At 40.0% G+C, this 72,089-nt stretch overlaps 4 protein-coding genes across 4 annotated transcripts; 3 read left to right on the top strand and 1 right to left on the bottom strand.

The window, feature by feature from the left end:
* Positions 1–12,675: 12,675 nt before the first annotated feature.
* On the bottom strand, positions 12,676–26,022 carry LOC128746363 (zinc finger protein 665-like). Its single transcript, XM_053843416.1, has 3 exons — positions 25,615–26,022; positions 13,803–14,624; positions 12,676–13,540 (listed from the first exon to the last, which is right to left on the bottom strand). The coding sequence occupies exons 1-3, from the start codon at positions 26,016–26,018 to the stop codon at positions 12,676–12,678; spliced, it is 2,091 nt and encodes a 696-aa protein (XP_053699391.1). The 5' UTR covers positions 26,019–26,022.
* A 3,851-nt stretch (positions 26,023–29,873) lies between these two features.
* Positions 29,874–41,103, top strand: LOC128746361 (zinc finger protein 235-like). The gene is made up of 2 exons (XM_053843415.1): positions 29,874–30,239; positions 40,185–41,103. The coding sequence occupies exons 1-2, from the start codon at positions 29,896–29,898 to the stop codon at positions 41,101–41,103; spliced, it is 1,263 nt and encodes a 420-aa protein (XP_053699390.1). The 5' UTR covers positions 29,874–29,895.
* An 8,119-nt stretch (positions 41,104–49,222) lies between these two features.
* On the top strand, positions 49,223–50,990 carry LOC128743602 (zinc finger protein 227-like). Its single transcript, XM_053840210.1, has 2 exons — positions 49,223–49,529; positions 49,938–50,990. Exons 1-2 carry the CDS (start codon positions 49,237–49,239, stop codon positions 50,830–50,832), a joined length of 1,188 nt encoding a protein of 395 aa, XP_053696185.1. The 5' UTR covers positions 49,223–49,236; the 3' UTR covers positions 50,833–50,990.
* Positions 50,991–65,678: 14,688 nt separating this feature from the next.
* On the top strand, positions 65,679–68,840 carry LOC128746360 (zinc finger protein 287-like). The gene is made up of 2 exons (XM_053843414.1): positions 65,679–66,011; positions 67,655–68,840. The coding sequence occupies exons 1-2, from the start codon at positions 65,716–65,718 to the stop codon at positions 68,838–68,840; spliced, it is 1,482 nt and encodes a 493-aa protein (XP_053699389.1). The 5' UTR covers positions 65,679–65,715.
* Positions 68,841–72,089: the final 3,249 nt, after the last annotated feature.

Genomic DNA, 72,089 nt, shown 5'->3' with positions numbered 1-72,089 from the left:
AGTGTTTTATATTGCAGCAAAATCGGGTCGTGTCAAAGAAGGAAAAGTTGAGGTTTTCAGTGCTTATTTTCAATCTCTGCCGGGGAAGGAAAACTACGCTGCGCGTGTTAGAATAGTTAGAATGTGGCACTAAACCCTTAAGGGGAACCTAGAAAAGGCTCAAAGATGGCTGGATAAATAGCTACTTTTCGATGCATTTATTGTTTTGTGCCTTAAAAATGCATTTGTATTGGCATCGCACGCTTTCGCCACGTAATCAGTGCTTCCAGTGCTGTTATAATTTCCTAAAACTTGTCATTCCATTTATCGATCCCCTATATATCCACAAACGCTCAGCAAAACATAATTGCTAATGGAAAATGAATTTAACTGATCATATAGATCATTACGTGTCCGTAAAACGTATAATCTGGAATAAGTTAATAAATATTTGGTTGCGCACATATTTCGTTGCAATAACGATTCCCGAAAAACACACCACGGTCTCAAAGTTTCGCCACATCAATTAGCTTTTAAAGTTAATGTTTGAGTTTGAGTTGTTACGTGAGCTTTTGTCACAGATTGACTGGGGTGCTCTTGAGTACTTTACGGATGTTAATGATGCCGTGACCTTCTACGACCAAAAGATAACTGAATGTATAAATTCCGCTGTACCTCCTCGTCGACCACCACGTAAACCTCTTTGGTTGAACGCGAAGCTTCGTCAATTGAAAAGAGCTAGAGCGAAGACACTCCGAGCATTCACTAGATGCTGTTGTCCGATCTTAAAGCGCAGGTTTACTATTGCCAGTAATAACTATCGGCACTACAACAGATTCCTCTACAATCGGTGAGTGAGATGTAAACACCGTTACTTACTGTAGCAAGTGGCTTTACGCGCTCCGAATAATATCGATTTTATGAGTGTTTTCGCGAGTGAATTAGTTATTAATGCTATTTATCCAAAAGTGCGAACTGATTTTAATCGCTGCTATATCAACTATCCAACGCCATCGCATTGTTTGCCGTATGTACGGTAAGGCATAGTGAGTTTGCTGGGCTGTAGTGCCCGTCGCTCGTTATTGTGTACCAACGCAACTGTGTATTGTGCTTTGCAAGAAATCTTTTCATTCTCGGAAAGTTCATAGCAAGCTGTCAAAATAATTCTGTAATGAGCGAAGCTGACGAATTTTCGTTAATTGAATATCGATATTTTTCACATATCGATACGTATACTCAGTTGAAAGCATAATCAGCAAAATTGCTCGCATCACGTGACGATCTGAATTTTACATTTATTTTATAACACTCCGTATGGCGTGTTAACATTTACAGAGCTGTTGTATTTATTTATATGCATGCCGAAATTAACTATACAATTTCGAAAAAAACTATCGAGATTTCGTCCACAAATGTCGATACCAGTTATATCGATACATTATCGCCCAATGCTGAGCTCGCCAAATATTGAAGGAAGTGCTTTTGTCCAGAGGTGCCATACAAATAGATCAATTTCAATTGTTTGGATATTTGCATCACCATTCCGTACTTCTTAAATTTTGTTACTATTTACACCAATTTTTATACTTATGATTTATATAAAACAGATTTTTGAATGTAAGAGGCTAAAAGAAGTTTTTTACGGTAGTTTTAGTTGCTAAAGCATCAGTAACAATTGCACATATAAACCAAAAAAATATTTGGCCACCTTTCCTTGTTCTCGTTGCGGTGATTGACGATGCGGACTACCGCCGCAACGGGATGAAAATTTATGTAAATAACCGCAATAGTGTTAACCATTGACTCTTCACGACGCGGTGTTCGAGTTGCAAGATTTTCTTTGATATTTTTTTTGTTCGGATTGCGGATTAAAAGAAAAAAAATTGATTTGGGAGAGCGACCGTTTTTGGTTTTTCACGTTACCATGACCTGCAAGCGTTGTCAAAAAAAGGTGTCCAAGGCTGATACCGTAGTCTGTCGTGGATATTGTGGCGCCACGTTCCATGCAATCTGTGTTAATGTTGATGTACCTCTTCGACAGAATCTGGAACAGTACCACAATAATCTGTTTTGGTTATGCCACGGATGCGCGATGCTGTTTTCTAACGCACACTTTCGTACGTTGTTGACTGGGTTTGACGAAAAAATTTCCGCTATGCCAACAGCTGTCCAATCTGTGTAGGAGGAAATAGAATTACGTCTCCTTTAAAATTGGATTAAGCGGGCGATTTAAAGAGAAAGCGCTATCTTGCGACTCATGGCCCGAACATATCCGGTTTCGGCAATTCGAAGACAATCGTGCAAAAAACTTACCGAGGGTGGTCAGTCTATCTCTAGCGGAATCCACTGGAACGACAACTTGGGCATGGAAGTAGAAGATCTACTGGTTTGCCAGGACGCACGCAACGAGACATAACGGGAGCTCCTTTTGACCCCGTAACAACCTCGTCTTGTTCCTCAGTTAACTTTACAAACAACGCTTGTTTATCTGATTGCTACCATCTCAGTCGTCCTGGTCCTGTTCACGGTGGTTTGGAAGGAGTCTCCCAGCCTGCACTTCCAGGCAAGTATGCGTGTAATACAAAATTTTCTCTCGTCGATGAGTCCAACATTTTTAGCTTCGTTCCGTCTACAAGTCCGTACAATAAACAATTAGTGGATCCTGATCGCAACGAGTCTCCGCTTCGTCCTACTCTACAACCGGGCCGCACTGTGGACAGCACCATGGAAGCTACCGGCCCTCCCAACCCAGTCGAGCTCATCGCAGCCTGCGCTCATCACAGTCGTCCCGGTCCTGCGGTTGGTTGTGGTGTGGGAGTCTTCCAATCCGTAGCCTCAGGCGAGTACACTTGCAACCCAAGTAATGAACTTCCGGTACCTGATAATCCGATTTTTAGTTCGTTCAATATGCAATCAACGCCGGACCTTGCGCGCGGTGATGATGCCAATGGCGATGTGCTCATCTACTACCAAAACGCTGGAGGGATGAACTGCGACGTGAACGAGTACCTCCTGGCTGCAACGATATCATTGTACTAACCGAAACCTGGCTCGACTCTCGAACACTCTCGTGTCAGGTGTTTAGTCCCGAATATGAAGTTTTTCGATGCGACCGTAGGCTCAGAAATAGTCGGAAGTTAATCGGAGGTGGCGTGCTTGTCGCGGTTAATCAGAGACTGAAAGCAAAACTGATCGAAAATGATCAATGGAGCAGTATTGAGCAAGTGTGGGTGTGTATCGAGTTCACTAACTGCAGGTTGTTCCTGTGTGGAATTTACATCCCCCCCGATCGAGTACGAGACGAAGGTCTGATCGACGTTCACTCCCGCTCGGTTATGTCAGTGATCGACTTGACAACAGCAACCGACGAGCTCATTATTATCGGTGATTTTAACCTACCAGGACTTTTATGGCAACCATCCAGTAATGGTTTTCTCCATCCGGATCTCGATCACTCCATTGTGCACAGTGCAGCATTACGGCTTCTAGACTGCTACAGTTCTGCCATTTTGCGACAGATCAACTACGTGACCAACGAGAACATTCGCTGTCTGGATCTCTGCTTCACCAGCGCACAGGATGTTGCTCCAGTCGTTTCGCTCGCTCCGTCGCCACTAGTTAAGCAAGTGAGGCATCACCCTCCACTAGTGCTTACCCTCAGCAATCACCAGTCGAATCTAACAAAAACTATCCCCTCTGTTTCGTATGACTTTCGAAATGCTGATCACCGAAGTATTGCCGAATTCTTCGCCACTATCAACTAGTTTGATTTTCTCGACGGAAACGATGCCGACAACGACGCCTTGACTCTTTCGCACATAATTGTGCACGCAATCGATCGTCACGTACCCAAGGTAGTACATTCGTCAAACAGCAAGCCCTGGTTGACCCGCGAGCTTCGCATGTTGAAGACTGAAAAACGGGCTGCACTTAGGATATATTCCAAGTTTCGTACCCGCTCACTGCGTGATCAATAGATAAAATTAAACACCGCATACAAAAGAACCAGTCGGACATGCTATAGACGACACCTGCAGAGAATCCAGCGCAATCTGAAGGTGAAACCAAAAACGTTCTGGAAGTATGTTAGCGATCAGCGCAAGGAATCAGGCCTTCCATCAACTATGATCCTCAATGGACAGGTTGCTTCGGAGCCCCAGTATGTCTGCCAGCTCTTTGACGATAAATTCGCCAGAACCTTTTCCGACGAAATCATCCCGGACGACCAAATCTCCCAAGCTGCTTGCAATGTTCCACTAGTGACTATGAATACTCTGTGTACGCTCAACATCGACGAAGAAATGATCAATCGAGCCGCATCAACGTTAAAATCATCGACTAAATCCGGCCCAGATGGTATTCCGTCTGTGCTTTTAAAGAAGCACATTGAAGACCTGTTAATCCCTCTCCAACTCGTGTTTGGTCTATCAATCACAAGCGGAGTATTTCCGCTTGCATGGAAAACCGCCCAAATGTTCCCTGTGCATAAAAAAGGGAATCGGGAAGATGTCAACAACTACCGAGGAATTTCGTCATTGTGTGCCATTTCCAAGTTATTTGAGCTTGTAGTCACTGTAAACATTACTTGAGTGACGACCAACATGGATTCATGTTACCGAAAGTCTAGCGGATCGTGCTCAAACGGATGTCATTTATACTGATTTGTCTGCGGCGTTTGACAAAATCAATCATGCTATTGCGATTGCTAAATTGGAGAGACTCGGTATCAGCGGCAGTATGTTGCATTGGTTCAGTTCGTACCTCGTAGGTCGCCAACTGATTGCGACTGTTGCAGGTTTTGAATCAAATGCGTTTCCGGCCTCATCTGGAATCCCACAAGGTAGTCATTTGGGACCGTTAATCTTCCTATTGTACTTCAATGATGTAAACTATGTACTCAGAGGTCCTCGTTTATCCTTCGCCGACGATTTGAAGATGTACTTGAAGATACGTTCCAAGGACGATGCAATTTGTCTTCAACAAGAGCTTGAGACTTTTACGAATTGGTGCAATCTGAACTGCATGCTCGTCAATCCTGAGAAGTGTTCCATTATTTCTTTTGCCCGGATCAGAGAACCCGTCATTTTTAACTACAAGCTACGCGGTACAGAAATCCAACGTGTCGACCAGGTAAAGGATCTCGGCGTTATTTTAGATAGCCAGTTATCGTTTAAACGGCATATTTCTTACATTGTGGACAAGGCATCCAAAACATTAGGATTCGTCTTCCGCATCGCTGAAAGCTTCACTGACGTCTATTGCCTCAAGGCATTATACTGTGGACTCGTCCGTTCGACTCTTGAGTACGGTTCCGTTTGTGTGGCATCCATATTACCAAAGCGGGATGCAAAGGATTGAATCAATTCAACGCCGCTTCTTACGCTTTGTTCTCCGTCGTCTACCATGGCGAAATCCGTTCCAGTTGCCGAGTTATGAAAGTCGTTGCCGATTAATACATTTGGAGACACTACAGACACGAAGGAACATCGCAAGAGCTCTGTTTGCTGTCGACACGTTGCAGGGAAGAATTGATTGTCCTGCTATTCTTGGGGCGATTGATCTAAACGTGCGTCCCAGGGCACTGCGGAACAACTCAATGCTGAGGGTATCTTTTAAACGCACCAACTACGGACGAAACAGCTCATTGACTGGTATACAGCGAGTTTTCAATCGGGTTGCATTCGCTTTTGATTTTAACCCTTTAAGCCCGAGCCCTCACAATTGTGTAGGTGAGACATGACTACTTTTAAAAAAATTTCCTTTCCCTTCTAAACGTCGTACTTTTACATATGTGGCGCCAATCTCTTGTGTAAACATCGTAACTCGTAAAACAAATAGAAAATAGCTGAAAAGAAGTTTTCTTTTGTGTTTGGATTAATTATTGTCTAGTCTTCAAAATCTTGTGAAAACAGCAAAAAGTTTTATCTGTCATATTTTCTTATTGGATCCGTATTTCGAAATTGTTTAGATAAAAAAATATTGGTAATAAGTATTTCTAATTGATGTAATTAAAAATTTACGCGAAATAACTTACAACTTACTTATGCACATTGTTTTTCATACCTACACAATTGTGTAGGTTCGGCCTTATTGCATACCTACTTTAACCTTTACGTTCCCGCCGGGACTTCAAAAATTAGTGTACTTGCCATTACACTTTTGGCTCTATCTTTACTATTTTTTGATCGATTTTTATACAACTTGTCTTCAAAGAACCACCATAGATTGACCTTCAATGGAAAAATATATTAGCAAATTTTGGATCCATTTTCCCAGAGATATTCCAGATCGCAGTGGGATTATTTTTTCATGTCATAGGTAATAGATGAAATAAAACGAAATTTGCTGCTACCATCTCTCATTTTGAGTCAGTAAGAATGAATACATTGTACTTTAGAGCATTCGTTCATGCTCCACACTACGGAACTTCCGTTTAGAGTACTACCAGAACCTAAAACTGGTCTTTTATAAATTGTAAAATAATAAAGAAGTGTGGCAAATGATGTATTCAACTACGGGATTTTTTAAGACAAATTCTTGGATCAACATTTGAATGTTTTTAAGCCAATCTGGAAGTTCCGGTATATCTGTTGTATTAAGGTTAGTAAAAACTTAACTTGCAAAAACCCAGCCAGCATCAATGTACGAAAATTATCGTAAATATCTCTTAACAGATTCGGATTCGTAAATAAAGCCTAATAAAGTGCGCACAAGTTGATATTCTATCGTTTATAATGCTAGTAGCTGACAAACATACGATTTTCAGCACAAAGTTGTATAGCTATATGAAGCTTGTCGCGCTTAATCGGATCTTATCGTACTGAAATATCTATATAAGTGTATCGCTCAAGATTATTCCTCAGTGCGTATACCGCCTCCAAAATGGTACGGATAAGCGGCTTTTGCGCGTTGAATACGATTTTGTTTGATACATATCAGTACGTAACTCGTATTTGCAATCTAATTATACATATGAAAATGCTGACTGGGAAGTTGCGCGTATTTCCATAGCTACGTAGCGACCGTTCCGCTGCTTCAGAAGCTGAAATCTATGAACCTCGAAACGATGATCTCGCTCTAAACTAAACGGCGTCAACCCTATTCAATTCTATGGACTTCTTTACACAAAATAATTAGGTTTTTCATGTTTTGTTTTTTCAAAGCCTGGCTTGGTATAGTCCAAGAAGGGTAAAAAATGTTAAAAATAGGGGCAAATGAGCAAAATGGGGCACTTCCCGATGACAAACAGGAAAGCGGTGGGCACCATGCGATTCTACGGAAAATTTTACATAAGATCACCTACATTTTATCAGTCTGCAGGCCATATCTTAATTGCATCCGTTTTTTCGGCTCATTTTTGCCCATAGTGCAATGGTATAAGATAAGGCCGAACCCACACAATTGTGTAGGTTGCTAAATTTAGCAAACATTTATTGCAATGTATAGAATACACTGGTTTTGGTATCTCGAGCGATAAAAAAAATTTATATTGATCCAAAAACCAAAAATATCGTAACTAAAACCCTCCGTGCTTAAAGGGTTAATTTGTCACGTGAAACGGTCCGTCGTAACTTCTCTATGTTTTTTTCAACAAATGACGACTAAGAAAATTGTTAGTGTTTGTAATTGTAATTTCTTGACTGTGATTATTATTAGATTAAGCTACTTATCCATCATTGGGACTATAGTCTGTTGATGTCGACTTAATCTATACCTATAAAGAAGGATTTCTGTCTGTCTGTCTGTCTGTCCTGTGTTCCTTATAGAATCAAAAACTACTGAACCAATCGGCGTGAAAATTTGCATGTAGAGGTTTTTGGGGCCAGGAAAGGTTTTAGTGATGGTTGGAGACCCCTCCCCCCACTAAGAGGGGGGGCTCCCATACAAATGAAACACAAATTTCTGCATAACTCGAGAACTAATCAAGCAAATAGAACCAAATTTGGCATGTGGGTGTTTTCGGTGACAAGAATTTATTCTAGGGTAATTTGAGACCCCTTCCCTCTTTATAAGGGGAATTATAACTCCTCTCCCCTTTAAGAGGGGGGGTTTCCATACAAATTTCCTCATAACTCGAGAACTAATCAAGCAAATGGAACCAAATTTGGCATGTAGGTGTTTTTGGAGGCAAGAATGTTTTCTATGATGAATAAGAACCTCTCCCCACTTTAGAAGGGGGGGCTCCTATACAAATGAAATACAAATTTCCTCATAACTCGAGAACTAATCAAGCAAATAGAACCAAATTTGGCATGTGGGTGTTTTCGGTGACAAGAATTCATTCTACGGTAAATTGAGACCCCTCCCTCTTTATAAGGGGAATTGTAACTCCTCTCCCCTTTAAGAGGGGGGGCTTCCATACAAATTTCCTCATAACTCGAGAACTAATCAAGCAAATGCAACCAAATTTGGCATGTGAAGGTTTTCGAGAGCAAGAAAATTTTCTATGGTGAATTAGGACCCCTCCCCACTTTAAGAGGAGGGGCTCCTGTACAAATGAAATACAAATTTCCTCATAACTCGAGAACTAATCAAGCGAATTGAACCAAATTTGGCATGTGTGTGTTTTTGGAGACAATTTTTTTTTCAATGATGAATTGGGACCCCTCCCCACTTTAGGAGGGGGGGTCCTATACAAACGAAATACAAATTTCCTCATAACTCGAGAACTAATCCAGCAAATGGAACCAAATTTGGCGTGTAGGTGTTTTTGGAGGCAAGAATTTTTTCTGTGATGAATTAGGACCTCTTCCCACATTAGGAGGGGGGGCTCCAATACAAATGAAATACAAATTTCCCCATAACTCGAGAACTAATCAAGCAAATAGAACCAAATTCGGCATGTGGAGGTTTTTGGAGGCAAAAATATTTTCTACGGTGAATTAGGATCCTTCCACACTTCAAGAGGGGGGGCTTCTACACAAATGAAATACAAATTTCCTCATAATTCGAGAACTAATCAAGCAAATGGAACCATATTTGGCATGTGGGTGTTTTTGGAGGCAACCATTTTTCCCATGATGAATTAGGACTTCTTACCTTTTTAGGAGGGGGGGCTCCCATTCAAACGAAATACAAATTTGCTCATAACTTTAGAACTAATCAAGCAAATGGAACCAAATTTGGCATGTGAGAGTTTTAGATGGCAGAATTTTTTTTCTGTGGTGTATTACGACCCCTTTCCCTTTTAAGAAGGTGGGCTCCCATACAAATGAAATACAAATTTCCTTATAATTTGAGTACTAATCAAGCAAATGGAACCAAATTTAGCATGTAGGAGATTTTTGAGTCTTGAATTTATTTTATGATAGTTAGAGACCTCTCACCCCTGTGGTAGGGGGATATGGACTCTCATACAAATAAAACAGAAATTTTTGCGAAACTCAAAAACTAATCCAACACGAGAAATTCGAGACTCTTCCATAAAACATTAATCAATAACAAGACCACAAAAACTATCTATAGTAACACTAGATCATTCAGGACGAGCCGGTCGCGAGTGTTGCCGGTGACCCGCCGTCGGAAGCGCCGCCCACTGGGGGGCTTGCAAAACTCGAGAAGTGACAAAGATCATCCGAGATTCATGATTTATGTACAACACAGGTTAATTTGTGGCAATACGAAGTTTGTCGGGTCAGCTAGTAAATAAATAAATAAATAAATCGGCATGTTCGTCGCGCTCAACAAAATTTGCGTCGGAACCCGAACAAATTCTGGAACTTTGTTAACACCAAGAGGAAAGAAAGCGGTCTTCCTTCGACTATGTCCCTTAATGATGCTAATGCTACCTCTGCTGCTGATAAATGCAATATGTTCGCGCAACATTTCTCAAGCGTATTTAACTGCAACCTGACCACTGCTCTACAGATAGAGCAAGCTCTATTAGATGTACCTTCTGCAGTGCTAGAAATGGATACCTTTAACATAAATGAGTAATCCGTAATTTCTGCCGCTAGTAACTTGAAGTCGTCCTTTTCACCTGGACCCGGGGTAATTCCTGCAGCGTTAATGAAAAAATGTTTGGATATCTTAGCGTCTCCGTTAACCTTCCTATTCAACTTGTCACTTCAACAACAGAGTTTTCCTGTTACCTGGAAAAACTCCTGCATGTATCCGGTTTTTTCAAAAAAGGCGATAAATGCAACGTAATGAACTACAGAGGAATAACGTCCTTGTGTGCGGAGTCAAAGGTTTTCGAGATTATCGTGAAGGATAGATTGTTTGCTGCTTGACGAAATTATATTAGTACAGTGCAACACGGGTTTTTCCGTGGTCGTTCAGTAGAAACTAATCTTGTAAATTTCGTTTCATTTTGCATTAGAAATATCTGTTGTGAAGCACAAGTAGATACAGTATATAGTGATCTTAAAGCCGCATTCGACACTTTTAACCATAAGCTGCTTCTGCATAAACTGAAAAAGCTTGGCTGTACTGAACGGTTTTGTAATTGTCTGGAATCGTATCTTGTAAATAGGCAGCTCTATGTACGAATTCGGAATCACCAATCATCCTCATTTACGAACAAATCAGGTGTGCCATAAGGTAGTAACCTAGGTCCTTTGTTGTTCTCATTATTCGTAAATGATGCAGCACTGATCCTTGATCATGGCGGACGTCAATTTTTTGCCGACGATTTAAAAATATACTACGTAATTCGTCAAATTGGAGACTGTATGGAACTTCAAACTATGTTGAATCTATTTACCGACTGGTGTGAGAGGAACCAATTGCTATTAAGCGTGGAAAAATGTTGCGTCATCACTTACCATCGTACAAAAAATCCCATCCGATTTGATTACAGTATCGCCGGTATCAAACTCAGTAGGGTCGAGCAGGTGAAAGACTTGGGAGTGATACTGGATGAAAAACTATCATTCAGGCCGCACATGTAAAAACTAGTCGACGAGTTGGATTTATATTCAAAATAGCCCGTGAATTTGATGACCCTCTGTGCTTTAAAGCTTCATACTGTTCATTAGTCCGATCAACTTTAGAGTTTGCCAGTGCTGTTTGGTGCCCGCATCAGGCAACTTGGAACATGAGACTAGAAAGCATTCAGCGTAAATTTGTTCGTTATGCCCTGCGAAGTCTCCCATGGAACGATCCTCAGAATTTGCCTTCCTATACGAAGATCGCTGTCGTAGTTTCTCCTCCTCCCAAATCCTTGAAATTATTCAATGAAGCTTTTATCCGCCAGCTAGTAATGGCTAGCCCCATAGTATTTGAAAGACAAATGCACTTCAAATCAATCTGTTACTATATGAATGGTGTCTTGAACTATTTTCGAATGCGAATAGGGATGGAAAACATATCGATAATATCGATATTTCCGAAGTATCAAAAATATCGATAAAATTTTCGGATCAACGATATTTTTAAACTCTTGGTTATATGACATACCCCCCTATTAAACACCCGCATTCACTTTTTCACCATGCGATCCACCTTTAAGGCCACCATTCGTGTACAAACTTAGAAAATTTTGTCAAAGAATATCGATGAATTTAGGTTTTGCCAACATGTTCAACATGTTCGACATGGCTGACAGAAATCGAACAAAAATTTGACAGAAAAATCTGAATAAAACCGCGTAAGGCAAAGTTTCTGCTAGAAACGGTTGTTGCCTTGCTGCTTGATTTCACGGGTAACAGCGGGAAGTCATCTGACAGAAAGTCTGGAAGAAAAAAGTTTTCGCTGCTAAACATTTGGGTGGATTTTGCATAAACGCCTGTCAATATATTGTTTGTTTTGAAAATTATCGATATTTATCGATAATATCGATAAAATGACGGAAAATATCGATTGTTATCGATAACCATTTTCGGCGATAATTGCCATCCCTTACGAATCGGTTTTGTAATTAAGATACCTGTCGTGTCTGAAGCAAGGCATTTCGGGTGAAACCAGAAATACTCGGAACTCCGTTGTTGCTTTTATCAGGTCGATCACAAGACTGCCTCAGCTCTTTATTCTCTTTTTTTCTAATTAAGCGTCTTACGAGTTCCTAACTTTTCTCTCTCTCTCCCTATTTTCCTTTTATTCACTTCTTACCTCACTCCCTACAATACCCAGTTTGATTCTTTAGATTTTCTCTTTAACCGAAAGGAGCGCGTTTGCGCGACGGACTTCACTGCCGGTGCCGGGACGAATGTGATTTTTGGGAATTGATCAGACACGGTGTTAAACTAAACTGATTTTATTCGATTTACCACTCTTCGCGTTAAACAAGTGATAATGCCCGGAGACGTGTGTTTGCTGATGGTTTATTTCGACTGATGATTATTCTCGTTTGCATATGGCTTATATGGAATTGAAGATAATAAAGGCGAAACAAAGCCTATACAAATATTTTGCCCTTGACATCCAAAGGCTATTGAAATGACAAAATTGAACTAATAATGATCTAATGGTTAAACGAGATTGAAAAGAAAGAATGCATATGATAAACAAAGGTAATTTAAGCTAGAGGTGCTCGAACAGAGCGCGTCCAATTACAATTAAGTTTATAGAGCAAGTTCCTTAAGCAAGTCAACGTATGTCGATCATCAACTGGTAAATCAGTTTTATTTAAATTGTTTCAAGGTGCTGCAAATCACGCAAAAATCTTCAAAATGCGTAAAACTAAGACCATCCACGCTCATAAGATAGTTCGTACCCATATTTATTTTTTTGTGGGCCTGCAAATATCCGTTTAGGTCAACCCTTCATTGGATGTTTGCACTTCCTCAACCTGTGCTTCTCTAGTTTTTTATTCGATGAAAAGCTCATGCCACAGCCACAATGAAACCGGTTCTCGTCCGTGTGTGACTTCTTGTGGATTTGAAGGGTTCTCTTGGTTGCATACTGCCCATCGCATATGTCGCACTTGTGAAACGCCTCCAGGCGCATATGGGATGTTTTGTGCCTGCGCAGAAGCGTAGCCGTCTTGAATGGTGAACCGCAAATGTCGCATTCCAACGGGCCTATTTCGGTGTGTGTGGTGCCTATGTGAGTGGTCATGTGGCGTTTTAGGTCAGGGCGCAGTCGGAATGCTTTGTCGCAAATCGGGCACTTGTGGGGACGTTCCGCGCCATGCCTTTTCTTGTGTGCAAACAGATATCGAACATGCTTGAATGATGAACCGCAAACATCACATGTGTGCAGTCGCTGTTCGGTGTGGCAGGACATGTGAATTTCCAGTGCGCCAGGAAATGCAAATCCTTTCCCACAATGTGAGCACTCATGCCGACGTTCCAGACCGTGTGTTGCTAGGTGACTTGTTAAAGCTGATTTATAGGAATAACTTTTGTCACAAATTTCGCATCTAAAATTTCTCTCGCCACTGTGGACCCCCAACCAATGGGCATTTCGATTTTCCGCTGACTTGAAGGTTTTACTGCAATTGTTACATTTGTACGGTCGTTCTCCGGTATGTACTCTCATATGGATCGCGTGTCTAGCTCTTGTAACACATGATTTGCCACAAATAGTACAAACCGCCTTCTCCAATCGCTTGTTACGGTTTATAACGGTTTTACCTTGGTCACCACGGGCGTAGTTCCGTCCGAAACGCTCGGCATCACTGGAAAAGAAACAGGGAAAAAAAGTAAAATGTGATTGCTTGTTAGGACTCAAGAAGGGGGCCAGGGGCTAATTTCTATAAGGGTTGTGTACGTTTTTGGAAAAGCACCCGTAACCGTAAGTTGAACGATTCAACCGTACCTTACAAGCCGAGTTAATATGGTCATTCTCGTATTTTCTACCAAACAGAAAAACATACTGCAGACCCACGTTAGAAATTTATCAAATTTTAATCGTTTTTGTGTGTGCACCGATCTTCGCACTTGCTCAACTTGTGCTTTTCAAGGTTTTCATTGCACGGAAAGCTCTTGCCGCAGCCACAATGAAACCGGCGCTCGTTGGTGTGTATCTTTTTGTGCGCTTGCAAGCTTTTTCTGCTTGCGTACTGTCCGTCGCATATGTTGCACTTGTAATAGGGTTCCAGCCGCATATGGGACATTTTGTGCTCACTTAGAAGGGAGGCTGTCCTGAACGGCGACCCGCAAATGTCACATTTGAAGGGTCCTTCCTTGGTGTGGCAGAACATGTGAACGTTCAGATCAGGGCGCATTCGAAAGCCTTTGTCGCAAATTGGGCACTTGTGCGGACGTTCCAGGCTATGCCTTTTCTTGTGAACATGTAGGTACTGAGCCGACTTAAAAGATGAACCGCAAACATCACATGTGAACAGTCGCTCTTCGGTGTGGCTGAACATGTGACTTTCCAGCGCGCTTAGATATACGAATCTTTTACCACAATATGAGCACTCATGCTGACCCTCCAGACCGTGTATTGTTTGGTGATTTTTCAAATTTCCTTTATAGAAAAAACTTTTGTCACAAATTTTACACTTGAACATTCTATCTCCACTGTGCACCACCATATGGGCGTTTCGATTGTTCGCTGCGGTAAATGTCTTGCTGCATTTGTCACATTTAAACGGCCGTTCTCCGGTGTGCATTCTCATATGAACCTCAAGTTTACTTTTTGTCAACCATGATTTGCCACAAACAGTACAAACGTGCTTTCCTAATCGATTGTCACGGGTTGTAGCGCTGTTACTTGGATCATCACGAGCGTAGTTCCGTCCGCAACTCTCCGCAGCACTGCAACAGAAGAAAGAGTAGAAGAAAAACTGAAAGGTTTTGGGAAGAAATGTGATCGCTTGTTGGGAAGTGGGTTATTCCTGTGACGGTTATAAACCCGCTAGGCAAAATGGCTCTTCAAATCTTTCAAAACTCTACTCCAGATGTGTGTGTGTGTGTGATACAATCCATCGCCCGCTGACCGGGAGCGCTTTTATGTAAAAAATTTACTTGCATATTTTAGTTAGAAAGATTGTCTACCTAAATGCAAATAATTTTATTTATTTTATTTATTTAACTACATATTCACGTAACACAAGTAACCTTATAATGGTTTTCAAAGTTTGCGTACAGTGTGATTTCTGCTAATAATCAATCAGTTCTAATAATAATCAGTTTTCTGCTGAGAGGAATGTTTTACATGATATTTTGAAGACGGCGTAGCTTCTAGCACTTTTGCACACGCTCGGCAGACGGTTCCAGAGACAGATACTACGGTGACGAAAGGCTTTCCTGCCAGCATCAGTTACACAACTGGTTAGCAAAAGATTGTTTGTTCTATTTGATTGGGAGAATGAGTAAAAGTTTGAAAGATAAGTTAGCCCATCAAACAATATTTTATATGTTTGAGTGCATATTCGGAAGTTGAGAAAATTTTCAAATGTACACCCAACCAATGAGTTTTGAAAGCTTGAAATGTGATCAAAACGGCGAATGTTATGGACGTAACGAGTGACGGAATTAAAAGCCAACTTGAGTTTTTCGAAATTTTCGTTAGATACATTTGCAAACAGGACACTACCATATTCGAACAAAGGAACAATAAGAGTTCTAGCTAGTTGTAAACGTATAGGTTGTGGAGTGTAATGACGTAGTGCTACTAATGAATGCATAGACCCATAAACTTTCTTACACACGGCTGCTACTTGAGCATCCCACTTCATATAGCTATCCATGAGTATGCCCAAGTTTTTGACAACCGCTGAATAGGGAATAATCTCGTTTCCAACCATAACTTGAGCAACTTCATCAAAAATCATTCTTTTCGTTCTGAAAATGATTGCTTGAGTTTTTCCAGCATTTAATCGAATACCATTTGAGTTACTCCAATCCATAATTTTCTTTATGTCCATATTGATTTTATTTACGAGAATGTCGATTTCATTACTTTTTCCGGGAAGGTATAATTGAAAATCATCAGCATAAAGATGAAATTTGCAGTACAGCAATTGCTCAGGAAGATCGTTAATAAACATCGAGAACAGAAGCGGTCCTAAAATTGATCCTTGCGGGACTCCGCTTGTTACGGTAGCCAAGTCTGATTTTATGCCGTTGAGCTCAACGTATTGTGATCGGCCGGAAAGATATGAATGAAGGAGCTTAATAGCGCAGTCTTGTAGTGAGAATATGCGCTTTAACTTTATGCAAAGTAAAGCATGGTTGATTGAGTCAAAAGCTTTGCTAAAATCAAGGAGCACCATAACTGTAGCAAACTTTCGATCCAACGCGCATCGAATATCATTTTCGATTTTGATGAGCGCTGTGGTTGTGCTGCAGTGCTTACGGTATCCTGACTGGAGAGGGCACAGCAGACTATTTTGCACTAAATAGTTATTCAGTTGTTTTGCTATTAGACCTTCAAAGATTTTTGAGAGAGCGGGAAGAATGCTGATTGGACGATAATCAGCCTCGGTGGAAGGATTCTCATTTTTTGCAATAGGAACAACGCGAGCAATTTTCCAGTCACAAGGGAAGCATGACATAGTTAATATACAATTGAACAGGTCGGTAATAAAAGGCAGCGTGACACAAAGTGTCTTTTTTAGAACATGCAATGGAATTTGATCAGTTCCGGCAGAATCACATGTGGCCGAATTGAATTCGGTTAACACTTCGTCTTGAGATAAACATCTGAAAGAAAAGTTTTCCTGACTTATATCTGCAGTTAAATCGTAAGGTTGTGTGGGATTAAGTTGAGAAACAAAGTACGTGTTAAGCGATGACGCACTGACGTCCCCGCCACCAGCTCTAGAAGACGCCTCCTTAAGACCCAGCTGTTTGATGTTTCTCCAAAGTTTGTTTGTTGAAAGTTCAGGGTTAAGATGGGAAGTGAAAAATTCTTGCTTGGATTTTTTTACTTCACGATTTACAATATTTCTTAACCGCGTAAAATTGTTCCACTTACTAAGACATTGCTTATCTCTTTTCCAGCAATTATATGCATCCAATCTGTTTTTAAATAACACATTTAAATTCTGAGTGATCCAAGGACATTTGGGATCGATGCTCTTTTTCTTTCGCAAGGGAGCGTGTTGATCGATGATGGATAAAAGGGTGTCGTTCAAAATAGCTAATTTATCATTTACATCATTGTATTGTTGCATTACAGAGAGATCGGCATTACGTAGATCCTGCGCAAACTTGTGGTAATTAATTTTGCCATATTCACGAGTCCAATGATATTCGGGAGCGGAATATTGGCTTTTTATTCTATAATCGAAGCAGATTAGATCATGATCACTAATACCTCCAAATGAAGACTGATACAAATTTTTTATGTTAAAAGTACAGTTACCCGCTACTAAATCAATCCAAGATTCTGGGCAGTTGGGTCGATGACATGTGGGTAGGGAGGGCACTAGTTTAAAAGTCACCGTATCAAGCTGTTTCAGCAGCTTTGTCACGGATGGTTCAGCAAATTTTAGCAGATTAATGTTTAAATCGCCCATGATTAAGATATTCGGCTCACACGAAGATAGCTCAACAATTATTTCGAAGATTTCGTTTAGACTAGAACTAGGAATGTTAGGTGGTTTGTATATTATCCCGCAAACAGTTTTTAAACTAGTAAGCTTAATAAAAAGATAATCTACTTCGCTACCTTTTTGAGATTTAGAAAGAACAGAATATTTCATTGATTTGTTTAAGTAAAATGCAACTCCCCCCCCACGAGTCTTGGTACTGCTCAGGCGATCAGATCTTACAATTTTAAAGTTGCTTATGGATATTGATCTGTTAGTGTTTCCAGGCTTAAGCCAAGTTTCTACTACTCCAAGAACCGATATCATTGTATTTTCAAAAAATGCACGGTAATTATCAATGTTGTTCAGTAGGCTGCGAGCATTATGAAAACCAATAGTTGTGAAATTACGAGATTTTTTAGAAATCAACGATTTTAAACTGGTGTCAGAAAAGTCGTTAACCTTTGTTGCCGATTCAATGTAACTGTCCAAGCCATCTCTAACCGAAACGTGTGCAACAGGGAGAACTTGATTTGAGAATGAACTGATTGGTGCAGAATTACTCACAGTTGTTAACCTGATATTTGAGGTCGAATATTGACCGCAGAGTTGTCGTTTTTTGGTTGAAAAGGACGAACTATCACTCCTTCCGGCCAGTAAAAGCTATCTCCTACAGCAACTTCCAGATCAGCAGACACTGACACTTTGAACGAGACGAATGTCAGGTCGCTAAGTTGTTTGCCCCTGGGCACAAGCTTTGTGCATCTCACAGAAGAGTTTTCGATATTCAGCGTTTCTCGAAGATACTCGATGACATCTTGTTCCGATTGTTCGACGTGGAAAGGGGTGATGTAAAACGATTTTAAATCTTCAGTGTAAATTTGTTGGTGGCGTTCAGTTCGATTCACTATTCGTAGAGGATTCACGCGTCCAGCTCTGGATTCGGGGGCTCCTTCGAATGATCCAGTTCTAGAGCCTCGTGTGTCTCCAGCAGAGGTAGATGGAACGGGAGTAGAGAGGGTGGCCGTAGCAGCAGTGGCAGCAGTAGAAGCGGTGGTGGTGGCAGTGACGTAGGCGGCAGTGTCAGAAGAACCGATGTCAGCATTAGTGGTAGCAACAGCAGCAGCGTTAGAAATCGTTGTTGGACGTTTTGACGCAGGAACATTGGCAGTGTCTGGGATTGGTGGTACATCGTGCTCAGCGAAAGCGTTCCCAAAGTTGGAGTGCATCGTACTATCAAGATTCAAACGATCTATGCTTTGACGAAAGTTTGATACCGTATTCAATGATGTGTCCAAAGGTTGTTGTTGCGGCCGCTTATCGCTCATTGATTCCCTTCTAATTTGTTGATACGTTATTAAGCCATTCATCGCTTTAAGATTTTCAGCATATTGGCCCAGTCGAAGATCCATTGAGTCCACTCTTATCAAGAGATCACGCAGAATTTTGAGAATGTGAGATTCTCGATCCATAATAACGGGATTAAAGTTGATTCTACAGGCCTCACAGAACCATAGCAATCCAACATTCGATGACCACGCTTTAAAATTCGTTGCATTGAGCCCAGAGCAATTCACATGCAGCAGTTTGTTACAGATTCCACTGCAGAGGACGTATTTTTCGTTCGTTTAGTCCTGGAGATAGAAGGTGATAGCTCTATTGTTCATCCAACGACCCATTTCTAGAATGCCTGGATATACACGCACATTCCGAAGTCGCCTTCATAAACAATAAGCCCCGCATGGATACTTTTACATATCCACACTTCCAGAATAATTTTCATTATTCTGGCGCGTATTTAATTTGACAAAATCATAGTTATAATTTGAAACAAGCAGCATGCGAAGCTGATTTGAAATAGTTCTCTTCCATATATATACCGTTTAAGTTCTATTTTGGAGATATCGCATTAAACTTGAAATTTCATTCATTCAAATTATCCGCTTTTATAATTTTAATCAAAATACAGCCGAAGAGAACATTTCAGCTCAGCTACACATTTCAAAACTCTGCTTAACAATTTTAATTTTGATGCATAACAGCATCATCTGTACCGTAGCGCCAACTACATGTCAAACGAAACCCATATTCGTCAATAAACATCGAAAACAATTCAAGAGCAACATTTCAATAGGGCCAAAGTGCAAAACATAAAAAAACTGGGTTTTTGGTTATATCTATAGCATTTACAAGTATCTATAATAATACAAAACATCATAGTTATTTGAAAACTTTAAATGTCTTAAAAAGTAAATTTGAAAAAAGTCTTAAGGGAAAACTGGCAACCAAGTTTTCAATTTGTGCTTCGGCCCTTCTCATGAAAAAGCCTATCCACAATTTGTGTTTTGTTTTGCGTTCGGCCCATTTTGATTGATGTGAGATTCCCACGGATTTCCGCACATAATGAGCGGATCGCGATTCGCGGATGATCACAGGCAGAAGTTTTAAGTATTTGCAAATAATGTTTGTGTTTCCGAAGGCAGTTAACTGTAAACAATCGTATAATTTAGCAACAGTCAGATTTGCAGTTGCTGCCGTGTATATGATCCCTACCGTACAATTGCAAACAAGACCCATATTCGGAAGGCCAATTAAAACAAAATACGACGTTTAAATGCATTTCACCTGCACAGTCATTCATATAGCTCTACTAATGTAGACGACACATTCCAGTACTTTCACCTGCGCGACAACTAATATCTACGTTACTTTCCGGGCCACACGAAAAATGTTATTTCGCTATACATATATATCACCGGTAGAGGATACTTTTCTCTCTGGTTTGTTGCGCCTATGAGATTTTTACTATCGCCGAACTGCCAAGGCGAGATATACCTGAACGTTATACGATCTACTGAGTGTAAGTGCTAGTAAATAACCCACTGCATCGCTTCAAACTACCAATAGTGATTACCATAAGTTTCTGGCATTAGACAGAAAAGATTGGTTTTGAAAATTGTCTATTTCATTTGTAACTATTAGCCGAATAATCAATTTCTCTTAAAGAGCAAGAAAATTATACGCTTACTTAAGACTGGTACACATTTATTCGGATCGTAGTTTGATTTCTTAGCCGGTACGATATCAACGAGAATAATTACTGAGTCGGGATCACCGTGAACCTGCTTCTTATCTTCTACTTCTGCTAGCTTTTTGCTCTGCGGCCACTTTCTTTTTTCCGAGGACAGTCCAATTTTAATCATTGATCAGGTTCTGCTCCTAAAAACGTAGTTTTCGCTTTTACGATTGTCTGACGTCAATAATCTGAAATAGTCGAACAATGAATACTCTTACAGCGGATTCTTGCTATGCGTTGATTGAAACTTACTCCGAGATCCAGGTCAGCATTATATTCCTAACTGGGATAGAACACTTTTAATGTTAATGCTGTATTTAATTCCTAACGGACCGACACATTTTTCCGCACCTCACGGGTAACACGTTTCGCTTCAGAAATCTGCTCAACGGGGGTTCAGATTTACCGGCAAAATCAAACCGCAACTTTTCCAGTACAACTAATGAAGCTAATCGGTGTCCTGGGCAAGAACTTTTTACTTTTTCAAGTCACTGTGTGTTACGGCTGGCTGGCTCGGAGGTCGCTTCCTCTCTGGAGCCACCAAAATGTTACCTCTAGGGTTTTTATTAATTTGAGAGTAACCTGACTGGTCCTTTAAAAAGGAGTATCTTCAAAGATGTTTAACTTTAAACTTACTAACCAAGGTCCTTCTCCTATTCGGAAGGCTTAGAGAGCAAGTAGCTAAACTTTCAAAGTACTTTTCGGATTAGAAAGAACCTTACTGCGTGTCAGTTTAACTCTAGTTTATTTTCCGCAAAACTACTCTATATATACAAAATTTTACAGAAGAAATCCTATACCTAAAAAGTCTATACCTGCGCCTAACAAAAAAGGAGAAAAGAAGAGAGAAATAGTTGTTCATTCAAATTTGCCTATTCTGTGCCGAAACTTGATAATCCGGAATTTACAACCGGTCATTAATCACAAATGTTTAATCTTCCCTATTCAAGTGCGAATGCATTCATTCCTTCTTTATCTGTTCCTTCCGCTTAGTGAAAACTACCTGAGGCGGGTGTAGAGTGTGGGCGCTTAATCCGCATTGCACATTCTAATCGTTTCTTCACTTTCGTTCGGACCCTGCATATAATTGCCTATGCAACCTAATCTGCAAAAGGGTCTCGCTCAAGTACCTGGTTTTGGTTTATGGTTTGTTTTGTTGACCCTTCGTCTTTACTTGAATGAAACGTGATTATGAAAGTAAACCGTAAATGTTTTAATGACTCAGCAAATGTTTGTTTCCTTTCTTCTAATCTTTCTACAATTTGTACACGCAGGTACCAAAAATACATGATTCATGAATCTATTTTAAGAACCTTCTTTAGCTATAGGAAATAAATTAAATTGTGATTTGATTAAATAATCCAATGAGCGTTTAATCAGATGCGTCCGTTACACTGTGCTTCAAAATATCACGATAAAAAAGGGCCGCACGCGAAGCACAAACTAAAACCGGCCGAACAGCAAAATCATATCACCACTGACAGTAAATAAAAGCCTTATGTCAAAAGGCACAACAACAATGGATAATCAAATCAGCCTTATGATAAAGTCGTATTGCCGAAAGATTTCCGTGAACGGCCTAACGCACATTTTTGCAAATTGCAAGGCAAAATAATATTTTTGCTGCTAGTTGTTGCATTACACAATAAACTGATACGTTTTTGCATCGAAATGCGATATTTAATTTTACGCATAACTGTTTATATCAAATGAGGAGTTAAATAATGTTGCACAAATTTCATCAGCGATTTTCTCGAAACTGTCAATTTTGAGTTCGACCTGTTTGAAATGTTGCTCTTGAATTGGCATCTCGAATTATTTTTTATGGGGTTTCTATGACATGTCATCGGAAACTACTTTAAGTTTGAAAATATACTTATCCGTCCTTATCCTTTGTAAATCAGTGGGATTAGGAAGCCATCAGCACTAAACAACACACTCGCGTAAACTGCAGAAATAAATACTGAGTTTTAACACTAAAATTTCGAAAGCAGCGGAGCGATAAAATAAAAACAACAATTTTGAAATTGTGTCGCTCTTTGTACGGTTTGAAACAGAGTCCCAAATGTTGGAATGATCGTTTTCATGTTTTTATCATCGGCCAAGGTTTCCAGCAATCGACTGCAGATGTTTGTTTGTACTACAGAATTGTCGGAAATCATGTTGTTTATCTGGTAATCTATGTGGACGATATGTTATTGGGCGCTAGCAGCATGGTGGTGATGGAACATGTTCGTGATAGTCTTCCGAGAGAATTCCGTATGACTGACCTCGGAGAACCGAAAAGCTTCATTAGACTTCGAATTCGTGTGAATCCTGGAAAAAGTTTATTACAAATTGACCAAGCAGCTTATACTGAACGTTTGTTGATAAAGTTTGGAATGGTTGGATTTAATCCTGTTACGACCCCAATGGAACAGAACCTGAAACTGCAGCCTATTAAGAAAGAAGATAACATTAATGTACCGTACCGTGAACTAATAGGAAGTTTAATGTATCTTATGTCTGGTACTCGACCGGACATTTATTTCGCGTTGACGTATCTAGCTCGCTTTCAGGAGAATCCAACACAAGAGCACTGGCAGTGCCTAAAAAGAATCTTACGATATTTGAGTGGGACTACAAACGTTGGACTTGTATATGGTAATCATGACAGAGCTCCTATGCTTAGCTGTTTATGTTGACGCCGACTGGGCCAATGATCTAATAGACCGGAAATCAACTACTGGGTTCGTGGTGCAGTCGGAAGCAGGTTATAGTAGCTCTCTCTAGTTGCGAAGCTAAATATGTAGCAGCTTGTGATGCTGCTAAAGAAGAGTTATGGCTGTTAAAGGTAATGAATGACTTGAACTCGCCAGTCAAGCTGCCGGTGTCTAGTGACGGTTAATGCTCAAGACTTTGCTTTGCTTTGCTAGGGACGAATTCTATGACAGGTTCGAAATGATTTATGGGGTGCGCACGACTTGAAAATTCAAGACTCTAGCTCACAATATACAGTCTTTTCTTAGCGACTTTGACCACTATCTCGACGTAAGATCCACGCAAGGTTATCAAAATCGGCGAAGGCTCGCACTGAGAGGATGTTGCATTTCAACATCTAGCGGTTTACGGCATATGACGTTGCAGTGGAGTACACCAGAAAGCTTGATCAACGAAGCGCAGAACAGCAGGACGAAAGGGAATAAGACGTAAGTAGGCTGTGGAGGATCCGCCATAGCGCCAACAACTACGAGGGAAGTGATAGGCACGACGTGGGGAAGACAATCACTCTTATTCCGCGAGTCACGTGACTCAATACGACAATTGTCACTCGCCGTGACTCGCCACGGCGAGTCGAATTGAGTGCTGTCACCTAGGTGACAACCGTGTCACCTAGGTAACAACCCCGTGTCACCTAAGTGACAAACCGTGTCACCTCATTCGCGATGACTCCAATTTAGTTACGTCACTCGCCTCGCAGAATAAGGGTGAGTGTAACAGCTTGTTTGATGTCGAATGCCAGAAAATGACAAATGAGAAGAACCAGGCCAAGAGTCGCATGCTCACTGCGTATCACGTCAGAACAGAGAAACATGTAAGCTTTCTGCGTATTACGTAACCAGCTGAACCAGTCCCGAAGGTTGCCAACTGGCATAAACGCAAATTCTACAGAACGTTAATGCTCCCGGTAACCCTTAACGGACATGAATCATGGACACTGAAGGAAGATGATCAATGCTTGGGACTTCTGAGTGTAAAATTCTGCAATTGGTGAAAACGCTGTAGATCGCGTGTAAATAACAGTATGTATCCCGCTTTGTGCTCTTGATGTCTGCACCGTGAAGAGCGTGAGACCTGCCATTGCCGATTTCGAGCACTACAGCGAGTGAAGTCTGACAATTGTACGGCGCAAAACAAATAAAAAATTTACGGCAAACTGAAAGATAATCGAATCGCCACTAGACATGTAACAAGTTTTAATTCAACCGATCAATCTGCGTATATTTTACACGAAAATTGATTTGATTCGAAAGTTGGCCGGGTAAACAAAATTTCCCTGATTGAATTTCGAAATTCCCTGATATTCCCTGATTTCCCTGATCCAAAAATGAATTCCCTGATATTCCCTGATTTTCCAGGTTTTTCCAGGAAATCGACACCCTGGCTTAACAAAAGCTTCATTCGACCAGTAGTTGGCGCCGCAGTAAAAATGATGATGTATTTTTATTTCAAGCTGTCAAAACGAATAAAATACATAGGGTAGATGCTCCAGTGGTTGTGGTAGTACCAGTAGTGGTGGAAACTCGAAATATATCATAATTTTGGCGGATTTCGAGATAATTTCCGTTTTCTATTGTTAAATATATATTTGTTAACAGTTTTATCTAAGATTCACAGTTAAAATTCAAGATGTTGGTGCAAAAATTACAAATTCCTTTTCAGCAGTCCAATAGAGTGCAATTTCTTAAGAAATTCGTAACAATCCATAGCATTTTAACAAGCCTACGTTGTTATCCATCTGCTGCCATGCTCATTGCAAGCGTTGCTAAGGCGGTAAACAACATTCCACTATTATAGGCAAATTTTCCACTATTATAGGAACATTGCCACTACTTTAGGAGCACATACTAATGTCAGCAAAAGCAATATTTTAGATATATTAACCAGCAGAATGGTATAATTTTGGTATCTATTTAAAGCCAACACTATGGTGCACCATATTATCATGTAGTTCAATTGGAAACTGATAAGTTGAGCGTTCAAATTGTCCTTACACACTATCCCCCGACATAATCCCTCCATTACTGGAGCATCTACCCTACTTTTATCTTATTGAATGTTTACTGAACACTATATGTTCACTATTGCCCGTTTCTTTGGTAACAAAATGCGCTGCTCACTTTTTTGATAGCTTGAAATCGTCGCAGAGAGAATCTGCTTGGCTGTATGTAAGTTATAAGTCTATATTATGCTTGTCTAGCACGTAAGCTATTGATTCACTTGACAAAATAAACGATATTTGCCCCCGCGACGATTCTGGCGACGGTTGTAATTCATCGCGTACGAAAGGGTGGGAAATTGATAATATCTAAAAATAAAAACTATTGTTTGTGCTTTACTGTAATTGCATATTCCAAATTAGTTGAAAACTAATACGATAAATATAAATGCTCTATTCCACGAAAAACGAATATGAAAAAAAAAGAAAATTTACCTGGAATTAGCAGTTGCAGTTTCTCCGCTGGCTGCTGCAGACGCCGATGATGTCGAACCTTCCGTATTATCACTTCCGTCGAATATCTCTTCCGGAGGTTCTTGTTTCACTACAAGGACGCCGCCACCGACAGCGTCTGCCGAGGCGGCAGAGATCGCCGCTTGACCGGAGCACTGTGCATCAATAGTAATCAACGATTTATTATTCTCCGTATCCAGAACATCGTCGGTGATGTTAAGCTCTTCCACTTTTATTGCGGTACACTCTTCCAGCTTTACCGAAACGGGTTCGTCCTTTACCACATCCATTCCAACCATCACTATATCTGTAGCACGGTACAATGCAGGGTAATGAAAATGGAAAAACACTCGATTTTCACGCGGTTCACTTTCTTTCGTATCCATGAAAATTACGATAGAAAACTTCTTTTTTTTCGAAAAATCAATGCGTAAACGCTGTAAACAATGCGCTGTCTACCGTAGTGGTGCCCGAAGCCCGCGTCACCAGGGGCTTGCGATGGGTGCCATGTTTTTGTTGCCAACATCCTCAGCACATCTCGACAAGGTTGGCAGCAAATTTACCCGTCAGACGGGCGCTATTTCCTGCATTTCTTGCAGCGGGGTGCTATCCGTATCTTAACGAACGGTGTTTGACAGTCCACTTAACGAAGGGCGCTATTTCAAAAAATGCAAGAAATAGCGCCCGTCTGACAGGTAGATTTGCTGCCAACCTTTGTCGAGATGTGCTGAGATGTTGGCAACAAAAACATGGCACCCATCGCAAGCCCCTGGTTGAAACAGTCGTGTTTCTGAATGAAGTAATTTGCGGTTTCGTCACTAACCAGAATGACATTAGCTGAGGATCGGTTATGTAGGAGTGAGAGGGGAGCGAAGAGTGGAGGAGAGGATCCGGGAGTTTGATATTTGATGTTTTTGATATTATTCCTACTGCAAACAGCCTCAGCGAGGGCCTCAGCTAATGTCAAAAAATCTTTATATGTGTGCGTGGTGGAATACTTCATGGCAGGGGCTTGCGATGGGTGCCATGTTTTTGTTGCCAACATCTCAGCACATCTCGACAAAGGTTGGCAGCAAATCTACCTGTCAGACGGGCGCTATTTCTTGCATTTTTTGAAATAGCGCCCTTCGTTAAGTGGACTGTCAAACACCGTTCGTTAAGATACGGATAGCACCCCGCTGCTTCATGGTCGTAAAAATAGTCTTTTTTAGCTTTTGACAGATAAAATGCCAAATTCTGTCATCATCGCTGTTTCATTATTGGAACCAATCGAGCCAAGTAAATAAACCTAGCAATAACCGTTCTATCAGAAGAAATGGGACGAAATTCAGCATAAAATGAATTTGCATTTTCAACGCCGGTTTGCCGAAATTTCATAGTGAATAAAGGGTAGTTTATCCTTGAGTTTATCCTTCATTATCCCAAAATTATTTATACAGTTTAATCGTATACGCCAAAGCTATAACGTTCGAATTCGAAAGCAATTTTTTTAAATGTTTTTGTATGATTAGCACCTGAGAGAGATTCGCGAAGAGGAAAAATTCTAACGTCAAATGCAGCCAGTACGATCTGTCAAATGCAGCCAGTCGTTATCGTTGTCCCAAAATGGAAAAGTATTGTTAATTCTCATAAGTTTTCTGCCGGTGTTTTTGTGAAAAACACATTCGGAATTGAATTAGTCTTGTTTGTCTCAATTGTAAATTAACATTTTTGCAAAAACTGAAATGCCCGTGTGACAATTAACACCAAAATATGTTATTATAAAATGCACACTTGCACGTCCAATGAGATGTTCACGCACAAGTTTCATTTATTTGCCCGAAAATGAAAGCAAACGTAATAGGAAGAAGAAGAACAGCCAAAGCATAAGAAAAAGAAGACCGTCTCCGCGACTCTCTCTCAGATTAGCACGAAGTCACGATTAAGGTTGCGACAGAAACGCAATGAGCCTGTGTTGCCAGTTATAGCAATAAAACATTACGATCTGTGTTGCCAATTTAATCATTTTTTTTACCTTGGGAACGTTTGAAAAAGTAACTGAACTGCCCTCGGAATCCATCGATCAAGTAAAAGCCCAATAAAATTACTGTTTAAGTTTTCTTATTATTGTCAATTGCAAGGAAAATTGTACCATCCAAAGTGCGATATCGCTCATAAAAGTGCTATTTTGCATTAAATCGTTTCGGTATCTTCGGCGCACTTTTCCGTTATCTTCCAAGCAATAAGTGCGCCGAACATACCGAAACGATTTAATGCAAAATAACACTTTTATGAGCGATATCGCACTTTGGATGGTAAAATTTTGCTTGCAATTGACAATAAATATCCCGCATTTTGCACCTTACTGGACACCGTAGTCTAAAAGTGAGACTGGCACAAAAAGTGCGACAATGAGAATGCTGTGAGTGAGAAAGAGGAAGAGTAACAACCGCAATGTTGCTGTTTTGTTTTGTCATATACGTTGGCATTAGAGAAAATAATCTGGATTAATCCAGGTACAGCTGCAAGAAAACCGTCTTCGCGACTCTCTCTCAGCTTACTATAGCGATATTATCAGTAGCAAATTTTTCATCACAGTTTTGAAGGTTGCACTTTATAACTGTGCAGTCCAATTGAGTGCGAAGAGCGCAATATATAATCTATTCTATAAGTGAATATTTAAGAGTAAACTGAATTCGAGTACAGACGGTAGATAAAGTACAAACGCGCAAAGAGCGTGGCTCCAAATGAGCAAAGTAAAAGAACTTGCGTTTCGTATAAGCAGGGAAGACTAAGTTTTGTAATCTACCTGAAATGTTAAAACTTAAACTATTGATTTACTAACAACATATGGACTAGTTACCCTCAATATATCATATAATGCTTTAAAAAAATTCAATTGGCTTGTTCAATTTGCAAAATATGCGTCGTAATTCGCGAAGTTCCATGGTACATACCCACGATTTACGCAACTTACTGCTGATTATAGGAAGATTGATTCAATTCTGTCTGGTTACCAAAACTGATTGAAAAAAATAAACAAAAAAAGTATTGCCGAACTGGTAATTTTTCTCTTTGCGCGTCTATAGAGCTTTCTGACAGCTCAGGTACCCACACTAGCGAACACGAAATACGAGTGTATCCAGCTTTTTACGAGCCATAATGGCGGACGTGTTCGAAATATTTGAACAGCATTTTTGACATTTCCCCAATACATCGCAAGTTTTCTTTCCGTACATTCCTTTAGTTTTACCGTGAACGCCCGGAAAGAAAACGTGCGATGTATTAGGGAAACGTCAAAAAAGCTGTTCAAATATTACGTACTCGTCGGCCATTATGGTTCGTAAAAAGCTGGATTTACATGTCGTTTGCCTCATGTTGGGGAACAGCTGATGCTGGAGGAAAAAATCGAAAATTAGCGATTAATAGTTGTGCTGCTTCGTTCGTCACACTGCACAGCACTTATTTTGGTCAAATTTGTCATCCTGTTTCAAATTCAAGCACATATTTTGAAAATTTGAAAGTATTTAAGCCAGCGGTAGACGAAATTCATTCTGTACCTTGGTGACAAAAGAATGCTTCTCTTTTGTTTACTGTTGTTGTTTGCCTCATTTGCAAGCACCAACACACACATAACTGGAATGCTCTATTCAGCTTTTTACGAGCCATAATGGCGGACGTGTTCGTAATATTTGAACAGCATTTTTGACATTTCCCCAATACATCGCACGTTTTCTTTCCGTACATTCCTTTAGTTTTACCGTGAACGCGCGGAAAGAAAACGTGCGATGTATTGGGGAAATGTCAAAAATGCTTTTCAAATATTACGAACACGTCCGCCATTATGGCTCGTAAAAAGCTGGATAGATTATCTGCCGTCTGTAAATTCCAGCGGGGTGGTGTGGTTGTTAAACCACATACATTGTACATGTCCCACTTTTTGGTTTTGGTACTTTTGGTTCTGATGCCTACTTAAAGATTTATTCATTTTAAGACTACTGAAATTAATTAGAAAGCAGTTAAACACAGCCTTTTAGCTTTAATTTAGGTATTTAATCATAAGGCTTTTCATATGGAAATTTTCCATTAGTTATGTGCGGGTTATTTTGAGAGTAAGTTGATAAAATTGTGTCAATTTAACCTGCTGATAAATATTTCTAGTTTGGCGTGTTATTTGCGGTGACCGGTCGGTATGACAGCACATTGTTTACTAAAGTTAAGCGATTCGAAAAGTTCCGAAGGTTGTTTCCATCGTAGCTTTTCTTCATCAATTTATTGATCAATATGAAAGAAAGTGAAACCGCGCAAAATTCGAATATACTGCATTTTGATATAGTGATGAATGCTGAAACGGAAGAACTCGACCCATCAGTCAAGCTGGAAGAGTGTACTGGAACAAAAGTGCAGGAGGTTAACATCACCGAGGATACTCTAGTGGATACAGAGGATAAATGGATGGTCACTACTTACGACCTCCGGTGCTCCGATGAAACATCGATCTCGGTAGAGGCCGTCAGTGTTGTGAAACAAGAACCTGCGATAGAGATTGCTGATGGAAGTGATAATACAGAAAACTTGGCATCGGTGCCTGCAGCAGCTAACGGAGAAACTGCAATTGCTAATTCAAGGTAAGTTTTCACTTTTACTTTATTCGAAGCAGTGGAATAGAGAATTCAATTTCATGAATTTATGAAATTTCCAAATTCAAGACACGAACGAACGTACAAACGAAATGCTGTAAAATATTTATGGTCGTCTTTTCTAATATAGACATTCACGAGAATAAAATCTCGTCAGAATTGTAAAGAGCAGATTTACTCTTCTTACTTCTTAGCGACACCGACAACCATAAATTATTGGTTTCGCCGTAAACAAAGTCAAATAGCAGAGAAGGGAAACAATGTTGAGGAAACTCCGAAGCTGGCGGCTGCAGTTTATCCCCGTTCCGAGGTGTCGTCATTGACATGTGTCGAGATGTTATTCTCAAAATGGTAAAGAAAATACAGCTGAAATGTAGAAAACAGGCCACATAATTCAAACTGCCCTCAACGTTGGCTTTTTCCGAGAGAAAACGGTGCCCTAGCGGGTTCATACGTGTTACTCGGACAAATCACTTACTAGTTGCTAACAAGTGATCACATTTCCTGCCCAAAATCTTTCAGTTTTTTCTTCTTCTGTTGCAGTGATGCAAAGAGTTCAGTACGGAACCACGCGCGCTGTAACAAGCAGTTGGAGAAGCCGGTTTGCACTGTCTGTGGCAAAACATGGATGACAAAAAGTAAACTCGCGGTCCATATGAGAGTACATACCGGAGAACGACCATACAAATGTGACAAATGCAGTAAAACATTCACGAGAGCAGAGGCTCGAAATGCTCATTTGTTGGCGGCTCACAGTGGCGAGAAAAGTTTTAAATGTAAAATTTGTGACAAAAGTTTTTCCTATAAAGCAACTTTGAAAACTCATCAAACAATACACGGTCTGGAACGTCGGCATGAGTGCCCACATTGTGGGAGAGGATTTGTTTACCGTAGCGCGCTGGAAACTCACATGTCCTGCCACGCCGAAGAGCGACTGTTCACATGTGAAGTTTGCGGTTCATCATTCAAGTCGGCTCGATACCTGTTTGATCACAAGAAAAGGCATGGCGCGGAACGTCCGCACAAGTGCCCGATTTGCGACAAAGCATTTATAACGCGCTCTGACCTGAAAAGCCACATGTTCAGTCACACCAAAGAAGAACCGTTCAAATGTGACATTTGCGGTTCATCATTCAGGACAGCATTCCATCTAAAGGAGCACAAAACGTCCCATATGCGCCTGGAGGCGTATTACAAGTGCGACATATGCGATGGACAGTACAGCAGCAAAAGAGGCCTTCTAGCCCACAAAAAGTTACACACGAACGAGCGCCGGTTTACTTGTAGCTGCAGCAAGAGCTTTCCTTCCTATGAAAACCTAGAGAAGCACCGGTTGAGCAAGTGCAAAGATCGACCATTCAAGTGTACGGTGTGCGCGGAAACTTTTCTCTCCGAGCAAACACTTCGGATGCACGTTTCGCGACATAACAACGGGTTGAAACAATGCGAGATTTGTTTCAAATGGAGGGTTAATCTGTACAAGCACATGCGCGCACACAAAAGCGGTGAATAAAATTCGATTTGGTTCTTTGCTAAATAAATTGTATACAAACTACCAGCCTTATAATTGTGCATGCTTGTCCGACTCCGAAGCATGTAGTTCTGTTTGGTAGAAAGTATTGGCGGAACCAGCGCTTCCAGGTTTAAGCCGATTGAAGCATTCAGTAATGTAGCAAAGAACAAAGCAGGGCATGCTGCTATTGACATCCAAACATAATTATCGCCATGGTGCCCCAATCAGTACCATTTCCATGTTAAGCATACATCACATATCAAGGAACATCTGTTTTGTTCGAGGAAAACTTTGGACGTGTTATCACTAAAAAGTAAGGATGTTAGTGAATAAAATAGTGTTGAACACATATTGCAGAAAAAACCCATTCTGGTATACATCAGTCGGATTTTTTTCCAGAGAAAATTTTATTTAAACATTGAAAATCTGCCCTACCCTGGTGCTGTTGCTCTTTCCGCAAGGTGTCTGCTCATGTGCTAAACGAGGCTTCTATTTTGAACGAACCACTGCTCGCACTTGTACGTCCACCCACAGATCTCGCGCCGAAACGGTCGCTCGTCACTGTGAACGCCGCTCGTATGCCTTTCCAGTGCTGCCCGACGGAGGAAACCTTTTTCGCAAAGTAGGCACTTGTGCGACGGTTCCACAGAAGTGTGGATTTTCCTGTGCACTCTTAGATTACTCGGAGTTTTGAATACCGAACCGCAGATGTCGCACTCAAACAGCAGCAAATCGCTGTGATGGTGCATGTGATTTTCAAGCCCACTTTTCAGTACGAAACCTTTCGCGCAAATTCGGCACTGGTGTGGAAGATCCACAACGGATTTGTGAGTACCTACTTCCGTGAAGGTGCAGGGCACGAACTGTCTTGTGTGATGAATAGCTGATGTCACATTTAAGCGGTCGCTGGGTGCTGTGACTCACGAGTAAACAGTGCAATAGAAAACTTTTCCCACAAGTTGGGCATTTATGCAAACTATCTTTGCCGTGTGAAACGATACAGTGGCTTTTTAATTGGTCTGTTCGAGTAAAATATTTGTCACATTTTTCACACTTGAAATTTTGTTCGCTTCTACGATGATGCGTCATATGACAATTGAGTGCGTCACTGTTGATGAAAGCTTTGCTACATACAACGCAGGTGAATGATGGTTCCTCGGTGTGGACTTTCCTATGTTTCGTTAGATACTTTGCGGAGCAGTTTCCCTTGCCACAGATATCGCAAATATGCTTTTGCCGATGCTTCGAAAAATTCGATTCCAAAAGAGCAGTATCGCTAGAACAGAAGAGAACCGATGGGCTAAGTTGGTGAGTTCAAAATAGTTGCAATGCCAATTTATCTTGGATTAGAATCGACATTTTCATCATCACACAGAGGAGTAACTAGGGCAAAAAGCTGGCCAAAATAAGAAAAACATTTTTTTCGGTCTTCTAATATAATATATATATTTTTGTATGCTTAAATAGATGCTGCACAAAGTACTCTTAGTCAAAACACATGGAAACATACCTGTAAGTTTTGGCAGGTGTACAAACATTGACAATATTTGAAACATTTTTTTGAAAAATCATCAAGCATCAGGAAACGGATTCCATCAGAAGTAAACAAAAAGATTAACAAAGGATATTTATCAAAACATAGGTTCATCATAAGTAACTCTAACTGGTTTGTAGGAAGAAAATTTAAAATTTTGAAAATATGACTTGTTTTAAATAGTTTTGTCAAACAACTATTTTTTTGCAATTTTGTGCTTGTTCAACGGTAAAAAAGTTATCTAATCTTGCAGAATCTGGTCATACATTCTATGAAGGAATGAATCTTTGTGGTATTCTGAACAAATCGGTACCTAAAGCTCATCCGGAAACGTCCGGACTGGCATTTGCGACCCTTTTGAAAATTGTATGTTTCACATTGTTTTGAAGGAAATATCGACCATTCGCATCTAGTCGCGTACTATCTTCTGTGCAAGATAATTCACCTTCAATACAATGGGCACACTAGCAATACTACATGTCTAGGGATTATGAGATCTGTTCTCCAAATATGTCACTATTTGAATCTACATTTCCATTCAACAAAATTCGCTGACAAAAATAGTAGGAAAAATGTTAGTCGGGTGACGGTAAAGTATGTAATAGTATGTGTGGCGCGATTGTTAATTGATAAATTGCATAACAGAAGTTATATATCACAGAGAAGACATCTGAGTTGATTTAGTGTCGAAGAATCAGTCTACTGCAGTATCAACAATTTGGTATTAACCAATGTCTTTTTTTTATATGAATCAGAGACAAACAAGATACTCATTGATTTACTCATGCATTTGTAGGTTTTGGAGAAGGCTAAATAGTGAATAGTGAATAGAAGAAAAGCATAATTTGCACTATTAAGTGAATTGAAATGACTTGTAATGGCACCAGTTTGTTACAAAATTAACTATTTTTACGTTTCATTTCATATTCGAGCGAAATATTACTTAATACGTAAGAAAATAATTTTGGCCAGCTTTTTGGCCTAGTTACTCCTCTGTGCATCAGCCAGTGGTTCTTGTTTCACCGCCAGTACTGTGACCGTCCAGTGAGGCGGTCGTTATACTTGCCCTTCCGAGGTCGCAATCATTTTTGTTTTAGTGATTCACCTCTGACACCGTGAGTAGAGGAGTCGATTATCATAAATAACTAGAAACAGATTCCTTCGTTTTGTGGCACACTTCCCTAACACAGACATCAAATTGGACTAGGTTTAATCGCATTCGTAAGAAATCTGTTGGCACGAGGGAGCTTTGTCACTCTTTCTGGCGTGCTTCCCAAGCAAGGACATCGAAATGGTCTAGGTTTAATCGCGGCGTTAAGAAATCTTGTCGAAATGAGGAAACTTTGTCACTTGTTTTGGCTTACTTCCCAAGCACAGATATCAAATTGGTATAGGTTTAATCATCGTAAAGAATCTTCCAACCAATCACGAAGCGAGAATTCTGGTAAAACAGGTTCATTATTTTTAATTTTTCGATAGTTCAACATCAAAAATCCTTACTTTTCTTCATTTGGGCCAATTAGAAGATTTTCCAATCGATTGGTATAAGAATATTGAAAATCGTTCGGGAAACCACTAAGCTATTAGCGTTCAAAACCTGACCACTTTTCGAGAAAGATTTTTTGGAATTACCCCCTATACCAGCAACCGTCTTGAAAGACGTAGTCCTACGTCAAAAGCCGGATATGCTTTCCATGATAAGCGTGATAAGGTGATAACTAATCCATCAGGAGCTCAGAACAGTACCAAAACAAGTCATACATACTTAAAATATTCACCCTGCAACTGGGTAAATTGCACCTCTTGAACGGATTTAACTGGGAACTACACACTTAAACGAGTTTACCTGTCAATAGGTTGGATTTAGCTAAAACTTGATTAAAATAACTCAAAATGCCCCACACAAAATGTAGGGTAACCGACGTATTTTGGACCCCCTCAGCAGCTGTATATAATTTGGACACTTACAGCAAAATCAAATGCAAGTGTCCAAATTATGTACAGCTGCTGATGGGGTCCAAAATAGGTTGGTTACCCTACAAACCAAGGGTAAGTCGCTTAGAACATTCTATTCACCTTATTCTTGCCAATGTTGTCCATTGGCAAAATTGATTGCTAATGGAAATGATAATACTCTTCATTGACATTTATGATGGTTCTGAAAAGAACCATTTTGAAAGTTTAAAATTGACTGAAACGATTGGATTGGCTACTTTGTGCTCTAGAGAAAAAGCAGTGTTAGCATTACAAAAGCATTACATTACATAACATATTGCAGAACTTCGCATCGTGTAAATTATAAGCAATCTGGCACATGCTAAACCGTTATTTAGAGCAGCGTGGGGTCGAAATCAGACATCATGATAATGCTGATAATTTAAGTTTTCTGTTTGACACTGTGAATTAAAGTAATGTATGGTATAATCATAAATGACATTCTTTTTCTTACATCTGATTTCCAGTGGCAACATTATCGAGTTGATGTCACTTGTCTGAATATTTCAACTGGATTGTTTAAAGGGTTCAAGGGAAGAAATCACATTGTCTCTGGTTAAGATAGTGTTGAATTAACAATACAGAGTAACAATTATTAAAAAAATTGATTTGGCTAATCAGAAACTTACTAGCCGTTAAAATCAGGTACATGGTGTCATCTCCTTACCGGTTAGTAAGGAAAAGCTCCTGGCACTAATGTCGATATGGAAATAACTTCATTACTGTCCATCCATGTTTCGTTGAGCGCAAGGATATCTGCCTGTCTGAGAACCGCATCGGTTGAAATATCTGCTGAATGTGCGTGCGTTTAGACACTGTACATTCAGGCTCAGCAGTACAGCAAAATGGCTTACGTTAGATATAAATTCTAGAAGTTCAGTACCTAAAGTAACCAATTTGTGGTTTTCCAGGCGCCTAAGTTCCGTCCGTAATTCCTGGATTCTCGGTGATGCAGTTCCCTTGGCATGGTAAAACTTAAATATGCCTCTGTTATTCGTCAAGTACAATCCTTCAATCGATGTAACTGTTGATATTCCCACGTACACCAACTGCTGTTCCTGTCCCTTGCCATACTCGTACGCGATTTCAGAAAATGTGCCGCCTTGACTCTTGTGTACAGTAAGAGCATTCGCACCTACTAAAGGAAATTGTATACGTTTGCACTTAATGCTACTACTTAGCTTAATATTTGCAGATCGCTTTTCAACAGGTGTCCAATCGGGCTGAAGAACGTCATGCTTAGAGTACACAGCGGGCCTCGATTTGACCCGCAAGACCTTTCCAATGAAGTCGTTTTCAAATTTGAGCAATGATAATAAAGCACAGGTTGCGAGTATTTCACATATTAATATTTTGAACCTACATTATTTTTTAGGCAAGTTGAAAGCATGGAATGATATATCCATGAACAAGCCGAAAATAATTGATGACTGATCCCGTACCCTACATTTTTACATCTTTTCGGCTTCTATAGGACTCACCTGTTACGTTAGACGATACGCTGGGCTCTACGCAATACTTCAACGTTGGAGGGATCAGCTATTTCGTGCGATGCACCATCTAACGATGTATTGCCCACTTCAGAATACATTGAATCACTACGATTTCCTTTTCTTCTCAAATGGTAGAATTTACAGTGCTCTGCCACCGTCAACGCTGGTCTCTTGCTGGTCCAGTTAATAATGCCTGCTCACGGACTCGCTTGCGGTATTTATTTACGCATATATTTTGCTTGAAGCAATTGAGACATTGTAGAATCAGATGCACAAATAACCCTCACTTCTCACTTAAATTGATGGTATGTTATTAATAACAATTTCATACAGTAACTATGGCGACGATTCAACGAATACTGTAGGGAATTTGGAAAAATTGTTCAACTTTACGTGGAAATTCCAGGAGGTACATACAAAATACAATCTTCTAATAAAAACTATACAAAAGGCTGATATTTTGTGATTCGAATGGTATACAAACCATAAAAATATATTCAGAATTGGCTGAGCTTTAAGCGTTCAAAATCTATCACTTTGTCGTGTCGCGGTCATTTTTGTTTCTCCAACGTGCCACCCTATTAAAGTAAGACGCAGTCCTATACGTCAAAAACTACTCAGAATCTGAGTTTGTACACTTTAAGGGCATTTTGAGTAGTTTTATCCAAGTTTCAGCTCAATTTAACCTTAATATTTTTTGAAACGATGGTTCTACAATTGATAGAGGGACGGTAGGGGAAATTAATGAATAAATTTTCTGGCTAAGGAGGGGAAAGAGTGGAAAGGAAGGGGGGGGGTTAATAGGTAGCTACGCTTGACAAGTTGTGACTCCTACCTTTTGTCCAATGCTGGAAGGTGCATGGGTCGATCCAAGCTATAAACAAAGATTATAACCCGATTTGAACCCACAATACCCGCCAGGGCTATAATCAGAGATTAGAAGCGGATTTTAACCTACAATACCCGCCAAGGCTCTGATTATAGCTTGGTTCGACCCATGCACTTTCCAGCATTGAACAAAAGGTAAGAGTCACAACGACAACATGTTAAGTGTAGTTACCTATTACCCCCCCCCCCCTCTTCCTATCCACTCTTTCCCCTCCTTTCCCAAAAAAAATTTCATTACTTTCCCCTATCGTCCCTTCATCAATTGTAGAACCATCGTTACAAAAAATATTAATATTAATGCCTAACCGCCTTCAAGGTCAAAGACTAAAAGTACGAGTTTGGTCAATTTAACCTATTTATACGTGATTTCATTCAAGAGTGTACACTGCAATATATTTCGAAATCGCTTTACCCCTTAGAAAGGGCGGAAATGGCCATAAAAAATGGTCCTAAATTAAGCTCAAAATCTCTGTAAATCTCTTAGAAAGGCTGGAAATAGCTATAAAAATAAAAAAAAATTAAGCCGAGAATTTCTCTAAACCCCTTAGGCTGTGAACCATTTCGCGAAATTTTTAACTTTTTGGTTAAAATTTGACAGTACGAGGTTTTTCGAAAATAACCCTGCTCGGGGGCATGGCCCAAGCAACCAAAAGTTCGAATATTACTTGACACGTGAACTCGAAAGTTCATAATTCGCGTTGACGGCATTAAACGATCTCTTGCACACTCATAGAAATTCCCGTATGTACGTGTGGGTGAAAATCTGCCAAAATGTTTCGGTCTCTTGCGCTCTTCCAGAGATTTCTATTCCGCTTCACCCCTACAGTAAACTTTTGGAGGTGGCAGCAGCTTACGTTCGTCAACGCGAATTAGTTCAGATTCAGTTCCGTGGAACTTTCTTGCTGATTAGTAGTGTATATCAAGTATATGTGGAACTAAATGCTTTAGGAAGTGCTGTGAGTACTTCATAGATACTTCAAAGCTATTAGGATGCTACATGAAGTTCTGAAGGAACTTTAGTTGCTAACAAGTTCTGCGTGCTGCTTTTTTGTTTATATTTCTGGTGATGAAACCAGCAGAACCTAAAACTATTTGAGATTGATTATTTTTATTTCACTTGAATAAATTTAATCCTCGCCACAATGTAATAATAATGATCCTCGCACATTTCTAATTACAAATATAAATTAGAATGCAATGCTTTTCATTATTCTGTTGTGTTGTGTAGCATATGGTATCGGTATCTCACTACTATAGTTAATTGCCTGGTTCCAAACTTTATGTTCTATAATTAACTCGCGCTACATAAAGCTGCTGCAAGTTCTAAAACTAACTTTTACTTAAGAACAACTCATTGGCAAAATTCACATCGCTTTTATACGACAAAGGTGACGCAGTGGATCGGGATAGGTTTACAACGCGGAACACCCGGGTTCAAACCCAACAGCAGGCAAATGCAACGAATATAGAAGTCAGGTAGCAGTATAAAAATAGAACATAGAAGTGCTGCTAAATTTGTTTTTTCTTAGTTTTTGACAGTTTATTTCGAAGCTGCTTAGCGTTCTATGCAGCGAACCCAAGACAGCTTGAAAGTTCGGTTAATTACTTAAAAGTGACGCTGCTTAGCAAGTTATAGATTAATATACATAAAGCTGTTTAACCCTTGTTACCCACCATTATTCGAACTCTTGGTTACTTGGGGGTTAGTTTTAACCAAGTTCTGAGAGCCAATGAGATATGCACAGGTGAGAAAGAGAGCTTCGATATGTTTCACAGATTTTTCGTTGGATTTTTTTTACATTCGTGTGGATGCTTATCGCATAATAAATTTGTTCAAACAACCCGGGTTGAAATGAGATGAACTTTATCTATCAAATAAAATAAAAGAACATCAAAAATTCATCTGATTTTAACTCGGACAGAATAAATAATATTTTCATCCTCACCTTATATAAAAAAGTTCCAAAATTAACCTCAGAATCGCTCTAAACCGCTTAGAAAGTCCGGAAATGACCATAAAAAATATCCTAAATTAAGCTCAGAATCATTCTAAACATTCTAAGCACATTGTACCGCGGCACTCCAGATTTATCAAGCGGCACACCTCCGGTTCAATTTTACATATGAAATAGGAGCAGTGCCAGTTGTTAAAATCATCTCGCACGGTTGCCAGATCTATCAGATTATAACGAATTTAACAAATCTTGCATTCGGCACTTTCGGAACAGCATCGGCACAGTTCGGCTCGTTTCAAGTCGCCTAACATAAAAACGGCTGTGCCGAGTGTCCGACCCCTTGGGAAACTGCCATAAAAAATTATCCCAGATTGAAATCTGAATCGCTCTAAACCCCTTAGAAATCCGGAGATGACCATAAAAAAATGATCCCAAATTAAGTTGAGAATCGCTCTAAATCCCTTAGAAAGGGTGTTATTGGAACAAATCACTTCCTAGTTTCTAACAAGCAACCTCATTTCATGCTCAAAAACTTTCTTTTTTCTTTTATTGCAGTGATGTGAAGCGTTTCGGATGGAACCACGCTCACGGTGATCAAGATAAAAGCGTTACAACCCAAAACAAGCAATTGGAGAAGCCGGTTTGCACTATTTGTGGCAAAGCATGGATGACAAATAGTAGACTCGCGGTCCATATGAGAGTACATACCGGAGAACGACCGTACAAATGTAACAATTGCAGTAAAACCTTCAAGTCAGCGGAAACTCGAAATGCCCATTGGTTGGCGGTCCACAGTGGAGAGAAAAAATTTAAATGTGAAATTTGTGACAAAAGTTTTCCCTATAAAGCAACCTTGAAAATTCACCGAGCAGTACACGGTGTTGAATGTCGGCATGAGTGCTCACATTGTGGGAAAAAATTTGTATATCGTAGCGCGCTGGAAACTCACATGAAAAGACATGGCTTGGAACGTTCGCACAAGTGCCCGATTTGCGACAAAGCATTTCAACTGCGTTTTGAACTGAAAAGGCACATGTTCAGTCACATAAAAAAAGAACGGTTAAAATGTGACATTTGCGGTGCGTCATTCGGCACAGCATGTGCTCTAAAGGAGCACAAACTGTCCCATACGCGCCTGGAGGCGTTCTACAAGTGCGACATATGCGATGGACAGTACAGCAGCATAAGAGGCCTTCAAGCGCACAAAAAGTTACACACGAACGAGCGCCGGTTTTTTTGTAGCTGCGGCAAGAACTTTCCCTCCCGTGAAACCCTAGTGAAGCACCGGTTGAGCAAGTGCAAAGATCGACCATTCAAGTGCACGGTGTGCGCGGAAACTTTTCGCTCCGAGCAAACGCTTCGGCTGCACGCTTCACGGCATAACAACGGCTTGAAACAATGCGAGATTTGTTTCAAATGGAGGTTTAATCTAACCCTGCACAGGCGAACTCACAAAAAAGTGAGCAAAATTTGATTTGCTGTTTCTTTGTAAAAAGAAAAATAAATAGTATAGGAGCTACCAATCTTATAACCGCGGATGCTAGTTCGATGCGTGTGCTTCCGTTTTTCTTAGAAAATACGAGAACGGGCATTTTAACAAAAATAAAAATCAAACACACTTATTGTGCCGCCATTTGGCCAGTTGGTTGATTTTCCAATTATGATCCAACAAGCATTCAAGAAGTGGATAGCAATGCAAAGCAGGTTGCTGCTATAACATCCCTGGTCAGTTTCATTTTCAATTTCACCATATCTTTGTTCTGTAGCGTGTACGCATGCAAGTTATAGTTCCGCAATTATTGTTTGTTTTACCGTGTTAACTGTTTGTTTTAATTGCTATTGATAAACTTTATCGGAAATAGAAGTGATAATTTAGTTGGCAAGAAATAATTTCTGCAACTTGAACATTATCTGCCGTTGTTTTGGTCGATTATTTATCGCCGCGCTGCTATCTGTTGCTTCGTACCATTTCGATACAGTCAGTGATATTGCTTTGTGCTTTAGCAGGCTTACTACAATACACCGAGTGAGATTGCGTGCGCACTGGGCTGTCCTGATTTGCGGTGATTATAATCAACCGCGTATTGCTTGGGACTACAATGATGGCACGATTCGACCCACTAATACATCGCACCTCTCCGCTGCGAGTACGATTTTGGTCGACGGAATGGACTTTCTCAACCTCCAACAAGCTAATCTGGAGCGTAATCAGCTTGGTAGAGTACTCGATTTAGTTTTCCATTCTGCAGACCATGCTGTATCCGTTGACACGTGTGTTGCACCACTGCTTCCCGTTGACACTCATCATCGCCCGTTGTTGATTTCGTTGCCAGTTATTAATGGTTATCTCGAGAATTACTCGCCACCCGAAATTGAACACCGACAATTGAACTATCGCAAAATAGATTTTGACTTGCTCTCACAGTATTTACGGAACTTTGACTGGGAAGGTTTACTTGGTATGAAAGAGTTAGATTAAATGGCGAGTTTATTCTGTGGCACTATCAACCTGTGGCTCCGATCTAACTTACCATTTGTTAAACAACGTCACACACCGCCTTGGGGTACTAGTCGTTTACGTTCATTAAAACGAGCACGTAACGCTTATCTTCGTAAGCATCGATAACGTAGATCCGCAGAAACGAAACATGAATTCAAACGGACTAGTGACGAATATCGCCAGCTCAACGCTTCCTTATGTTCTGCGTGTACAAACTGACCTGCGAAGGAACCCAAAAGGTTTTTGGAGTTTTGACAACTCGAAACGCTCAAAAGTGCTTCTATTCCTGCTAATGTTTATCTTGACGGCTCCGAGGCGCGTTCCGTCATGGGCTCCTGTGAAATGTTCGCATCTTTCTTCTCCTCTGTGTTCGCCAATACATTCGCTACTGATGCTGAAGCTGAATCGGCTGCGGTAAACGTTCCAGAAGGACTAGTTGACCTCGACACCTTTGAAATAACCCCAATAATGTTCGTGGAAGCAGCACGCAAGTTGAAGCGATCCTTCTCCGCGGGGCCGATGGAATTCCTGCTGCCATTTTTTGCCGCTGCGCATCAGAATTATCTACGCCACTGTGTCGCATTTTCAACAAATCCTTTACGCAAGGCAAATTTCCTGGTATCTGGAAACAATCCTTCATGTTCCCAGTCCATAAAAGTGGTGATCGCCGAAATGTACGGAACTACAGAGGTATCACAAGCTTGTCTGCTGGCTCCAAGCTTTTCGAAATTATCGTAAGCAGCGAAATTCTCAATCGTACGAAGAACTGTATATCCTTCTACCAGCACGGGTTTATGCCTGGGCGATCGGTCTCAACTAACCTACTCGATTTTGCTTCCACGTGCATTGTGCTACTCGAGGAAAAAGCACAAGTGGACGCAGTATACACTGACCTGAAAGCTGCATTTGACCGTATTGACCACCGTATCCTTCTACGAAAACTTCAGCGACTGGGGGCCTCACAGCGGCTATTGTCGTGGATTAGTTCATATTTGAGCGACAGAGTCTTGCTAGTTAAACTAGAATCTGCCGTTTCGTGTGTGTTCACCAATAAATCTGGTGTCCCCCAAGGAAGCAACATGGGACCTTTGCTCTTCATTCTGTTTTTCAACGACGTGACTACACTGATTGAAGCCGGATGCGCACTTATTTACGCTGACGACCTTAAATTGTTTCTTCCCGTGCGTTCCATCGACGATTGTCTCCGGCTGCAAGAATTACTAGACGTCTTCGTGAACTGGTGCAAGTTGAACTACTTGATTGTAAGCACAGGAAAATGTGAGGTAATCACATTTCACCGCATCCAGAGCCCAATTATCTTCGACTATAACATAGACGGGAGTACTCTCAGGAGGGTGGATCGTGGATCACGTTAGCGACCTCGGCATCGTACTCGACTCCAAACTTACGTTTAACCTTCACTATTCTGCTATTATTTCGAAAGCATCTCGACAGCTTGGGTTTATTGCCAAAATTGGGAGAGATTTCAAGGATCCTCACTGCCTAAAATCGTTATACTGTGCGTTAGTCCGTCCTGTGCTTGAAAATGCAAGTATGATCTGGCAGCCCTATCAGCTCACCTGGATTTTAAGAATCGAGCGCATTCAAAGAAGATTCATCCGTATGGCCCTAAGGGATTTGCCTTGGAGAGATCCTGATAATCTTCCGCCGTATCAAGAACGATGTCGCCTGCTAGACTTAGACACTTTGGAACGGCGTCGCAAAGTTCAACAGGCAACGCTTGTGGCAAAAATACTTATCAATGACATTGATTCACCGACCTTACTGACTAAACTAAACTTTCGTGCATCGCAAAGACATTTACGCACCACGGCGCTATTGCATACCGAGTTTCGTCGAACCACGTTTGGGCACCATGAACCAATGGCTGCATGTATCCGGACATTCACGCAGGCTGAAGGACTGTTCGAGTTCGGTGAATCTACCGGAAAATGTGTGCAAAAATTGAAGAGAACTGACTGGATATAATATTAATTTGTTGACTTGTGCTCAAGGGGTCGGTCACTCGGCACAGCCGTTTTTATGTTAGACGACTTGAAACGAGCCGAACTGTGCCGATGCTGTACCGAAAGTGCCGAACTGCAAGATTTGATAAATTCGTTATAATCTGATAGATCTGGCAACCGTGCGAGATGATTTTGACAACTGGCAGTGCTCCCATTTCATATGTAAAATTGAACCGGAGGTGTGTAAAGCCCTATAATTGTTATTTTTATAAGGCTTTAGAGGTGTGCCGCTTGATATCTCTGCAGTGCCGCGGCACTATGTGCTGAGTGTCCGACCCCTTGCTTGTGCTATATGTTTCATTAAGACTTAGTCAGATGAATATAATTTATCTATACCTATAAAGAAGGATTTCTGTCTGTCTGTCCTGTGTTCCTTATAGAATCAAAAACTACTGAACCAATCGGCGTGAAAATTTGCATGTAGAGGTTTTTGGGGCCAGGAAAGGTTTTAGTGATGGTTAGAGACCCCTCCCCCCACTAAGAGGGGGGGCTCCCATACAAATGAAACACAAATTTCTGCATAACTCGAGAACTAATCAAGCAACTGGAACCAAATTTGGCATGTGAAGGTTTTCGAGGGCAAGAAAATTTTCTATGTTGAATTAGGACCCCTCCTCACTTTAAGAGGGGGGGCTCCTGTACAAATGAAATACCAATTTCCTCATAACTCGAGAACTAATCAAGCAAATGGAACCAAATTTGGCATGTGTGTGTTTTTGAAGACAAAATTTTTTTCTATGATGAATTGGGACCCCTCCCCACTTTAAGAGGGAGGGGGGGCTCCTATACAAACGAAATACAAATTTCCTTATAACTCGAGAGCTAATCCAGCAAATGGAACCAAATTTGGCATGTAGGTGTTTTTGGAGGCAAGAATGTTTTCTATGATGAATAAGAACCTCTCCCCACTTTAGGAGGGGGGGCTCCTATACAAATGAAATACAAATTTCCTCATAACTCGAGAACTAATCAAGCAAATAGAACCAAATTTGGCATGTGGGTGTTTTCGGTGACAAGAATTTATTCTATGGTAAATTGAGACCCCCTCTTTATAAGGGGAATTGTAACTCCTCTCCCCTTTAAGAGGGGGGGCTTCCATACAAATTTCCTCATAACTCGAGAACTAATCAAGCAAATGGAAACAACTTTGGCATGTGAAGGTTTTCGAGGACAAGAAAATTTTCTACGGTGAATTAGGACCCCTCCCCACTCTAAGAGGGGGGGCTCCTGTACAAATGAAATACAAATTTCCTCCTAACTCGAGAACTAATCAAGTAAATAGAACAACATTTGGCATGTGGGTGTTTTTTTTGGTGACAAGAATTTATTCTATGGTGAATTGAGACCCCTCCTCTCTTTATAAGAGGAATTATAACTCCTCTCCCCTTTAAGAGGGGGGACTTCCATACAAATTTCCTCATAACTCGAGAACTAATCAAGCAAATGCAACCAAATTTGGCATGTGAAGGTTTTCGAGAGCAAGAAAATTTTCTATGGTGAATTAGAACCCCTCCCCACTTTAAGAGGGAGGGCTCCTATACAAACGAAATACAAATTTCCTCATATCTCGAGAACTAATCAAGCAAATGGAACCAAATTTGACACGTGGGTGTTTTTGGAGACAAAATTTTTTCTATGATAAACTGGGACCCCTCCTCACTTTAGGAGGGGGGGCTCCTATACAAATGAAATACAAATTTCCTCATAACTCGAGAGCTAATCAAGCAAATGAAACCAAATTTGGCACGTGAAAGTTTTCGAGGGCAAGAATATTTTCTATGGTGAATTAGGACCCCTCCCAACTTTAAGAGGGGGGGCTCCTATACAAACGAAATACAAATTTCCTCATAACTCGAGAACTAATCAAGCAAATGGAACAAAATTTGGCACGTGGGTGTTTTTGGAGACAAATTTTTTTCTATGATGAATTGGGACCCCTACCCACTTTAGGAGGGGGGGCTCCTATACAAATGAAATTCAAATTTCCTCATAACTCGAGAACTAATCAAGCAAATAGAACCAAATTTGGCATGTGGAGGTTTCTGGAGGCAAAAATATTTTCTATGGTGAATTACGACCCCTTCCCCTTTTAAGAGGGGAGCTCCCATACAAATGAAATACAAATTTCCTTATAACTTGAGAACTAATCAAGCAAATGGAACCAAATTTGGCATGTGGGAGATTTTGGAGTCTTGAATTTATTTTACGATAGTTAGAGACCTCTCACCCCTGTGGTAGGGGGATATGGACTCTCATACAAATACAACAGAAATTTTTGCGAAACTCAAAAACTAATCAAACTCGAGAAATTCGAGACTCTTCCATAAAACATTAGTCAATACAAGACCACAAAAACTATCTATAGTAACACTAGATCATTCAGGACGAGACGGTCGCGAGTGTTGCCGGTGACACGCCGTCGGAAGCGCCGCCCACTGGGGAGCTTGCAAAACTCGAGATTGTGACAAAGATCATCCGAGATTCATGATTTATGTACAACACAGGTTAATTTGTGGCAATACGAAGTTTGTCGGGTCAGCTAGTCTATACCTATAAAGAAGGATTTCTGTCTGTCTGTCTGTCCGTATGTTCCTTATAGAATCGAAAACTACTGAACCAATCGGAATTAAAATATGCATGTAGAGGTTTTTAGGGGCCAGGAAAGGTTTTAGTGATGGTTAGAAACCCCTCCCCCCACTAAGAGGGGGGCTCCCATACAAATGAAACACAAATTTCTGCATAACTCGACAACTAATCAAGCAAATAGAACAAAATTTGGCATGTGGGTATTTTCGGTGACAAGAATTTATTCTATGGTAAATTGAGACCCCTCCCCTCTTTATAAGGGGAATTATAACTCCTCTCCTCTTTAAAAGGGGGGGCTTCCATACAAATTTCCTCATAACGCGAGAACTAATCAAGCAAATGGAACCAAATTTGTGGCATGTGAAGGTTTTCGAGGGCAAGAATATTTTCTATAGTAAATTAGGACCCCTCCCCACTTTAAGAGGGGGGCTCCTGTACCAAAGAAACACAATTTTCCTCATAACTCGAGAAGTAGTTAAGCAAATGGAACCAAATTTGGCATGTGGGTGTTTTTGGAGACAAAATTTTTTTCTATGATGAATTGGGACCCCTCCCCACTTCAGGAAGGGGGGCTACTATACAAATGAAATGCAAATTTCCTCATAACTCGAGAATTAATCAAGCAAATGGAACCAAATTTGACACGTGGGTGTTTTTGGAGACAAAATTTTTTTCTATGATGAATGGGGACCCCTACCCACTTTAGGAGGGGGGGCTCCTATACAAATGAAATTCAAATTTCCTCATAACTCGAGAACTAATCAAGGAAATAGAACCAAATTTGGCATGTGGAGGTTTTTGGAAGCAAAAATATTTTCTATGGTGAATTACGACCCCTTCCCCTTTTAAGAGGAGAGCTCCCATACAAATGAAATACAAATTTCCTTATAACTTGAGAACGAATCAAGCAAATGGAACCAAATTTGGCATGTGGGAGATTTTGGAGTCTTGAATTTATTTTACGATAGTTAGAGACCTCTCACCCCTGTGGTAGGGGGATATGGACTCTCATACAAATAAAATAGAAATTTTTGCGAAACTCAAAAACTAATCGAACTCGAGAAATTCGAGACTCTTTCATAAAACATTAGTCAATACAAGACCACAAAAACTATCTATAGTAACACTAGATCATTCAGGACGAGACGGTCGCGAGTGTTGCCGGTGACACGCCGTCGGAAGCGCCGCCCACTGGGGGGCTTGCAAAACTCGAGATTGTGACAAAGATCATCCGAGATTCATGATTTATGTACAACACAGGTTAATTTGTGGCAATACGAAGTTTGTCGGGTCAGCTAGTAAATAAATAAATATTAAATTTGTATCGCATATCACGGAACATTTCTGGCTTTAGTTTTCAAAAGGTAGCATAATCTGTGTAAAAGGTTGATTATGCGACCTTCTGAAAACTAAAGCCAGATTTGAAGTAAAACTGATGTAATATTAAGTAGTTTTAGCTAAATCCGACCTATTTACCGGTAGATTCATCTAAGAGTGCATGACCGAAACAAGCCATACACACTTAAAAAATTTACTCTGCAACTGCATAAATTATAATTCGACGACGGGTCGTCTGTGGTGTGTCGTCGTCATGTGTGTGTGACAGTCGAAAGCGTCGACTCGAAAGTAAAGGAAATCGCGTATATTTAATATAGGGCTTTTGCTACACACACATGCAAGACATCTGTTGGGCACACATTGCATATTTTCCTATTCGATGCAGCAAAAACGTGCTGGATAAAATTATCATTTTTTCTAAAATTATTCATCATTTTAAAGCAACTAATAGTCAAAATAACCGACAAATGTTCCCTGAAATATATGCTGACTGTTGGTAACTAGGGTTTCGGTGAATTCGCGTTAAATCGATGTCCCAAATATACTGATTTTTGAAGCAGAATACGGCATAGGCCAAGTTGAAAGTAACGGAATATAAAATTGGTTTTAGCATAATAAATTGCTTTCTTAGCCGAAAGCAACTACTGGCTATTGATATTTGTTTAGTTTTATCCCGCTAACATAAGTCATAGTTACATTTTTGATCATTGCTACCGCGTCTTAGCTTATTTGTTGAAAATAATTTTTTTGTTTAGTAAACAGATGTATCACCTTGCCATATGTATGAAGCAATTTGTAATTTCTGTTTTAAATAAAGAAAATAAATCATTTAAAAAATTTTGCTCTTCCCAGCCCGTGTGTTTTATATGGAGCTGTCACTTTTGCCTGCCCAACAGATCTCCAATACATATGTCGACTAACATTTGAAAGGGGCGGATAAGCCAACTGTCAAACAGAACGAGTGAGAGTTCATTTTCCTATACTGCTCCAGCAAAAACTAACTCTCACCCGTTCTGTTTGACAGTTGGCTTATCCGCCCCTTTCAAATGTTGGTCGACATATGCACTCTGCAAACACCCTATTATTAATATTTCCAGTATTTTTGGCATTTTTCCATTTTTGTCGCCCTGCTGTTTACTGTGTTTGACTATTAGTGATGAGCGCTGAAACGAAAGAATGCAACGCAGTAAAGTTGGAAAACTGTACTGGAATAAAATTGGCGAAGACGAACAGAATCAATATTCGGGATACGGAAGATAACTGGGTGATCACTATTTACGATCTCCGGTGCTTTAGTGAAACATCGATCTTGGTAGAGGCCGTCACTGTTGTGAAACAAGAGCTTGCGATAAAGATTAATGATGGAAGTGATAATACCGATAATACAGAAAACTCCACATCAGTGCCTGCTGCAGCAGCTAGCGGAGAAACTGCAGCCGCTATTTTCAGGTAAATTTGTTACTTTTTCCAGACGGACTGCAGCAGTACCTCATATTCCATTAGTTTTCTACTGATTCAGAGAATGCAGTTAGAGTAAAGCACTATACATTAAGTGAAGTCCACTTCTAAAAGCAATCATAAGTAGCCAACCTGTTTTGGATTCCATTTCCAGCTTTCATAATTTGTACACTTCCATTATTTTGATTTTGCTATAAGTTATGTACAGTTATTAACCTACCATGTATTAACGGACTCATTTTGATTCATGAAAAGGTAAATTAACAAATCACCGAAAAGGCCCCAGTTTTTAGAATAAATTCTTTTCCGGAGAATGTTACCGGGACAAATCACTTCCTAGTTTCTAACAAGCAATCACATTTCCTGCCCAAAATTTCAGCCTTTTTTCTTCTGTTGCAGTGATGCGAGAAGTTTCAGACGGAACCACGCCCGCGGTGATCAAAGCAAGCGCGTTACAACCCGTAACAAGCAACTGGACAAGCCGGTTTGCACTATTTGTGGCAAAACATGGATGACAAAAAATAGACTCGCGATCCATATGAGAGTACATACCGGAGAACAACCGTATAAGTGCGACAAATGCAGTAAAACATTCAAGTCGGTAGGGGGTCGAAATGCCCATTGGTTGGCGGCTCACAGTGGAGAGAAAAAGTTTAGATGTGAAATTTGTGAAAAAAGTTTCTCCTATAAAGCAAGTTTGAGGAATCACCGAGCAATACACAAGAAACGGCCTGAACATGTGCATAAATGCCCGATGTGCGACAAAACATTCCAAACGCGCTGTTACCTGAAATACCACATTTTCAGTCACACCAAAGAAGAACCGTTCACATGCGACATTTGCGGTTCATCATTCAGCGCACCATACTATCTAAGGTACCACAGAATGTCCCATAGGGACGTGGAGGCCTATTACAAGTGCGACATATGCGGCGGGCAGTACAGCAACGAGAAAGTCTTTGAGCTGCATAAAACGTTACACACGAACGAGCGCCGTTTTTATTGTGGCTGCGGCAAGAGCTTTTCTTCCTATGAAAACCTAGAGGAGCACAGGTCGAGCAAATGCAGAGATCGGCCATTCAAGTGTACGGTGTGCGCGGAAACTTTTCGCTCCGAGCGGACGCTTCGAATGCACGTTACGCGACATAACAACGGGTTGAAACAATGCGAGATTTGTTTCAAATGGAGGCTTAATCTATACAAGCACATGCGGGCCCATAAACAAAACAGTAGAAGGTTGTATCAGAGATACCACCGCGTTTTCGACGTACGACCACCTGAAGTTGTTACTTAGAATAAGATTATCTTTACTTTATATTGTTGCGTGTTAGTCGATTTACCTAGTTCTCACTCAAAGAGATAAGCGCCGCAGGCACAATGTATTCGTACTAGGTAGGTATATTGAACAGAATTTTATTAGCTGAACCATGCTATCCATTCGCGACTACGAAGCTGAAGAAAATTTTTATAAATAGTAATAAATTACCATAAATAAAAATAAGAACAAGTAAACAAATTAATCGGACCGGCTGAAGAAGCAGTTGAATCGCTCAACATGTAGGGTTTGGCGCGATAGATTGAAATCGAATATGGATGCTACTTTGTGAAACGTCCTCCGGAGACCGCTGAGGGCCACGTATTCGCTGTAGTTCGTACGGTGGTGTGACATCCTTAGCGTAGCAGTACATATTTCGAAGGGTTCTAAGCTGCACATTCCTTGCAGAGTGTCGGCGACTAGCAGGGCTTTAGATGTATCCCTCCGTGTGGAGAGAGTATCCAGGTGGATCAGCAAATATCGGTTTTCGTAGCTCGGCAAGTGGTACGGATTTCGCTAGGGCAACCGACGAAGAGCACAACGCGGTGCTGGACGGATTCGTTTTGTTCAGAACTGTTGTGGTAGTTCCAAACCGCAGAACAGTATTCTAGAGTCGATCTGTCCGGGGAGCAGTATTATAAGGCACTAAACATAAGTTCCAAAAGCGTCGTGTTGGTAAATCAAGTCAGTGGTGGGGCTGACATTTTTAAGCAACTCGAGTAGTTTACCAGGAACAGTCACTTTGAAGTCTCGAGCTTTAGGGATTGAAGTTTGTTAAGGGATTCGAGGCTAAAGTTGCATGGCTGTTTATTAAATTTGCTGAGCCAGTCCTATCTGAAAACCATTGCATTTTTAGCAAATGAATGAGAATTTTTTCTCTCATTTTTTTGCTGAATATGGTCTTAAATGGCCTCATTCCATTGGTATACGCTACCTGCTCAAGCATTTTGAGGTACCATCGCAGAACTTACTACGGCATGCCATAGTTTTGTGCGTCTCTTCTAATGGAATAACCTTTCACATTCAGCGCGTCGATGACAATTCGAAGATCGTTGTTCATTATACGTTTTCGTCCCGAAAAACGTTTATGACAATGGAAATAATTGAATTTGGCCGTTATTTTCTTTTTTACAAGCTATGTTGTAGACACATTCCCCATTGTTACCGTGTTAATCGCCTCCTGTTTCGCTAATTTTTTTGCAAATGGCTTGCAAAATAATTGTTTAAAAAGTACTTTATCTTCTACTATAATGCCAGGGATTTGATGAAACAGGAACCGATCTGCATACTAGGGATAGTATCCCGTAACGCTGGAATGGGGCTAATGTTTAAGGTTACCCATTTTGCCCATTTTGGGAAATGGGTATGAAATGGGGAAGGCAAATGAGGAGCGTCCAATATAGCTCTAGCCATACCAAGCCCCTACCTAGCGCCTCCACGTGGCCATACCTGGTAATGCTCTAGTAAGTAGCCAAGCTAGGAGGTGCGATAGTATAATCAATATATATAGAATGCCAGTGTCGCTGCAGTGCGCGTGGCAAACATCACACATGTTCAGATAATGTATTTACATTATATATGCATATGTGTGTGTGCCTGAGATTCATCAAAAGGGGAATCTCATTGTCAAACTTTGGCAACCAGTTTAAAATTTCAAATATGGCTGTTGAGTAATGTGATTGGAAACTTCGTTTGCTGCAAATTTCTGAAAAAATCGGTGCAATAGGGCGCAGTTGTGGGATTTAATTCATCCGGACGAAAAGAAAAAGAACGTTTAAAAACATTTCACTGGCATGAAAACAGCGATGAGCGCACTGATGACAGCACCAACCAGCGCACAGATAAATAACAATGAGCAACTTTGACAATGAAGCTCCCGATTCACAGACTTGATACAGATTGTTAGCATCATGTTTACCACTTTACCACAATGAGTCCTGTAGTAAAACAGCGACACTGGCATTCTATATATATTGACTCTACTGGTGCGATGCTGGGTGGTTCCCGGCTGCCTGATCTCAAAACCGCGGTTTTGGGCAGACGGCGGAACCACACGGCCTAGCTAATAGGTAAGCCTAATAAGTTATTTTAATTATTTTTTTCGTTTTAGCTTATGAAGCATCTCCTGCTATATAGTAAAAACTTTGGCCAAAACGAGTTTTAATACTGCACATGGATACCAGAATGAAAAATTAAATTAACTATTAGAAGCATTAGAACCTCAAAGGACGCTACTCTATTCCATACGAAGGACTGCTGGTGAGATTGTTCTATCATCTATCACTGTCTGTGGTTCTATTTTTACCCATATATACCACATTTCATCTTGATATCATATTATTAATATTATTATCTTATTTACGCAAAATTTGTAAACATTTAGTTCTTAATTAGAGAATATTTCAATTTTTATTTAAAATATGCGATGCGCACAATTGGGAGCAAAGTGAAGGACTTTAACCTTCTTAGTATTTCTGAAAATCTGGTTTTCGAATAAAATTTCTTTATAAATGAATATTAACTTGGTGAATGACTAACTGGTTAAAACCACATTAAACAACAATAAAAATAAAGAATATTAACAAATTCCCAAGAATCAGTTAAGTCGTAAAGTAGTACAATTTTAATTTTTAATTTGGAATTTTACGGATTAGCGAGATCCGAACTATCGAGTCGTCGGATTATTGGGTGTCGGACTAGCGGTATACTGTAGAGTAATACGGGTTATTGGATTTAACTGTTACAGTTGGAAAATTTAAACAGTATGCCATAGAAACCTCCCAGTTGGCTTCGAGGTATGACGCTGGCCTAATAAGCCAGTCATCGTATATTCGAAACTCGACTGGGAGAGGCTGTTAGAGTCAATAGGATCGTAGCAACTGGCAACTGGCTGCGAAGTCTGTCGTATAAAAAACAGAAGGTCAAGTTTCGGCTTTGCTTTGTCAGAAACCATTCACAACTTTCGGACTACTCAATTTTTGGGTAATTATATGTTGTCCTTACTCGCTACCGCTCGTACGGACTCAACTGAGGGATAACTCCTACTAGTCAGTAAACCTAGAAAAACGCATGCACCTAAATAAATAGAGATGATTTCTGCGGGGGGTGGGGGAGTGTCGCCGGCAAACACTCGCGGCCTTCGGCCGTCTCGCCCTAAATCTAGGAAACATTTGCTACTGAAATAGGTGCCACATCCTGTAATGAGCGTAAAGGGCCAAACAGAATGCTGCGTCAACGCGTCCGTCAGCGTTATTCTGAGTTTTTCCGTGGGTTTACTGTCAAATTGACGCTGACGGTTGCGTTAATGCTGCATTCTGTTTGGGCCTTAACTCTTTTGCGAAAAAAACAAGTGTAATTTACTTACTCGTTAAATATTTTTCTGGATATGGATTCTTTCTTGTCAATAACTTTCTGGTAAATAGTACTTTGTGGGAATTGGTTTTCTGGAATTTAGTACTTTCTGGGCATTGGAATTCTGGAGAATGATTCTTTCTGGGGAATATCCTTCGTTATTTTATTTTCTGGTGTCGGACAATCATATTTTTGAAATGCTATCTATCCCTATAAAAAAGGATTTCTGTCTGTCTGTCTGTCTGTCCCTATGTTCCTTTTAGAATCGAAAACTATTGAACCGATCGGCATGAAAATTTGCATGTAGGGGTTTTTGGGGCTACGGAAGGTTCTCTCGATGGCAAAAGACCCCTCCCCCCACTAAGAGGGGGGGGGGCTCCTATTCAAATCAATGCCTATAAAAATGGATTTGTGTCTGCTCTATGTTCCTTATAGATACGAAAACTATTGAACCGATCGGAGTAAAAATTTGCAATTAGGGGTTTTTGGTGCCAGGGAAGGTTCTTATGATGGTTAGAGATCCCTCCCCCCACTAAGACGGGGGGCTTCCATACACATGAAATACAAATTTACTCATAACTCGAAAACTAATTAATCGAATGGAACCATATTTGGCATGTGGGTGTTTTTGGTGACATGAATTTTTTCTATGATGAATTAGGACCCCTCTCCCTTTTAAGAGGGGGGGGGGGGCTCCCATACGAATGAAATACAAATTTCCTCATAACTCGAAAAGTAATCAAGCAAATGGAACCAAATTAGGCATGTTGGGAGTTTTGGAGGCAGGAATTTTTTTAATGATGGTTTGAGACCCCTCACCCCTGTGGTAGGGGGATAAGGACTATCACAACTAAAACAGAAATTTTTGCGTAACTCAAAAACTAATCGAACTCGAGAAATTTGACTCTTTCATAAAACATTAATCAAAAACAAGACCACCAAAAACTATCAATAGTAACATTAGATAATTCAGCGCGAGGCGGCCACAGGCCGCGAGTGTTGTCGGCGACCTGCCGTCGGAAGCGCCGGCTACTGCGGGGGGCAGCCCCCCGTAGAGATCACCTCTAGCTAGGTTTATTTCTTTTCCTAGATCTACTGATCTCTAATATTTTCCTTCAGTTGGGACACCCTGCGAAATGGCACTTTCTACGAAAAGGTTTTCCGTGAAATGCTACATCCCGCGTAAGGTTTTTCGCGAAATGGTATTCTGTGAAACTCTATATTCCGCCTTATGGTCAACCGAGAATTGGTGTTCCGGAAAATGGTATTCGGCGAAATGGTTTGTAATGATGGCGAATGTTTAAATGCTAGCCGCTTTATTTGACCAGGCTAAGCAATAGGGGGAGTTGCTTTCTACTTTACTGTGAGGAAAATTTATATGTTAAAACACCCATGAAATCCTCAGAAACTTGCAAAACTCAAGATTGTGACAAAGCAAGGTCATCCGAGATTCACGATTGATGTACAACACAGTTTATTTGTGGCAATACGAAGTTTGTCGGGTCAGCTGGTCTTATATATAAAAATGGATTTCTGTCTGTCTGTCGGAATGTTCCTTATAGAATCAAAAACTACTGAACCAATCGGCGTGGAAATTTGCATGTAGAGGTTTTTGGGGCCAGGAAAGGTTTTAGTGATGGTTAGAGACCCCTCTCCCCACTAAGAGGGGGAGCTCCCATACAAATGAAACACAAATTTCTGCATAACTCGAGAACTAATCAAGCAAATAGAACAAAATTTGGCATGTGGGTGTTTTTGGTGACAAGAATTTAGTCTATGGTAAATTGAGACTCCTGCCCTCTTTAGAAGGGGAATTATGACTCCTCTCCCCTTTAAGAGGGGGGGCTTCCATACAAATGAAATACAAATTTCCTCATTACTCGAGAACTAATCAAGCAAATGGAACCAAATTTGGCATGTGAAGATTTTCGAGGGCAAGAACATTTTCTATGGTGAATTAGGAACCCTCGTCACTTTAAGAGGGGGGCTCCTGTACAAATGAAATACAAATTTCCTCATAACTCGAGAACTAATCAAGCAAATAGAACCAAATTTGGCATGTGGGTGTTTTTGGACACAAATATTTTCTATGATGAATTGGAACTCCTTCCCACTTTAAGAGGGGGGGCTTCTACACAAATGAAATACAAATTTCCTTATAACTCGAAAACGAATCAAGTAAATTGAACCAAATTTAACATGTGGGTGTTTTTGTAGGCAAGAATATTTTCTATGGTAAATTGAGACCCCTCTCCTCTTTAGAAAGCGAGTTATGACCCATCTCTCCTTTAAGAGGGTGGACTTCCATACAAATGAAATGCAAATTACTTCATATCTCGAGAACTAATCAAGCAAATGGAACCAAATTTGGCATGTTTAGATGGCAGAAATTTTTTCTATGGTGAATTACGACCCCTTCGCCTTTTAAGAGGGGGGCTCCCATACAAATGAAATCCAAATTTCCTTATACTAATCAAGCAAATGGGACCAAATTTGGCTTGTGGGGCTTTTAGGGAGCAGACATTTTTTCTATGATGAATTAAGACCCCTCCCCTGTTTAGGAGGGGAGCTCCCATACAAATGAAATGCAAATTTCCTCATTACTCCAGGACTAATCAAGCAAATGTAACCAAATTTGACAAGTTGGGGGTTTTGGAGGCAGGAATTTTTTTATGATGGTTTGAGACCCCTCACCCCTGTGGTAGGGGGATAAGGACACTCATACAAATAAAAAAGAAATTTTTACGTAACTCAAAAACTAATCGAACTCGAGAAATTTTAGACTCTCATAAAACAAATAACAAGACCACCAGAAACTATCAATAGTAACATTAGATAATTCAGCGCGAGACGGCCACAGGCCGCGAGTGTTGCCGGCGACCTGCCGTCGGAGGGGGGCAGCCCCCCGTAGAGATCACCTCTATCTAAGTTTATTTATTTTCCTAAATCTACTGACCTCTATTACTTTCCTTCAGTTGGGTCACCCCTGCGCGAATGGTATTTTCTACGAAAAGATTTACCGTGAAATGGTACATCCCACGTAAGGTTTTTCGCGAACTGGTATTCTGCGAAACTCTATATTCCGCGTTATGGTCAACCAAGAATTGGTGTTCCGCAAAATGGTATTCGGCGAAATGGTTTGTAATGTTGGCGAATATTTGAATGCTAACCGCTTTATTTTATCAGGCTAAGCAATGCGGGGAGTTGTTTTCTTTTTTACTATGAGGAAAATTTGTATATTGAAACATCCATGAACTCCTCAGAAACTTGCAAATCTCGAGATTGTGACAAAGATCATCCGAGATTCATGATTTATGTATTGCTCTTTGCATTGAAAGTTGGATTTTGAACACACTTGTCCAGTCACACATTTTGTAGGTGAGAAAAGTTGCCAAAATTTCGTGGGAAAAAACCATGAATCTTGGTTAATTTCTATTTAAATTCTAATGCTTACGTAGAGTTGTTATCGACGCAAAGAATAATATAAAAATAGTTTCTAAATACATAATTCCACGCATAATTCATAACTTGAATAAATATGCAGCATATATGAAATAAATGAAAAATTAAATACTATTTGCTTTCCCTACAACTGGTACTGGCGCCACTGCTAAATCAAATGTCAGCTCAGATGGGAGAGTTGTACTGATGGGAAATGTTGGTCAAAATCTATAACGATTATTGATAAAGTTTTGTTATCGTTAATAATTAATAACGATAATATGGCAATACAGCCTGAATTCGTTAATTGGGCCACGACTGCACTCTAGCTGATTCGCTAATTGGGCCGACTGACAGTTGTTAGAAATTTCTAAACTCGAAAATTCCATACAATTTTGACATTCAAGTTGTCACATAGCCCAATTAGCGAACGCCCAATTAACGAACCGCCCAATTAACGAACTACCAATTAACGAAACTTTGCTGTATAAGCAAAAATACGTAAGAAATAGAACAAAAATGTTAAAATAATAACAAATCAAGAAGAAGATTTCACTTTAAACCCTCCAATTTTCGATAATCTTCCATGACGATAAAGTTTGATGGTATTATCGATATAAGATTACTAGCGATATTATCAGTAGCACACTTTTCATCACAGTTTTGAAGGTTGCACTTAATAACTGTGCAGTCCAATTGAGTGTGAAGAGCGCAATACAACACAGGTTAATTTGTGGCAATACGAAGTTTGTCGGGTCAGCTAGTAAAACATAAAAGAATCACTAGAAAATATTTTTAAACGATTCAATTGGGAAAGTAGGATGTTATTCAATCGTAAAAGAGCAGTAATTTATAAATAAGCGTAATTTTATTTATTTAAAATGCTTATTTTCTGATGGCAAAATGTTATAAAGAAATCAAGGCTGTCAGAAAGATAATTTATTTCAAGGAATTTTCTAAACAAGCGCGTGATATTTTATGTTCAACGCTATATTACTTCGTTTCGGTTCGGCACAATTTAAGTTTAAGTAAGTTTTTTAACCAAAAGCTTTTTCGCAGCTGGGAAATGGAGGGGTGCCCATCTTGCCTCCCTCCCCCCTATATTTATTTGAGCGAAAAGAGCAAGGAAAAGGGAAAAGAGCAAGTCGTTTTTAAATACCTTGTTTTTACTCTGGTTTTAACTTGATAAGAACATTATCGTTTTAACCGGCTAATAAGTTTATCTAGTTTAGCGTGTAATGTTATTGTGTTTGTCACTTAAAAGTCAAAATAACATTTCGAAAACTTGATTTTTCTTTGCATAAACAAAAAAAACGGAATAATTTCTCATTCGATCTGGAGACGCCATTGCGGACGGTTGTGCTGAGCGCTAGTTGCGGCTTACTTATCGAGTTTTTTTTTCGGTTTATATAAAAACGTTCTCAATAGTCTTGAAAGTTGTCTTTTGTTAAATAGTGCATTTTTTAAAACCCATTAGTGATAGAACACGCCACAAAGAAAAGTAATTGAGTGTCCTCAGAATGGCGTCAGGTGGCGGGGGACCGGAGCCCCCTGACGAAATCGTTAGAAATGCAGAAAACAAAATGGACGACGATCACGAAACATACCTGTACACGAGAAATGATGAAGGCCCCTATAGGATTTATATAGAAATACTTAACAAAGCAAAGCCCATTAACAAGTTCTCGCTAGGAGCATTGCTGAGGAAAATTCCGGCATATCGAAATTCCATAGATGATATGAAGTACCTTGGAAGATCCAAAATTATTCTATTTTTCCGTTCTTGGATACAAGCAAATTCTCTCATTAAAGAAAAATCTCTCAACGAAAAAGGCTATATCGCATACATACCACGCCATCTTGTCTGCATAACCGGAGTGATAAATGGAGTAGATTCTGACATCGACATAGAATACATCAAGCAGGAAATCGAAAGCAACGTTTAGGTGGAAAATGTATACAGACTAAATCGATGGGATCGAGAAAAAAATAAGAAGGAAGTCACAAATCGTGTAAGTGTGACGTTCAGAGCGCGAAACCTACCGGAGAAAATAAAGCTATTTGGAATCACGGCAAAGGTTCAACCGTTTGTGCGTAAAGCAGAATTGTGCCTTAACTGTCACCGTTATGGACACAAATCCGCAAATTGCAAGTCGAAGAAGAGATGTGAGAGATGTTCCCGAGTACATGACGAGAATTCCAGTCAGTGTCAGAACGACGTGAAATGTTTGCATTGCCGTAATTCCAACCATCGAAGCATAGATGAAGAATGCCCAGCACGAGAGCGTGAAGCTGGAATAAAGAAACTGATGGCTAGACAAAACCTTACATACGTGGAAGCAAGAGAGCTGGTAGCACCCGCTCTATCAAGCAACAGATACGAACTTTTGACATATGCTGATGACTATCCCACAATTTCGGAAAGTTTTGCCAAAATGACAGCGGGAAAGTATGGGTATAAGCAAATCGATAACAGCAACAAGGCGAAGATTCAGAATAATACAACACAAGAACAAAATCACAACGCTGGAAAAAGGAAGAAGATTGAGGAAGAAAATACAAAACTTGACAGCGCAGTTCCATCTACCTCCACAGTAACGACATCAACCACAAAGAAACAGACCGACGCGGCCCGCGGAACCGGTTTAGCTAACCCACATGCCACTACTTATACAGAGAGATTACAAGCGATGTATGAAAAAGGAAAGACGCATGCTCAAGAAGCTGCCTTTCGTAGCGTGCGAGGAGAACTCATGAACTTCTATACAGATCTGCTACAAATGCCTGAGGTTACTGAGGGAGTTAAAGAACAAATCAAAGCCTGCACAAGAAAACATTTTAAATTTGATTCTGTCATATTTTAGGTCTACATATAAAATGGATGCCCTCTTAGTAAAGTTTAACTCTAGTCTACTCGTGTTCTAAAAATGGCTCATTACAAACTGCTACAGTGTAACATTCAAAGCCTAATGAAAAATAAAGAAGAGTTACAACGCGTTCTAACGGTGGGCGACTATTCAGCAGCCATAGTTTCAGAGACATGGACGAACGTGGAATTAGAAAACACTAGTAAGTATAATATTACTCGATACCAAAAATTTGTAAGATCTAGATCAGATAATTATGGTGGATGTGCCATCTTTTTAAAAAACAATTTTGGATATTCTGCAGTCAATCTACCAATAACATCTGAGCTCATGCAAACAATAGCAATTAAGGTTTATACATGGAATATGGTTCTAGTTTCAGTTTACATTAGTCCCTCAATTACCAAAACCGACTTAGAATTGGATATGAATAATCTATTATGTTATTTGAGACAATTCGATAGAGTTCTTATCGCGGGAGACTTCAACTCTCATCACATAGCATGGGGTAACGACTTCAACGACGTAAAGGGCAAAATAATCATGAACTTAATAAATGATCATAACATTATATTACTTAATGATGGATCAAAAACCTTTGTGCCCATCCAATTTAACAAAAAAAATACAGCAATAGACCTTACACTTTGTACACCAAACTTGTTCAATGAGTTTACGTGGAAAACTCTGAATGATAGTATTGGGAGCCATCACTTGTTAATAGAAATAGAATTTACTAAAACGGTAGCAGAAAGACCCCAATTTACGTATAATTACAAAAAAATCAAAGAGGATTTAAATCAGTTAGATGCGGGAGACATTACAGATATCGAGAATTTTCAAAAACAAGTTTCTGATATTCACCATAAAAACAGGATAAAAAACAGGCGCACCCCTAAGCATTGGTGGTCGGAAGAGCTCTCCAAAGCGTGGGATGAAAAGAAAAAAGCTCGTAGTACCTTTAACAAATGTTCATCGATAGAAAATCTTATCCTATTCAAGAAAAAACAAGCAATATTTAATAAAATTAAAAAAGAAGCAAAAAGTAATAGTTTCCAAACTTTTGTACAAGAAATTAACCCTCTTATGAGCTCTAATGAATTGTGGCTCAAAATTGGAAAGTTGACTGGCAAACGAAAAAGAATTCAAACTAACAATCTCTTACAGGAGGATCCGGACTTGGCTGAAACTTTCCTCGCCAAGCATTTCGGTCCACATGAACCGTACTACAACTCCGCGTCGCGCTTTAGAATAAATTACGACCTATTAAATTTTGAAAAATTTAATAGCATAATAGAGGTTTTCCGTCAAAATTTTTTTTTCCACTAAATGTTCGGTTTTGACTCTTAGAAATTATACCCATATAAAACTTTCTTTATTAAAACCTCTAACTACTGTAAAAATGAAAAACTAAAATACGTATATTTCAACCCGTCACTTCTCGGATGTATTACATGCCTTTTTGTACCAGTGTCCTCTATTTTCACCACTTCGAAACCATTTATGCCACTCTTTACTCTTGTGGCAAGCAACGCACGAAACGAAAAAGAAGGTAATCATTAGCTTCATTCGTTTTGTCCTTTTCACTCAACCGCTGATACACATATGTCAATATCTGTTGTGCAATGCTGCCAGAAAATCTGAAAATTTTAATAAACAGTGCAGCCGAAACGAATTTTTTAAAACTCAACATTCGTGATTTGGTGAAAAGAAACTCACCATTCTTGCAATTTACATTGTTTGAAAAATCGTAGTAAATTCTAGAGTCAACGAAAAAAATATATTTTTGCACCATTATCACTCGTATTGGGAGTACTTTCGAGAAAAAATAAGAAAAGAAGGGGTATGATCTGACGGAAAACCTCTATTTGTAGAAAAAAGAAAAACAGTGCCCCTGGTAATGATAAGATCACATATACATTACTCAAAGAATTAAAACCTGAAATCAAAGTCGGAATAATAAAACTATTGAATATAATATGGAAGGAATGCCACCTCCCATTGTCTCTAAAAACGATCAAAGTAGTTGCGTTACCGAAACCGAATAAAGATCAAGCTTCTATTGACGGTAAAAGACCTGTGTCATTAGTTCCTACACTAACTAAAATAATGAATTCAGCAGTATTAGACAAACTAACACAACATTTAAATGACCATAATTTGATACCGGACACATCTTTTGGCTTTCGTAAAGGTAGCTCAACTATCTCATGTACAAATTTCGTCATAAACGCAATAAAAAGTAATAAAAGAGAAAAAATGTTAACAGCAATACTCTTCCTAGATCTCTCTAACGCTTTCAATGCCGTTAGAACAGATATACTAGAATGGGTTTTACACCATGCCCGGGTTCCTGAGGAAATTACACTGTGGATCGTTCAATTTCTTAGAAATAGAAAAATAATATTTGAAACCAATGATAATACCTTGTCGCGTTTGGTATCAAACGGTTTGCCACAAGGGGATGTATTATCTCCAACTTTATTCAATATGTACACAGCCACTCTGCATAAGATTTCAAGTGATGATACTATACTAGTACAATATGCAGACGACTTCGGCCTCATAGTTAAAGCAAAAACGCTTGAAGCATTAAATCGAAAGCTTCAAGAAAAAGCAGACATTTTGACAAACGAGCTCACCGAACTGAACTTCAGTGTTAACCCCCAAAAAACAAAGATAATCTTGTTCCAAAACAGCAATAACATTCTATCGGTTAAAGTTAACGGTGAAGACATAGAAACAGTAAAATGTCATATGTATTTAGGCATAATCCTAGACCGATTCCTAAGTTTCGGTATCAACATTAAAAACATAAAACAGAAAATAATAGATCGATTAAACATGATAAAAGTCATAAGTGGCGTAAAACTCGGCGCTCACCCGGAGACTTTGATAAAAATATACTTAGCAATATTCCGAAGTGTAATAGAATATGGGTCACCGATTTACAACAATGCATCTAAAACCAATAAACAAATACTTAAAACGATAAATAATCAATGCTTACGTAAAATTACAGGATGTACTAAGACTACGCCAATCAATTCATTGTTAGCAATAGCAGCAACAGAACCGCTAGAAATTAGACACCACTTCGTTGCTTGTAAAGAAATAGCCAGGTACATATGTAACCAAAATATAATAGCTAAACAGTTGATAACTATTAGAGAACAAAATGTCACAGACCAGGTCACGTACTTAGAGTCCGTTTACTTAGAAGAGATCTCCACTTTTGATAAGATTTCGCCGTTAGTTGAAATGGGCAAAAACTCCTGCCAAGTCGAAATTAAAACACAATTACCAAATGTGACTACGTCGAAAAACAACACAAATCCGGTTGAATTGAGGCAGGCAGCTTTAGGACTAATACGTGGTAAATACTATAACCGACCAGCAGTGTTTACAGATGCGTCTAAAGACACTAATGGTTGTGGAATAGGAATATTCAATGCTTATAATAAGCAGAGATATTCATACAAACTAGATAACGAAACGTGTATTACTACAGCAGAAATAATCGCAATAGATACAGCCCTCCAATTACTAGAACGAAGCCAAATCTCAAATGCCGTGATTTATACGGATTCAAAATCGGCCTGTCAGACTTTAAAAACCGGTTTACAAAGTAATCTAATTCCAATGTTAATCAAACAAATAATCACAAAGGCTTGTGTTTTGAAAACAACTATTCAATGGGTACCAAGTCATGTCAATATTTTAGGGAACGAAGTTGCAGACGAACTAGCTAAACTTGGTGTAACTGAAACTAGAACCATATCAAACAGCATTTTATTATACGATGCTTACGATATATTCAAACGAAAAATGTATGACAAAACAAATGACTGGTATCGAGAATATTCCGCGACAAAGGGACAGACCTTCTATAAATTTCAAAATACTATAGAAAAGGAATCATGGTTTTTCCACAAAAATTTAAATAATCAGCAAACTAGGTTGTTGAACAGGTTGCTCACCGGGCACGACTGGTCAAAATACTGGAAAGCCAAAATGCGTATTACCGACGATGAAAACTGTGAAATCTGTAATGAACCGGAAAACGGCGAACACATAGTGCTGCACTGTAGCAGATTCGGGCCGATTCGCGCTAAATATACATTTGATTGCAGATTTAAAACCTTAACTGAACTTTTTAACACAAAAAATTTAAACTACTTCACGGAAATCTGTGAGTTTTTAAACGAAACTAAGATGGACATCTAAATTGAAGTTTAAATACTATAAAGGATTAACTTCAGCTCTCTCAAATAAAACCTCATCAGGTAGTAAGCAAACTGCTCAAAGTATCGGGTGTTAAACAAGGTACTCAACATCAATGGTTTATAAATGCTCCCGCAAAACGAAAAATGCTTCGTAAGAATAGAAAACCACAGGGCTATATAGTCATCGTTACTGAGCCCTACCGGAGCTGTCAAAAACGCAGTTCCACGCAGAGAAAGAAGAAGAAGAAGAAGAAGGAATAATTTCTAAAGCATAGTATACAGTTCCAAGCGAAGTGAAAATCGAAGCAAGTGAAAAAGCGTGTCTTTTCGCTCGCGGAAAATAAAGACTGTGGATCTCTTCATAATTTCATGAGCTTTCGGTTTACAGTTCATGCGAAGTGAATTGAAGGGTTTACAGTTCGAGCGAAGTGAAAACAAATTTAAACCCAATGCGGTATTTACAAGTGGGGCAATGGTGCTGCAGTAATTAAGTGTAGCGCAAAACATTATCAATACGTTTTTAAAACCTAAAAATCAGTAATAACGGTTTGGCGTGACGTCTAATTCTACAAAAAATCCACATTGCTCGTTGCGGTATGTTTTTGGAGTCATGAAGTTTTTTTTGCCAATATTAATAAATATTTCCCTTTTCCACACCTGTACACACTCATTGGCTTGAAACGTCAAGTTTTCGCTAGCTGTAGCTTTGTTCACGAACGTAGACGCGCGCGAAAGAAAAGTACCCAAGTGAAAAAGATGTCATCCACAATCTTTAATTTCGGTGAATCACGTTTGTTTACAGTTCCGAGTGAAGCGAAATGCAGTTTTTGCGCTAGTGAAAAAGTTGAACGTTTTGTATGGGATTTTCACTTCGCTCGGAACTCTATACAGGGCTTAATTATGTATATTTATTAGAAACGTCAAAAGCGTAAAAATCGATTATTTATCTATATTCATTGTCCTGCTTGGAAATAGTGATGAATGATGATTCGAAAGAATTCGGCCCGGTAAAGCTGGTAGAGGGAATTGCGATAAAAGCGGAAGAAGCTAACATCACCGACATTCTGGATGCAGAGGCCAACTCGCAGAAAACGACCAACGACCGGTGCTCCGGGGAGGGAGCTTTCTCGATCGCCTCCGCAGAGGTGGAGGCTAGCGGTGAAGTGAAACATGAACCTCCGTTAGAGATTATTGATGGAAATGATGGAACAGAAACCTCTTCTACATTGGTGCCTGCAGAAGTCAATGGAGAAACCGCAACATCTAATTCCAGGTAAATTTTCATTTCGTCCAAAAGGGCTTTCGACAAGTGAAGGGCTAAAGTGGAAGTTGAACATTGAAAATTGGGTTACGGCACCGTCTGTGCATCGAAGCTAGCCATTTAAAGGGATTTTTCTTCTAACTATTTTAAGCAAGTGCATTGACACAAAGTTAAAACATACTTAAGCTTACATACCTAGCAAAGCAAGGTAATTTTTTTTTACTTTATTCACCTCACAGTCTATCCGTCGTTTCTTCTGTTCCAGTGAGATGGACGCATTGGACAAAAATCATAGTAATGGCAATGCCCAGCGGGAGCACATTTGCGATGTCTGCGGAAAAGAATTCACTAGAAAAAGTAATCTCGTGAACCACAGAAAAATTCACACCGGTGAACGGCCGTTCCAGTGCCTCGTTTGCGGAAAAGATTTCCGGCTTAGAGCTATCCTCACTGCCCACATGTATTTTCATGGCAGCGAGAGGCTGTTCCAATGCGACGTATGCGATAAGTCATTTAAAACATCCAGCAATCTGGGTTCTCACATGAAATTGCACAGACCTAAGGAAGTCTCCGACGGCAGCCGCCAAAAGAATTTCAAATGTGAAACATGTGGTAAAGGCTTTCACGCGAGCAATCTGTTAAGGCTTCACGCCAAAACTCACAGCACGGATCGTCCGTACCGGTGCCCGACTTGCGGAAAAGGTTTCACTCTCAGTCAAGGACTCACAAAGCACATGTACAGCCACAGCGACGAGCAACGCTTTCAATGCGACATCTGTGGGGCGTCTTATAAAAGACCCAACAATCTATGGAGTCACAAAAAAATTCATACTTCTCTGTCGGAGACTATAGCAGAAACGAAGTGCAAATGTGAAATTTGCGGAAAAGGCTTCAAATATAACGTGTTCCTTGTAAGACATATGAACAGTCACAGCCACGAGCGACCGCACCAATGCGACATTTGCGGAGTTTCATTCAAATCGTTAAGTAATCTAGCGTATCATAAAAAAATGCACCTGCCTGCTTTGGACCCAACCCGTACTTCCTATCCGTGTGATGCGTGCGAAAAGGTGTTTTTAACCCGGTATTGTTTGGCGAGACATAAAGAAAGCCATCTCAAGCAAGACCTGAAGGCAGAAAACAGGCGGAAAAATCGCACCTGCGATGTTTGCGGAAAAGAATTCACTTCTAGGCAAAATTTGGCGAATCATTTGCGGACTGACCACCCCCAAAAGCAACGGTTTAAGTGCGATATCTGTAGGTATTCATATGAAATACCCGATGGCCTCGACAATCAAGCAAATATTCGCACGTCTGACCGCAACCTGGAAGGTGTTTATAAGTGTGATTTCTGTGAAAAAAAGTTGAAGGATGCATCTGAGACATTACCGACGTGTTAATGTAAGATCATACGCAAAGTTAGTTTTTTTACAGTTAGGAAGTTGCCTATTCAAGTTAATTGTTTGAAAACAAAGCAATAATAAATTTCCCTGCATTTAAAAAAAAGAAAACCTAGCTGCTATTTTTTTTCGACAGAAAATTAATACTTCCTTACCGGAAAGTTGCCAAGTGTTACTAGGAGAAGACTAACTTTCCAACAGACAATCACACTTCCTCCGAAAATCTTTCAGTTTGTGTTTTTTCTTCTATTGCAGCGATGCGGAGAGCTTCCAACCGAACCACGCCCGTGGTGACCGAAGTAAAAGTTTAGTGGGGCATGTGGACAACAATCAATGGAAGAAGCACGATTGCACCATTTGTGACAAACCATGCGTTACAAAAAGCAGACTCAAGATCCACATGGGAAAACATACCGGAGAGCGGCCGTTTAAATGTGACAAATGCGGTAAAACATTTATCACAACTGGCGCGCGAACTGTTCATTTGGTGGTTCACAGTGGAGAGAAAAACTTTAAATGTGAAATTTGCAGCAAAAGTTTTACCTACAAGGCACTGTTAAAAAATCACCAAGCAAGACACGGCGAGCGTCCGCATGGGTGCTCAGTTTGCGGGAAAAGATTCATATTTCGTAGAGATCTAGTAACTCACACGGCCTGCCACACCGAAGACCGGCCGTTCGCGTGTGATGTTTGCGGTTCAGCCTTCAAGTCGGCTCAATATCTGTATTCTCACAAGAAAAGGCACAGCTCGGAGCGTCCCCACAAGTGTTCGACTTGCGGAAAAACGTTCCGATTTCGCCAAGCACTGGATGCCCACATGATCAGTCACAGCGAGGAACGGCCATTCAAATGCGATGTTTGCGATTCAGCCTTTAAAACAGCTACTAACTTAAACATTCACATAGACAGACATTCAGCGGAACGTTCGCACAAGTGTTCGATTTGCGGGAAAGGATTTACCATCCGTCCGACGCTCCTAGCCCACATGCGCAGTCACGACAAGAAGCGATTCGATTGCGACATTTGCGGTTCGTCATACAAGACTGGTGCTATTCTAGGTAGTCACAAACGGTCCCACATGAGCGTGGAGTCATACAAGTGCGACATATGCGGCGGACAGTACGTCAGCAGCAGAACTCTTAAAGCTCACAAAAAGCTACACACAACCGAACGGAGGTTCCAGTGTGGCTGCGCAAGGAAGTTTCCCTCCTACGAAGCTCTCAAGCAGCACAGGCAGAGCGACTGTAAAGATCGACCGTTCAAGTGTACGGTGTGCGGGGAAACTTTTCGCACCGAGAAAATTCTTCAGCTGCACTTTCGCCAGCACGGCAAAGGTTCACAACAATGCACGATCTGTTCCAAATGGAGGATTGACCTGAACGTTCACATGCGGTCCCACGAAAAGAACGGTCTCTTTGTTGAGAAAAAGTATATTTGCTAGATATTTAGGGGTACCTTTTGAATAAAGTAACAAAGCGGACCCTGCGAGCTTGGGTCCTACCAAAAATTGATTTACTCAAGTTTCATTTATGCGATTTAAATGAAACAAAAAAAGATTAGAACCAAAGAAATAGGTATAACTCATTTTAAATACATTCAAATGCTCTACTTACCTCTTATGTGAAATATATTCTACGATCATTTTCCAAATATGTAAAAATCCCATTTTTCCGAAAATCCCTGAGGTTGGATGCTGCGATTTAGCGTATTTCTGGATTCTATCCCACATAGAAGGTGGATACATGTTCCGGCGCAATAGATAAAGCCTTTCTGCAATGCAAGAATTACCGTTTGAAGAAAAATTTTATTCAAAAGTTGAAATTCTATCGTCTTACCTACCTGCTACTACCGCTCGCCAGTGCTTACTCATGTGCTAAACGAGGCCTTTCCTTTTAATAATACGCGCCTCACCATTTGCACATTGGAATTTATCTAAATCGCTGTGACGACATATGTAACTTTTGAAGAAACCATTTCCGAAAACCTGGCACTTCTGATTCAAACTGATCCATGGATATTTGATTTCTATGCACGTGAAAAGTATGGGATCCCTTATGTAACGAACCATAGATGTCACATTCGAACAGTCGCTGGTTGCTGTGTTGTACCTACAGTGTGTCTCGAGTGAAGAATTTGTGTGTGAAGCGTCTCCCGTAAGTTCGGCATTTGTGCAGGTTTGAACTTTTTGAGTTCCACAGTTGTCAAATTTTACGCTTAAGATTTTTTAACGTAGACCTATGTCTTACCGTAAGGGAAGGAGTCATTCTTTGACTTTGATTTCAGCGTCACGAAAGAGTGAAAAATTTTGACACCATTCGGCTTAGCACTAGACTAGATAATTTTATGGTTCATATTTTTTTTTTTTTTTTGTGGGGTGTTGAGTTGGAGCTGCTTGGCAGCTTGATTTTCAAGGCTCAACCCAAAAGAATAATAAATTTTAGCTTCTATCTTGCAACAGTACTTCCAGACGGACTAGCCTATGTCGGCCGGTTGAACACTGGTTGGCCAGTACTGTCTTTGGATAGGTTTTCAAAATAAAACAAATTGACTGTAGTGCGATGTAGTTGTTCATGGTGGCTAAATATGAGTCTGAAGACGAGTGATAAAGTCAGATGAGTAGGTACGTCGCGTCGAACGTTTCTCCTTTCTTAACTAAGAAACAAGTCGGGAAGCAAATTTGAATTTGGTAATGCTTTATCGATTTTAAGATACTTTATAGGGTTTTAGAATTTCTAAATCTTGTCTTTTTGAGTCTTTAGAGGGAATGTCACCCACTAAAATATTGTTTTACTAACATCATGCGCATATCTCCATCAACAGTGTGCATACTTGATATGTGCATAATGGCAGTATATGCATTGCGTTGACGTGAATCTAAACTTTGTTCGCTTAATACTTCTGAAAACTACTGAAAAGAAAACTCAATTGATTGACAAATGTATTAATGAATTTTTGAGTTACTGTCGACCAATCTAACACCCGCTTCTAGGCAAGTTTTCATTCAGTATGCAACCATGTTATGTTTTTCGCTGAAGAAATAATAATAAACTTAGTAATATTTAAACCTATTAGAAAACATTATAAATTTTGAATATCACTGGTTCGCTTACCTTTCTCTTGCCTTTTTCTTTGTTAGCTTTACCTGGATTCTCTGTAGCCCGTCACATCACCTGAATCAGTTATTGGTCCATATTATTGTCGTTATCATGTTGTTCCAGATTCTTTTCTTGTTCAGGTCGTGTTAGTTTGTCGACATTTACTTGGTCTTCCAGCGAAAAGAAACTGAAAGAAGAAAAAAAAAGACGAAAACCCCTTGGGCAACTGCCCTGGATAGATTAGAATTCGCGATTCGGGCAAGCCAAGTCAAAGGTAATATCTTTGTGATTAACCTTACCAAAAGCCCTGAATCAATAGAAAATAGGTATATGTATATAAATTAAGATTCGTAAATCGAATCTTCAAACGTCTTGCTACTATTTTGAACGTTCTGCCAACTAAATTGATTTAAAAATACTTTTGGTAGGCTTCACCACATTTGGCATCACTAGTGTGCATCTTTCATTTGTGTAAAGATACAGACCAGCCCTGGGACCTGGTTGCAGTTAAGCAATCCTCAAGGTTATGCCATGCCCAGGGAACATCTTTTTAGATAATTTCATTTCTATAATGAGAAATCATTTGATTTCTTATCAAAATGACTTAAACCGAGCTCTTGCAAAAAAAATTGTCAGCAATTCACAGAGGGATATTTGAAAAATTATTAATTTTATTCCAAACAGATTAAAACTGGTCATCAAGAATGAAAATGGTCCTACAAGGTGGTGGTTGAGCGAGAAAGGACATTTATTTCAATTAATAGGTAACTGTCCGAATACTTTTTTGGCTGCATTTTTAGGCAATTCAAATTATATGTACTCTATCTTCAAAACGGAAAGCTTTTCCCTGAATTTTTGTTGTGCATCTAATATGCTTTAGTTAAACATTGTTTTAAAAAATATGTGTTACCATTCTTTGCAAAAATACTGCGCAAAATTACTAAAAGAAAAATGTATGCGCTGCTGTCCGAATACTTTTTTGGTTGACTGTAGGCCTATGTCTTACCGTAAGGGAAGGAGTCATTCTATGACTTAGATTTCAGGCCAGCGTCACGAAAGAGTGAAAGATTTTCACACCATCCGGCTTAGCACTAGACTAGATAATTTTATGGTTCATATTATATTAACAAATAATTAAGATTGTATATACCATTCCCCTGAAAACCATTCCCCAGAAATTCATTCTCCAGAATTCCAAACCCCAGAATGACCCATTCCCCAGAAAACTATTTCCCAGAATATACTATTCCCCAACAAACCATTCCCCAGAAAGTCATTATCCCGAAAATACCATTCCCCAGAAAGCCACTTCACAGAACCTGCCATTCCCTAGAAATCACCGCAATTACTTTCGTTAGTGAATTTCCGTGCAGTATAAGGATCTTCGTGACTATCCCCACCAATACTACCAATTCAGCCTAGTCAATTTGGCTAGCACAGAGAGAGAGAGACTCTCAATCGGTCTGTTTTACACAATCTGCAGTTACGTCCTTTGGCGGTTGGTGCCGAATTGTACGTTTGGGCAAAAATTGTGCCACGGGACCTGATCCTGCCGTGAGAGTCGGCAAATCAGGAGCCCCTAAGTCAAGGTCTAA

This window comes from Sabethes cyaneus, chromosome 1 (genome assembly GCF_943734655.1).
Source record: "Sabethes cyaneus chromosome 1, idSabCyanKW18_F2, whole genome shotgun sequence".
In the NCBI taxonomy this organism is placed as follows: domain Eukaryota; kingdom Metazoa; phylum Arthropoda; class Insecta; order Diptera; family Culicidae; genus Sabethes; species Sabethes cyaneus.
Note: the sequence above shows the minus strand (reverse complement) of the source record. Positions and strands in the feature narration are given on the sequence as shown.

Excerpts from the sequence above, each read along its gene's own strand:
- LOC128746363 (XM_053843416.1), bottom strand. The coding sequence starts at position 26,018 with ATGGATACGAAAGAAAGTGAACCGCGTGAAAATCGAGTGTTTTTCCAT. Across the intron at positions 14,625-25,614 it reads ACTGCAACTGCTAATTCCAG|TGCTGCGGAGAGTTGCGGAC; the intron begins GTAAATTTTCTT and ends CTTCTGTTGCAG. Across the intron at positions 13,541-13,802 it reads GAAAAGCACAAGTTGAGCAA|TGATGCCGAGCGTTTCGGAC; the intron begins GTGCGAAGATCG and ends TTTCTTTTCCAG.
- LOC128746361 (XM_053843415.1), top strand. The coding sequence starts at position 29,896 with ATGAAAGAAAGTGAAACCGCGCAAAATTCGAATATACTGCATTTTGAT. Across the intron at positions 30,240-40,184 it reads ACTGCAATTGCTAATTCAAG|TGATGTGAAGCGTTTCGGAT; the intron begins GTAAGTTTTCAC and ends CTTTTATTGCAG.
- LOC128743602 (XM_053840210.1), top strand. The coding sequence starts at position 49,237 with ATGAGCGCTGAAACGAAAGAATGCAACGCAGTAAAGTTGGAAAACTGT. Across the intron at positions 49,530-49,937 it reads ACTGCAGCCGCTATTTTCAG|TGATGCGAGAAGTTTCAGAC; the intron begins GTAAATTTGTTA and ends CTTCTGTTGCAG.
- LOC128746360 (XM_053843414.1), top strand. The coding sequence starts at position 65,716 with ATGAATGATGATTCGAAAGAATTCGGCCCGGTAAAGCTGGTAGAGGGA. Across the intron at positions 66,012-67,654 it reads ACCGCAACATCTAATTCCAG|CGATGCGGAGAGCTTCCAAC; the intron begins GTAAATTTTCAT and ends CTTCTATTGCAG.